This window comes from Cryptomeria japonica, chromosome 7, assembly GCF_030272615.1.
Source record: "Cryptomeria japonica chromosome 7, Sugi_1.0, whole genome shotgun sequence".
Classification (NCBI taxonomy): Eukaryota; Viridiplantae; Streptophyta; class Pinopsida; order Cupressales; family Cupressaceae; genus Cryptomeria; species Cryptomeria japonica.
Window position 1 is genome coordinate 197,046,878 of NC_081411.1, and position 68,571 is coordinate 197,115,448.

The 68,571-nt window shown below is 35.1% G+C and overlaps 2 protein-coding genes across 6 annotated transcripts; one reads left to right on the forward strand and one right to left on the reverse strand.

Moving 5' to 3' along the window:
* Positions 1–50,614: 50,614 nt before the first annotated feature.
* On the reverse strand, positions 50,615–59,787 carry LOC131048304 (universal stress protein A-like protein). 5 transcript variants are annotated; one of them, XM_059209168.1, is made up of 4 exons: positions 59,592–59,785; positions 59,162–59,282; positions 58,183–58,300; positions 50,615–50,965 (listed from the first exon to the last, which is right to left on the reverse strand). In XM_059209168.1, exons 1-4 carry the CDS (start codon positions 59,700–59,702, stop codon positions 50,941–50,943), a joined length of 375 nt encoding a protein of 124 aa, XP_059065151.1. In that variant the 5' UTR covers positions 59,703–59,785; the 3' UTR covers positions 50,615–50,940. The 5 variants fall into 5 exon arrangements, with proteins under 5 accessions (XP_059065151.1, XP_059065148.1, XP_059065149.1 ...); XM_059209166.1 differs by lacking the exon at positions 50,615–50,965 and adding an exon at positions 57,737–58,028 and having other exon boundaries at positions 58,183–58,291; positions 59,592–59,786; XM_059209167.1 differs by lacking the exon at positions 50,615–50,965 and adding an exon at positions 57,737–58,013 and having other exon boundaries at positions 59,592–59,786.
* LOC131048154 (uncharacterized) lies at positions 55,590–57,704 on the forward strand. Its single transcript, XM_059209163.1, has 3 exons — positions 55,590–56,518; positions 56,595–56,750; positions 56,818–57,704. Exons 1-3 carry the CDS (start codon positions 56,503–56,505, stop codon positions 57,273–57,275), a joined length of 630 nt encoding a protein of 209 aa, XP_059065146.1. The 5' UTR covers positions 55,590–56,502; the 3' UTR covers positions 57,276–57,704.
* Positions 59,788–68,571: the final 8,784 nt, after the last annotated feature.

Here is a 68,571-nt window from a genome sequence, read left to right on the forward strand (position 1 = left end):
AATGAAAATCTTTAATGAATACACAAAACTATATACATATGCAGGCGCACCATGGTTGAGATGGTCCAACTCCCTAGTCTCACTCTACGACTAAGCTCATGCCATATCTAAATCAAATACAAGGATCAAACATTGGGTTTAGACAAGGGATCCTACGATATACATTTGCAATCCCCCTCAATTCATTCAAATTTTGTGCAATCAAATTCTGAATTGAGGGGGGGGTTTGGCAAAGGAGGGTTTGGTTGTTGCAGTTGTGGTTCATCAATGTTTTCATTGTTATCCCCCATTTTTAACCTAATTGAATGTAAACAATTGAATTTAGTTAACAAATTTTAAAAAAATTGTATTTGATTTAAAAAAACCTAGTTTTCATGAAAAAGCCATATTTTCAGTGAAAAATCAAATAAATATTAACAAAAAATACAAAAAATGAATGAAAATGATTGAAAACAATAAAATTCTTACCTTTCAATCTATTTTTTAGCAATTTTTGGCCAAAACACTAGATATTGGGTACAATCAGATATCAGATTTTTATAAAATCGCGCAGCCCGTGAGTTAAAAATGACTCATGGGTTGTCACAGTCGAAATATATTTGTCTCACAAAATTGGATATCCAATAAAATTGGATATCCAATAAAATTGGATATCCAATTTTTATACTTAAATTATTTTAAAATAATATTATATTATATAATATAATAATATATTATATAATACATATTGTATTATATTATAAAATATAATTATATATTATATAATATAATAATATATTATATAATATGTATTATAAAATATATTATTATATTATTATATAATATATTTATATTACATAATTATATAATTATATAATATATATTATATAATATATTATTATATTATATAATTATATAATATATTATTATATAATATAATAATATATTATATATTATATAATATGTAATATATAATATTACATTATATATTTTTTAATTTAAAATTACAAATAAAAATTGGATATCCGATTTGCCTAGGTAATTTCTATACCAAGGTGTACTGACACCTAGGCCAAGAAAAAAGTCAACACGGATTTTCGCATTTTTAGGCGAGTGGAGAAGGCTATTTTTTTCACATCGTCACTTTTTGGCCCCCCATGATTTTGCACTAACCCTACTGTATAAGTATTCTACTACTAACATGAGAAGAGGTAATGCAAATTTAAAACATGCTTTACCATTAACCCATAATTGGATTGTAGAATCTTGAGCCTTACATTGTATGACACATTTATCTAATATGATTGAGTCTCTTTTTGGTAGAAATAATTCTCAAATTATAATAGGTAAATCTTTATAGATTTCAAGTGTGAGGCCATAGTTGGTATATATGCCTAATGGTTACATTGAAAATTTGTACATTTTCCCAAAGCTTTTTTGTAAATATTCTAGATCTATTTATTAGTACTTGTCATTAGACAATACTTTTGCATTAACTGAAACTAGTTATTAATAAAAAATTTAAGAACCAATTACAAATGAGCATATTTTCTTGCTTAAGTTTGTAGTGGATGAAGATTGGGAATTAGGGTTTCACCAAGTAAATCCACTAAATAACCAAATTAACATAATTACATTGAAAGAGGTTCAAACCCAATCGATCTAGGCTCAGTCCCAAGGGAAAAGTTTAATATTTTGATTGGATTCAACTGGTTGGTATTGATTATCCTCTTTCTTAGTTGAATGTGAAATGTAGTTGTCAAATTAGGGCAAAATCATTAATAATTGAAGTAAATTGTCACAAACAGATTGTTATAGATATCCCACAAAGCTACAAAATGAGATATGGGAAAAAAAAAATCTTGATTAGAACATGTTCCCAGAAGTTCAGCTTGATTTTTCAGGACAAGGTAGTATAGATCCACCCCAGTCCTTTGAATTTTCCATCATCAAACGATAAACTTGTTTGTCACTATTGACACAACTAGATTTCCTAAGTACAACTCTTGCTCCTATTTCTTGCACATAGAAAGAGAGGGAAAGATGTTGAAGATAAGGGTTTGCCTCGAGTCAAATCCTAGTTTTGGAATTAAGCATGAAATTGAATTAATAAATATAATGAAAGGGTGTAATAAAATTCTTTCTTTTTGAAGGAAAAATTGAAATGCTTGAAACAATAATGTATACCTTGATGAATTTTTGTTTGACCTTCAGACAAAGGCATTAGGGTTTCATGTAGAATGTCTTCATAAAATATTGATCGTGGATTGCATCTTCAACACTTGAACTTGACTTCACAACTAGTCCAATGCTTTATGGATGACTGATTGCTTTCTCTAGAATGTAATTTAGATCTTTAATTAATTTAGCTTATTGATTAGTTTTCAAATGAGAGGTAGACTTTATTTTATAATTGACTATCTAAAAAAAAAATTGAATTTTAGAAACTGGTTGGTCCATGGGATCAAATTTCCTGCTCAAATGAAATGATTATTGTGAGTCCCCAATTTAGGCCTTGATTAGGAGGACCAAGGTGCATTATGCCTTGGTATTGATTTAGGACTAAGGCATGGGCTACCCTGGTCCTGAAAATTAGGAATCTAGGATGGGGGGGAATGGGCAAGTGGTCAAAATGTGAGTTTAGAATGTGGTGTGAGAAGAATCAATGCTGCAATTAGGCATTAGAAGTCAAGATGCCAAAGTGAGGCCTAGGTGAGGACACAATTACAAGAATGTACAATTTATGATGCTACACTTAGCCCCCACTTTAGTGGGAGTATGAGCTTAAGCATACTATGGTAAAGTACAAAGTTGTGTTGAAAAATTTCATCAAGATATCAATGAGACAAGACGCACTAAACCCCTAGGGAATTGAGGATATTACTACTCTAATATTGAGATAAAAGGGAAAACATAAGGAGAAGAGATAGAACATGATTCTACTAGCCTAGTAAGATTCACTTACTATGAGATGAAAAAAAATACCGAATTACAAAGCAAAAAGATTAGTTTGCAAAGTAAATTGAGTATTAAAAACATGTCATGGTGTGTACATAAAGTGTAATATTGAGTAGAGTGTATTCCCTCACATTAAAGTTATTGCATATATCTTATTAGGAGTATTTAATTTAAGGTAAGATGTATCAAAAAGACAAGCACACTACCACAATGAGATGCCCCTAAGAAAGGATAAATCAAAGGATAATGGTCACAAAACATATAAAGAAAAGAAAATAAGGGATCCATTAATTTAGGATTAGTATTCTCTTATGATAAATAATGTATATCAAGAATATTTGTATTGAATGTACCTCATCCCCCAAAGGTAGTGGAACTACAAACACAATGGAACAAGAGAACAAGTGTCCTTTTGAGTCAACATAGAAGAGACCAAAAAGAGATCTCAATGCTTTGCATCATCCCCAAGTAGAAAACACAAGCACAACTGATAGAATAATTGAGATACAAATAGAATAACATCACAATGGAATCAATTTCTTTATTACCTTTCACCAACGGAGTAACAAGGTTTATCCAAAAAGAACCCAACATAACACAAAAACATATCAAGCAACACATCATTGGGTAAGCACATCACAAACAAGAAAACACACAAAAGAGAATCTATGACACAAATGAAGTTAGTCAAGAAAATCATTTACCTCCCAATATTGCTAAAAGTCATTTAGGGGTGGTAGAAAAGATGCAAGAGGAGCCACTTTGAGCATGATAGATGGATCTATTACAAGTTCCAAACAAGGAGCATGCTCGAACAATGAGTCACTTTGTTTGTCACTAGAAGCTAAGGTTAATGCTTTTGGAAAATGTGAAGAAAAATCACGGTTACCATCAATAAGCTCATACAAATCATTAGAATCAATATTGTTCGCATGAACAAACTCATCATCCATGTCATCATCTAAATTGATAAAAATAGGATCTATAATATGAAAAGAACCTGAACCATCATTTTTCTTAAGCATTTTTAATCTTGGTTATTTGAGTTGAACTTTCTCCCTAAGGTTAGGAAAATGATAGAAAAATGGGATCAATTCAACATTTGTTGACTTTGAGGAGGAAATGGTTTGGGAAGAAATCTCAAGAGTCTTGGTACAAAATTTTTATTGACGTTCTCTCACATGACAATTCCTTTTAGTTTCAGTCGAGGGTTGTGAAGGTTGAGGATCAATGGACATCTAGGCTTCTTTTCTACCCTTAAAGGAGGAATGAGAGAAACCCCACTAGATTGAGACATAAAAGATTCCAAGTGATTTAATATGTAAGATGTAGAAGGTAAGACTAAGGCATATATTGGAGGAAAAGAAGGAGTAGGAAGAATGCCAGGTCCATTATGAGGAGGAATATCCATAGGTATAAGATTTGTAGGTGTATGCGGGAAAAGCGAGTAAATGAAACTTAAAATGAAAAAAGTGAAGCTCAAAGAGGCTTTCTCACACACCCATAGGACTTCTTGGTGAAATTTATGGAGTCATGAAGGATGACTCAACTTCCCAAGGTTGGTTTCATGGTTCTCTATCTCACAAGGTCCCTCAAACCAATACCTTTGCTCTCAGATCACTAAGCAGAGTGGTTTAGGAATGACAAATGCAAGAATGAGGGATGATTTTAATTGATTTTAACATAAGAATGCATCCTAGTTATGCATGATGTTAAATATAATATGAATTAAACTAGCATGGAATATGATGATAAGATAAAAGTATTAGTAAAATCTATCCTAACACGACATACTAATCTAACATAAATTTTCTATGATAATGGAAATGCTTCTTAAAATGCTTATTAAGATGATTCCTATTCAAAGAGAGGTTAAATACTAGATTAAAATGACTATAGATTAGATGCATGAAACTTGGATCCTTAAAATGGAGGAAGGAGAGCTCTATTTATAGCAAAAATAGGGCAATGGATGGCCAGGATTGAAAGATTTAATCAAGGGTCAAGATTGAAAGTTGTCAATCCATGTTTTCAATTTTCACCAATGAAATGGTAACAATTGTCAACAAGAGGTTGGTTGAGAGGAGAGGTAGGAAGCATTAAATTCTTGAGAAAACCTCATGGTTACCCTAGGAGGTAAGGGTTAAGTTTAGGTTAAGGTTATCCATTGGATAAAGCTTTTACCCAAGGGGTAAACTCTTGTGCAAAGGTTAAAGGGATAACCATGGTCAAAGCAATAAATGCTTGGTGAGACCTTTGGGTTAGATGGAGGTTAAGTTAGGCAAAAAGTCTCTAACCATGCCACTAAGGGTTAGTTAACCATTAATGGTTTGAAGACTTTGGGGACAAATTTGTAAGAGTCCTTCCAAATTTGGGGGCATTCAACAAGTTATCTTGTTGAATGGATAAAGGCTTTAATGCATTTGGAAGACTTTACTCCAAATTTGAGAAGTGACCTCTTCAAATTTAGGGAAAAGGGATAATGGATGGGTTTGGGCTAATTTAATTAGGATTAGATGGATCTAGAAGAATTTAGGAAGGGGGTTAGGATGCAAGTGGGAGATGTAGGAAAATGCAAGTGGGTGAGGAAAATAGAATTTAATTAAAATAAAATTAATTTATTTCAATTGTGGTTGCAATTTGGGAATTTAAATAAATTAGATTTATTCAATTTGGGGTGAACTATTTAATTAAATGTAAATTTAATTAAAAGTAGAGAGAAAGGGATTTAATTAAAATGATTTATTCAATCAAATAATGCAAAAGGTTTTTAGTGGATTTAACTAAATAAATTGAATAATTTACTTAATTAAATAGAGGAATGTGGGTGATTTAATTAAATAGAAGAATGAACATAAAATGTTCATTTGGGAATATGGTCATTTTTATAGGTTTACATTTTGCCCCTCTTTGAAGTGATGTGTGTGCACATGTTGATTCAAAGAAAATGATGTGTCGTCCTAATTTATTTATGATCAATTTTTATGTCGTTTTGAGGTTTTTATGTCATGCCCTAGATTTGGTAATTGATGCCCTAGTTTTGATAAAATGATGTTGATAATGCCCCATCGGGAGATGAATCAAAGATTTTGAAAATTTGATTTGATTTGGATAATAGCATTTTAAATTTTGGTCTATGTTGAATGCGTTAATTTGATTTATCTCTCGATAATGATGTTGGATAGGTTTGCATGAAACACCACAAGTGATTTTTGTGTTCTTTTATGTAACCCTAATTTTGATTTGCCCTATAAAAGGGGAAAAGTGATTCTTTTTGTCTCATTCGTGTTTGTTGACTTGGGAGATAGTGACATTTAGAGAGAAGTCAACATGCAAATTCCATATTCTTCTCATCGATTTGAGTGCGTTAGGAGGTATCGGAGGCCTGCCGCATATGGACCACCGATAAGTCAACCTTTTTGACCCCTGTTTGATTTTTGATTTTGTCATTTTTGGTCATTTTTTGAATTGTTCATGCAAATTTTTACGTTTTAGCACGTCAGGTCAAAAGGGTAGTGCATACAAAAAATTTCGTTGCGCATAAGGTTTATCGAATAAGGTAGCGTCCAAAATTTTTTAGGTTAGCACATCATTAGGTTAGGGTAGTGCATAGAATTAGGTTAGCACACCGGTGGCACAGGGTAGCGCCTAGGGTAAAATGGGTAGCGCCTAGAAAATGCTCAGTGCATAGGGCTTCTAGGGGGTTGCATGGGTAGGTCTAGATAGCGCGTAGGTGTGACCTAGCGCATAGGTTTAGGAGTGTAGTGCCTAGATAGGATAGAATAGCGCATAGGGTTTTTGTAGTGCATAGGGTAGTTTAGAGGATGCATGCAAAGAAAAGCATAGCGCGTAGGGTTTGGCTAGCGCATAGGGTGAATTGGATAGTGTGTGGAGAAAACATGTTAGCGCATGACAAGCAGTTTAGCACATAGAGAAGATGGTTTAGCGCATAGGAAAAAGATTTGGTAAAGTTGGATTTTGGAATGAAGAAAATGAGTAGGTTGATGCCAGTTCTGCTAGGATAAGTGTGATTTTGCCAGTCTTTGTGTCCGCTATCATTGTTTTTATAGTTTGTCCAATATGAGTTTTGAGATAACTTGATTTGATTTGCAATGTTTCAAGTTGATTTAGATTGGATTTGATTTTGATATGATGTGGAACTTGATTTAAATTTGTTCAAAGTTTTCAAGTTTTGGATATGAATGTGTTGGATATGAATTGTGGAGCTTGAGTTGTGTTACAAGCTACATTGAGTGTGGAACTTGAGTTGTGTTACAAGTTGATATGGGACTTGAGTTGTTTTACAAGTTGATATATTTGTGGAAATTGAGTTGTATTACAAGTTGATATGATTTGAAACTTGAGTTGTATTACAAGTTGATATGATTTGATGGATTGATATCCATGTATTGATGAGGGAACTAATATTGGACTTGCATTGTTTTTGATGAGAGCATCTTGGAGTAGTACAGTCACATGAGTGATTTCTGAGACCATGGTCCTTGATACGATTGACATAGGAAGACAGAGACATTATTGATAGATGTGGTCTGACCTCTCTGTTAGATATGCCTCGATTTATCATAAACCAAGGTTTATTGATGGCATTGGCAAAGAGGTGGCATAGCGATACAAACACCTTTCATTTGTCTACAGGGGAGATGACAATGACCCCGGAGGATTGCTATCAAATTCTACAGATTCTCGTAGTAGGTGCCTTGTTACCCTATGAGCAGACAGAGAAGGGTGGGACTGAGGCTCTTCGCTGGATCTTTCAGGATGACACTATTTGTGGCTACGAGATCCCCTAGCAAGATTTTTTGGATTTGGATTACGCACCTCTACCATTAGTTCTAGTAGGTTTTATAGGTGGATTCTTATGTCCCAACCTGAGGTCAAAGGGACTGTCAGTGGGATGGGGATTGGTATTGGAGGACATGGTGATGCAAGGTCATCGGTTTGCATGGGGGTCAGCGATGCTGGCTCATTTATATAGGAATTTGCATGAGGTAGTGTACTTGGGATACATCAATTTATTAGTTGGAGTGACACTGCTGCAAGTATGGGCATGGGAGCATATCCCCGTGGCTAGGCCACTGGTAGATAGAGACAGGCCTATTGGAGGTGCATATGCATATGGATATAGAGGGATAGTTGTCCAACGTAAGCTGGGTTAACTAGAGCATTGGAGGAGAGTGTTGGATGATATTGATATGGTTGTCTGGTGACCATATACAGGTTGTGAGGTATGGGCTGAGGATGGGATGGAGATGCCTCACATTTTTAGTTCTAGGTATCTGATAGGGCAGACGCCCTTTGTGATAGAGAGGTTTTTGCATGGCCGGGTGCTGCGGAAATATGGTCGACAATAGGGGATACCACAGGGAGCATGCTTTTATGCTTGACGGAGACAGGACATCCCAGATTGGAGGCCTATGATTGACAGCATGGTGGTGGTGGAGGAGTTCTTTCACTTAGCTCGGGCAGATTTGGGATTATACCCCTGAGATCATGGATGTAGGGATGACTTACGAGTTTGTAGTACTCTTCATAGCACGTGTAGTGGCTTGGATATCTGATCTGGCTAAGATGATTCAAGCTTTTGATGATGATAAGGAGATAGATGAGGGAGGTGGTGATCGAGGAGGAGGGGATGGTGGAGATGGTGGAGGAGGTGGCCGAGGTCGATGGGGAGTTAGAGGGAGATTGGAGTTGGGGAGGAGAGGAGATAGGGGTGGAGATAGGGGGATATAGGGAGAGAGATTTGTGTGGCGGGTGGCAGTGGATAGAGGGAGAGGAGGGTTGGTGATTAGAGCTAGAGGGGAGGAGTAGGTTGGGGAGGTGATAGCGGCTATGGGAGGGTATGAGGATGTGTGACAAATGGCCTAGAGGAGGAGGTCAGATGTGTTACCACCACCAACACCGAGGATAGGTATGGGGATAGGGGGTACCCCTTCATAGGTACCCTTGCAAATGCAGATTCCTACACATGTGGAGGATGCACAGATTAGATCACTGCAGTTGTCAATGCAACATTTGCAGGCATAGATGCTGGTGCATCAACGTCAAATTACACAGCTGACCACAGAGCGGGATATTGCATTGGAGCAGTTGGGTCAAGCTGAGGCTCGAGTAGAGGTGTTGGAAAGAGCGGCTACAGGTGTCCTGATGAGAGACACCTTGAGAGAGTTGGCCTTGAGGGCCAAGGAGGCAGAGTATTACAGGAAACATTACGAGGATGTGGTGCCCAGGGAGCACTGAGTGCAGAGTTTTAATCAGTTGAGATCTAGTCGATCCTGAGAGATGGGATCAGGGATGGAGAGCAGAGGCATGATAGGGCCACATAGACAGGATCCACCTAGAGATCCAGGTGCTGGGACATCTACAGTGAGACCATCACCTTCAAGAGATAGTCATACCTGAGAGACGTTGTCTCCATTGTATTTTGATCATTGTATTGTACTTGGCACATACATGACATTCTTTTGTATATTGATCATTTTGTCAAGATATATATATATATATATATATATATATATATATATATATATATATATATATATATATATATATGACACCATTTTCTTTGATCTTCATGTGATGTGTTATGGATGATGCGTTCTATATGCTTTTGTTTATTCTAGGATGATGCAATGCTTAGATAGATGTATGTGATGTGATAGTTGATGCATATGATGTGATAATGCATGATGTTGTGAGATGTATCTTGAAAATGAGATGTATGATATGATATGCTGTGAGATGTATCTTGAAAATGAGATGAATGATATGATATGCTATGAGATGCATCTTGAAAATGAGATGGATGATATGATATGCAGTGAGATGTATCTTGAAAATGAGATGGATGATAATTGTAAAATGATATGCAACTAATTGTTTTTGAGCATCCTTATTCTGCATTTGTCATCCCAGTATAGCCACATGTTGTTTTCTTTCTATATATGTATCATCATTGAGCATTGATTTATTTGGGATATGTTGAAAATTTGTACAAGCATAATGGTATAATTGAACCATAATGACTTGAGAAAAATTTACATGATTTTTGATTTTGCAAGATAGAACAAGCGTCAAGGTATAATTGAACTAGGACGACCTGAGTGCGTATTGCATATAAATAGACAAGTTTAAACCATTTGTATGCGTAAAGTGGATTCATGTCTTCAGTGATATACTCTGAATCATGTCTCGAGACAAGTATTTACACAGTATAGATGATCACCTCACAGGCAGAGAACTAAGAAAATATTGGAGTCCCCTGATGTTCTCTAGTTTTGAAGCATGGTGGAGAAAATTCAGAGTATCCAATAATTCTAAATGTTCAAATGCAAAATAGTCAAAACTTTATGCAAGATGCAAAATTTGATACTTCAAAAAATCATCCATCAACTCTTGTGAATTTGTTGAGCGATCAATGTTTTTGCTTTGCGATTGTGTGAGCTTTGGTTGCTAGATATGATGTTCTCAGTTTTGCTTCTAGTTTTGATAGCTTGAACATGCTATAAGTTTTAATGAATATTGCCCCTAGCTAAGTGTACCTCTTGATGTGGATATGTACAGTGATCACCAAGCCATGGTGAGATGTGGTGAAGGAATATGCAGATAAACCAGGATAGTGACTATGCTAAGTATGTCCTGAGTGGATTTTGCGATAAAATGTCGAGCGATGGTTGATAATGCTTTATTGTGGATATAATGATATGGTATAGATAGAGGAGTTGTCCTCTCACAATAGTGCCTATTGCCAGGTTTTCACCAGTTGCTTTTATTGTACCCTTTTTATTTGCTTTTTCATGATTTTTTGTTTGTTTTTGATTTTTTGACTTTTTCGTGCATTAGACTCCTCAAGTGTAGTATTTCTTCAGATGGATGTTGTTAGTTGGTTCATCGAGCACATTTCCTTTTGAATTTGTTAGCTGATAAGTGCCTAATCCATAGGCTGATATGATGGCATAGGGACCTAACCAGTTAGGTTCAAATTTCCCTTTCTTTTCCCGATCTTGCTGATTTTTAGGATTTTCCTTGAGTACTAGGTCACCAATTTTGAAAATTTGAGGAATGACCTTGTGGTTGTAGCTTCTGCACATGCATTGTTGATATGCTTTGAGATGAGTGTAGGCATAGTAGTGTCTTTCATCTAGCAGTTCAAGTTCTTGCAATTAGTTAACTCGATACTCTTCATATAGAATTAAGCCTTTTAGAGAGACTCTAGGAGATGAAATTTCTACCACCAGGGGTAGAATAGCTTCCGATCCATATACCAAGGAATATGGTGTAGCTCCTGTAGGTGTGCGGATACTAGTTCTGTATGCCCAAAGTGCTGGATTGAGTTGTACATGCCAATCTTTTCCTGCATCATTCACTGTTTTCTTTAGGATTTTCAATATTGTCTTGTTGGATGCTTCTGCTTGACCATTCCCCTGTGGGTAGTAAGGTGTAGAGAAACAATGTTGGATTTTGAATTTTTCACATAGTTCTTGTACATCTTGGTTCTTGAAAGGTCATCCATTATCTATGATGATGGAACTCAGAATACTATATCTGCAGATTAGATAATTAAGGATAAAAGAGGCAATTTGTTTCCCAGTCACGGTGGTCATGGGAACTGCTTCAATCCATTTGGTAAAGTATTCTGTTGCCGTTATAATGAACTTGTGTCCATTTGAAGAGGAAGGGTGAATTTTTCCAACCAAGTTTAGTCCCCACTGACAAAAGGGCTAGGATGTCATGAATGGTTGCAGTTCCTATGCTGGTGCATGTATCAGGTTGCCATGGATCTGACATTTATGGCACTTCTTTGCAAAGTGATAAGAGTCTTTTTCCATTATCGGCCAATAATATCCCATTCTTAGGAGCTTTTTAGGAAGAGTAGTACCACTTGAATGTGTGCCATAGATACCTTTGTGAAGCTCGTGTAAAGCAGAGTTAGATTCATTAAGATCAGGGCAATGAAGAAGAGTACCATTTAGACCTTGACGATACAAAGTATTAGCAGTAAGGGTATAATGGGTAGTTTGTCAGATAAAGTTACGTTTTTGGTTTCGGGATAGGTCAATGGGTGGGATGTTGTTCTTAGGATAGTTGTATATCAGTCCATATAGTGGAGAATCTGAACTAAACAAGGGATAGATAAAATGGGATTCAGAGTGGTCATAGGATGGGGAGAATAGTTGCTCTATCAAAAACTCGTGATGACTCTATTGCTCTGGAATTTATAGTAATGAAGTGATAGTAGCCATTATGTCAGCTTCTTTGTTGTTCAACCTTGGTATTTGCTCAAAGGTGATGTGTACAAAATATTGCTTGAAGTCATCCACCATTCGCTTGTAGGGTAGTAGCTTGTCGTCCTTTGTCTGATAATCATTGTTGATTTGATTGACGACTAGTTGTGAGTCACCGTAGACCTTTAACTCTGTGATTCTCCATTCTATGACCATTTTGATGCCTATAACCAATGCCTCATATTCAGCCACATTATTTGTGAATGGAAACATAAGCCTATATGATCTTGGTATAGTGTGTCCTTTAGGGCTGGTGAACAGAATGCCAGCACTCGAGCCATGTTGTGTGTAGGACCCATCAAAGTACAAGGTCCATTGTTTGGTAGAAATAGCTAGTACGCCCCTGTCAAGAAATTCGATCTCCATAGTTTGTTTTCCAAGTAGTGGTGCTTCAGCTAGTTGATCTACAATTGCTTGTTCTTTGATAGCTTTTCATTCTGTGTATTGGATATCAAATTCACTAAGAATCATGACCCATTTAGCCAATCGGCCTGTAAGAGTGACTTTGCTGAGTAGGTATTTGAGAGGATCAATTTTTGCAACCAGCTTAATTGTGTGTGCTAGCATATAATGTCAGAACTTTTGAGAAGCAAATACTACTACTAGACAAGCCTTCTCAATGAATGAATAGTTTAATTCATATCCATTCAATGTCCTGCTGATGTAGTATATAGCTCGTTCCTTGCCTTGGTAATCTTCTTGTGCTAACAACGCCCCCAGTGATATATCTATTGCTGAAATGTATAGAATGAGTGGCTTTCCTGCTACTAGTGGGTTCATCAGGTATTGCTTGATTTGATAGAATGATTCTGTACATTTGGTTTCCCATTTGAATGGTACATTCTTGTGTAGAAGATGATTGAATGGTAGACTTTTATCTGCTAGTTGGGCGATGAATCACCTGATTGATTGGAGTCGTCCTTGTAGAGATCTGAGCTGACTGATATTCTTTGGTGGTGGCATCTCCATAATGGCTTGTACCTTTGTTGGATCCACTTCAATACCCTTAGCTGAAACTATATAGCCTAGTAACTTGCCTGATGTAACCCCGAAGACACACTTCTTAGGGTTGAGCTTGACTTGGAATTTCTCCAATTGATCAAAAACATTTTCTAAGATGCTTAGGTGTTCTACTCTAGTGAAGGATTTAGCTAGTAAATCATCCACATAGTCTTCCATGAAGGTGTGCATCATGTCATGAAAGATTGTCGTCATTGCTCGTTGATAAGTTGCGTTTGCATTCTTCTAGCTAAAGGGCACAACATTCCAATGATACGTTACCCAAGGATAGGTAAATGTTGTTCTATCTTGATCTTCTAAGGCTATCTTGATTTGATTATAGCCTAAAAAACCATCCATTAGGGATAGCATTGCATGTCCTGTTGTGAGGTCTACAATTATGTCGATACTAGGCAAAGGAAAGTCATCCTTTGGACATACTTTATTGACATCTCTAAAATCAGTGCATATTATGATACTACCATCTGGTTTTGATACTAGCATGATGTTGGAAATCCATTTAGCATAGTCGATAGGTCGATTGAATCCGAAATCTAGTAGTTTCTTTAGTTCAGCTTTGACCATGAGTGCCACATGTGGATTCATCTTTCACAGTTTTTTCTTAACTGGCTTAGCTCCTTGAGTAATGGATAAATGATGCATGATCAATTATGGATCAATCCCAGGAATATCGACATATGGCCAAGCAAAGTTGATTTGCTTTTCTTTAAAAAATTGTGTAAGTTCTGATCTTTCTTCCTCTGTTAGAGATTCTGCCAGATGTATGTTTTTGGTTGCTTCTGTAGTACCAATGTTGATAGATTGAGTGGGCTCAATCAATATGGGTGATCACTCATGGTAATGCTTTGGAAGAGTGTCAAGTCTCCCATATTTAGGTGCTTGAAAAAGGTTTTCACCCTCAGATGCGTCCTTTATTTTTACTTTTTTTTGATCCATTGCTGCCATTGACTGGTTTTCAGCAATAGATCCTTTATTTGGTTCATTTTTGCGACTGAGAGACTTTGCACTCCCTGGATTGTAGACGTCATTACTTTGTTCACTAGTAGAGTTTGTTTCCGGGTTAATGGTACATAAGTAATAGATAATGGATTCATCATTTGAGAAAATTGGTATATCATGTATTTCAGGTTCGTCCTAGTCTATGAGGTCAGGAAAGACGAGTGGCAAGGAGTCGTTAGGTGGATCAAGTTCAGCTTTTGTAAGTGTCAGGATGGAGGTTTCATTGTGATTGGCCTGGGTGGTAAAGAGTTCAAGGAATTCATCGAGATCTTCGATGGTATGATTTTCCTTATAGACTTGTTCATAATGACACTGCTCATTTTCCTTGGCATCATAGATATTTTGTGGACCAAATTCAAGTGGTCTATATTCTGTGCCACATGCCTTTTGAGAAATGGGTGTATGACTGTTATTTTTAGCAACATCTTCAGTAATATTAGAACAGCTACCCCATTCATATTCATTGGAATTAGTCTCAGAGGTATCATCCCAGATTCTATCAATGCTGTGAACTAGTATGTTATATGGTGAGAATAGGTCTTTGATGATTGATACAAGTTTGATAGTTTTCTCTGATTCTGTGTCAGATCCTACTTCTACCTTTTGTATTTGTTCATATACTATCTCTCCTTGGGGAGGAATGATGTTATCACGAGGTGATTCTATTTTGTGGGATTTTGGTTCCTGAATATGATCTACCTTTGCACAAGGCGCTGCTTTCTTTGGAATAATGAGTTTCTCTTGATGGTTCTTTTGTTCTTGATATTCATGTTCATTACGTATGTTTTCTGCTGACTCAAATAGTGTCTCCTGCTAGGAGTCTTCCTTGTACTTCATCTTTGTTTTCCATTGAAGTTTTTGATATTTGTGTGGTACCTTCTTCGATAGTAGAGTGAGTTCAAAACCCAATCCCCTTTTGTCTTTACTGAATTATGAAGGAGGATCCAATGGTTCTGTGATGCCTTCCTGATGCTTACCAATAAGTCCTTTGCCATCATATCCCATTTGCTGCATGATTAAGTAACCTTTCCCATAAAAATGTGTTGGTATAGCTACTTCCACAGTAGCTGCTCTATCTTCTTCTTCATCCTTGTATAACTAGCTAAGGATGTCCTTTTCCTCTAATTCATGTGCTAGAGTGCTAAGTTGGATGAATGTACCATCAAACTTGGTGATGGGGTGAGTGGCTTGATGTGTTGATGTTGTCGGTAATCCATGGGATCTATGTGATGTTGGTAAGTTGGAAAAACACATGGGTTCCAAAGAGTATTCCCCTATGCCTTTCTCTTTAATTGTTAGTTTTTGCTTGAAATCTCTAGACTTTTCTTGTTGAAGATTTGGTGTTAAGGAATTTGGCTTTTCTCTATTATGTGGAACTAGGCTATATTGGGCTGGTGCCATTGCATTACAATGTTGAAATGGATTATGATCAATTGATATAGAAACCTCCTAGCCATTGTAGGGAAATTTGACACATTGGTGATATGTGGAAGGTACTGCTTGCATTTCATGCATCCAGGGTCAACCTAATAAGATATTGTATGTGAGGTCTATGTTTAAGACCTGGCACATAGTATCCTTTTGTATCGGTCCTACCTGAATAGGCAACATCATGGTTCCTTTAGATGATCTCTCTTCATCATCATATGCCTTTATGGTGATCTTCTTGCATGGATCAATAGACTATTCAAAAAAGCATAATGCACAAATAAGTTTTAAGGTACAAATATTAAGTTGAGCTCCTCCATCTATTAATACTCATTTTACTCAATGTTTATAGACTATGAATTCAATATGGAGAGGAGTATTATGTGGATGGCTCAATGAGATATTATCATGCTCAAAAAAAGTGAGATTATGAGGCCTTGTCATATGAGCGACCATGGCTTGGAATTTGTCAGCATCCAGATCTTGAGGTACATTTGTTTCTAATAATGCTTGTTCCAATATGTCTTTATGTTTTGGTGAAAGTTTTAGCAACTCAAGAATAGATATTTGAGCAGGAGTTTTGCGCAGTTGGCTAACTAGATCATATTGAACTTTGGGTACGGTGTTTGTTGTTGACATATGTCCCTTCAAGACATATTGTTGAGCTCTGGTTGTTACGTTGACAGATTCATGATCATGCTGATCTCGGATGGTGATGACATTTACTTGATTGTCTATAGCTGATATATGATTGATAGTGTTATTGTAGATGTGATTGATATGAGCCCCACATGTGTCATTTGAGGTTGAAGCTCCATCTTTGTTGTAGTTTGGATGAGGATTCTTAAAAGCTCCATGGTCACCGTTTGTCTTGAGACCATCCACCGTTGAATAACCTCTATCAATCATGTTCTGGACAATGTTTTTCAGTCTCATGCAATCATTTGTTTGATGACCTTTGTTGCGATGAAAATCACAAAAGTGCGAGTCATTCCAAGGTGGTTTGATTTGTGGTTCATAGTTGCTGATTGCTAGTAAAGAGATTATTTTGTTTGCTAGGAGTTCTCTGAATGCTGACTCCAGTGATTGTCCCAATGGTGTGTAGACACGTTTTTGAAAATTGTTGGTGTGACCTCATGAATTGTTATTAGGCCTTTGATTTGTGTGATTGTTTTGGGCATTGTTGGCATTGTTGGTGTTGTGTTGACCTTGATTGGTATTCAATGCGTAAGTGTTAGTGTTTGGGTTAGCACCCTTGGGATTATTTGTAGCTTGAGGATTTCCTGATAATACAAGCATGGGCTGCTTAGATTTTGGATCATGTGATTCATTGCCTGCTTCATTCCCATTGTTTTTGTTTCTGGTCTAGAATCTGGATTTGTCCAAATTGTTGTTGTTTTGATTATTGTAGTTTGATGAACTTGTTCCTTCTTTGAAGAATTTTAGCATTCCTTTCTTGACACATGCTTCTTCTACTTGAATGCCATTTTCAATCAATTTAGCGAAAGATGGTATGCATTGGAGTTTGAGCCTATAACTCATCTCACCATTCAAGTTGTCGATGAAAATTTCCATTTTCTCCTTTTCAGGGATATCTCGGGGATATCTTGAAACCATATGCCACCAACATTGAAGGAATACCATGAATGTTTCATTGTTTTTTTGTTTGGTGTTACAAACATCTAGCATGGCAATAGCATGTTGAATGTTATAGGAATATTGAGTTATGAATTTGTTGACTAGTTCATCAAATGATCGGATAGGAGGTGTGATTTTGGATAACCATTCCATTGTTTGCCCCCCCAAGCTTCTTGGGAATAACCTCATCAAATAAGTGTCATCATGAGAAAATTCAAGACAAATTGTGCAGAATTCTCAAACATGATCACGAGGATCACTTTTCCCATCGCACTTGTCAAATTTGGGAACGTCTGAGTTTGGAGGAAAAGGCACCATGTTCAATCTTCGGTTAAACGGATAAGGACAAATTTCATTTAATGAATACCGTACTGTTGTCCTTTGTTGCATGTCTTGCATTTGCCTTTGTAAAATTTGCATTTGTTGAGTAAGGGCCACCAAAGGTGCATTATTTTTCCAAGGAAAGAATTCTTCCCTTGCATTTGTTCTAGGTTGAAATGGTGTATGGAATGGTATATTTTTCTTAGGGATGCCTTGCTTAGGCAAGTTTCATTCTGGTATATTTTGTTCAGTGTATTTTGTTTAGGATCGTGGGCTTCTTCTTCTCTTTGTCTCTCTTGATATTCATAATGTCGAGAGCCAGTTCTAAAAATGTCTACGTCTAAGTCCTCCAGAAGTTTAACTCCTTTGCTTGTGAGCGTGAGCAAATATTTTTCTTTGTCATTTTCCATGAGTCTTTCCACAAGTTTTTGAAATGAAGCACTTTCTTGACACTCTTGAAGAAGTTCTTCAGAAATTTCAGTGTCCTCTAGATGCAGACCTTCAAAGGGATTAGATAACCTTCGATTCATGCTTGATTCTGGTGGTGCTTCGCTTTGTTTGTTTCATTGAGAGCAAGTAATAGTAGGCATCTAGTAGAACCTTTATGTGATAAAGGGGATAAAATCCTCTTTGATATGTTGCTCAAGGGTTGGTGATTCAAATCGGGGTATGTTATAAGTGATGCACTCGTCGGGAAAGAATGCAGGATTGATCTTTCCCCCATGATTGATTTGTTGATTGAATGCAGATTTTTAGCAAAATGCTCTAGTTTTCAAAGGTTCTTTGTCAAATTCGTTTGATTTGTTTTGAATATATAATCGTACACGACAAAGGAATGTTCGATGAGATTTGAAGAGTTGATGATTGATGTATAAAAAATTATTTCTTTTGGCAAATTTTGAAGAACTTGGTTGTTGTTTCTTCAACTTAGTTCTATGATAAATATTCTTTCTTCTCAGAATATGAGGATTAGTCATGCACAAGCGATCAATGGTTTCCTTTGATTTGTTTTGGATTCAGTTTATCTTGTTTTGGAAACTCAAGTTTTAATTTATCAAAGTGAAGGTTTAGATGCCCCCTCACGAAAAAGCGTGTCAAATGATATGGAATAGAGATTTCCTGATATGGAAACTCGATTTGACAACTTGGAGTTTTAAAACAAGTGTGTTTTTGGGATAGAATCCGCTTGATTGAAAGGACCTATTTGCCACTTGTGATGATGTTTCCTGATTTTGATAGGATAGATATGTTTATCGTGTGACCAGTTTTAGATGTTTGGACAGCTTTTGTTTGATTAGAAACTTGCTTTAGAAATAGATTTGGATACTTTGTTTTTGGTATTCTGATTTGATGAAGTGCAGGCTGATGAAAGGAGGTTTTCGAAAATGTTTTCAAAACTTTCCAATTTGACCTCTATTTTGCCCCTTGTTTTTCTGGTTTTTGACCACGCACTGACATAGAGACGCTATGCGCTACAAAATGTCCTTAACACGCTAGCAAAAATACTCCATGCGCTATGCTGCCCCCTACTACATGCTAACTAGTTTTACTGGTTAAATTTGTTTTCTTTTTTTTCAAAAGATCATGTGCTAATATGAGCCGCTAACGTGCTACTATTTGTATTCTACGCACTAAAGGTTGACTGTCACACGCTAAGCTGATGCTTCCATGCACTAACCTATTTTCAGAAAGCGTTAACTATTTACCGTTGATTCTAAATTTTGGCAAAGCACTACTATTAATACTTTACGCGCTAAGGAAAAGGGTTGATGCGCTAAAGTATGATTGCCACGCGCTAAGATGTTGTTCTTACGTGCTAAATTGCCTTGACTTGGTTGTTTTCTATAATTTTTTCAGAGTTTTGCCTTGAGGTTTTAATGTTCATAGATGATTTTATGAAGTAACCAATGAAAGTACGACATCAAAGAGACAACCATTTTGTCTAATCTAAACAATAAGTTTATATTCTACGAGGATGTGTTCAAATCTCCAATGTTTCAATAGGTTTGGATACAAAGAATGCACTTCAAAAAGACTCTTTATTCAAGGATCATAAGTAATACCATAGCCCACTAATCTTGATACTTCATCAACTGAAACAGCCATGTCACCCTCTAGAGGGTGCCCATTTTTTCTCCTTTTGCCAAAAATTAACCCAAAGTGAATTGCTTCACAATCGAGTAGTTATCTTGGGAGATATATGGTGAGCGATCTTAGGGGCAGATTCTTCCCCACCCTTGCACTATGATTTTACAAATGTTTGGTTACTGACTTAGCTCAAAGTTTGTAATGCTAAGGTTTGTAATCAAGTTTCATGTTCAGTTGTCAGTGATAAACTCCCTCAAGAGGCTTCCCAACCTTTAGAACAAAGGCTTTACGTATCTCAAGGATACTAGGGGAAGGCTAATCACTATGTGCAACCGTTGAAAAGGACTTTCATCACTTTTCACATTTGATTATAGTGGGTTGGAACACTTGGCTTCAAAGTTTTTTCCCACTTAGGTCGTTCCCTTCACATCGGCCAAAAATGGCTTTAAGAGTTTTTCAACCCCTTGGGAAGGAAGGCTTGCTAAAGGATTTAAATGCTGTATGACTGAAAGCATAGTCTGGCTTTTTGATCACCCAGTTAAGGGGAGAGCATATACCTTCTACTTTCGAGACAAGGCAAACAAGGTTCTTTTTACCTTTCAAGTCAATTATTTTCTAAGATCTATATGGAGATGTTGCTCCACGAAAACATGGTGTTTCTTTTATTTCCTTCAAAGCAATGATTTTCTAATCTAGGAAAAGAACTGAGTCAACAAAGAAAACTTCGATGTTTGGTCAACAAAAGAAATCGATCCAAAGGGGAAGACCTTCCCTCTTTGATTGTGAACAAAAATTTAAAGTGTGGTTCTTTTTTTCTTGCAAAAAAAAATTAAAATTGATCCTTTTATGCACCAAAGGATGGTGAGGTTCTTTTTAGTCTTGGCTTGCAAAAATAAAAGATTGTCTGGTTCTTTTTAATAACCCAAAAAGAAAAGTTTTTCTCCTATGAAAGAAAGAAAGATTTTCATTGTGATTCTTTTTAGGTATCCCAAATGAAATGTGAGTTCAGTTTTAAGAAAATTAAAAAAAAAATTTAAATTTTAACTAACTTATCTAAGTTAGTAAAAACTCTAAACTATCTTAATGATCCTAAAAATGGAGCTCCTATCTGCAAGAAAATTGTTAGAAACCTACAAAATATCAAGCAAAAACCACTAGACAACTATGGACTTCAACAAGTCTAATTTTGCACTCGGTTACAATTTTTAGTTTTTGCCTCTATCTGTGAAGTGCTACAGAACAAACTATATGCGCTACATTGTAATCTGGATGTGCTATCTGACAGACTTGATGCGCTAAACTATTTTTCAGATTCACTACTCTATTTTTCTCCCACGTTGATACCTACAGGAAAAGATTAGTGGAAGTTATGCACTAAGGACTTCACGTGCTAGAGTATAGACCCCACGTGCTAAACAGTGTACAAGATGCACTATAATTTTAACCATATGCGCTAAGTGATGTTTCCCATGCACTGATTCTTGTTTCCCGCGTACTTGCAAAAGTGCTTATTTTTGAAAACTGATTTGATTAATGGGGTAGAGCCCCACGATGGGCGCAAGAAATGTATGCGGGAAAAGTGGGTCAATGAAACTTAAAATGTGAAAAGTGAAGCTCAAAGAGGCTTGCTCACACACCCACAAGACTTCTTGGTGCAAGTTATGGAGTCATGAAGGATGAATCAACTTCCCAAGGTTGGTTCCATGGCTCTCTATCTCACAAGGTCCCTCAAACCAATACCCTTGCTCTTAGATCACTGAGCAGAGTGGTTTAGGAATGACAAATGCAAGAATGAGGGATGCTTTTAATTGATTTTAACATGAGAATGCATCCTAGTTATGCATGATGTTAAATATAATATGAATTAAACTAGCATGGAATATGATGATAAGATAAAAGTATTAGTAAAATATATCCTAACATGATATACTAATCTAACATGAATTTTCTATAACAATGGAAGTGCTTCTTAAAATGCTTATTAAGATGATTCCTATTCAAAGAGAGGTTAAATACTAGATTAAAATTATTATAGATTAGATGCATGAAACTTGGATCCTTAAAATGGAGGAAGGAGAGCTCTATTTATAGAAAAAATAGGGTAATGGATGGCCATGATTGAAAGAGTTAATCAAGGGTCAAGATTGAAAGTTGTCAATCCATGTTTTCAATTTTCACCAATGAAATGGTGACAATTTTCAATAAGAGGTTGGTTGAGAGGAGAGGTAGGAAGCATTAAATGCTTGAGAAGACCTCATGGTTACCCTAGGAGGTAAGGGTTAAGGTTAGGTTAAGGTTATCCATTGGATAAAGCTTTTACCCAAGGGGTAAACTCTTGTGCAAAGGTTAAAGGGATAACCATGGTCAAAGCAATAAATGCTTGATGAGACCCTTGGGTTAGATGGAGGTTAAGTTAGGCAAAAAGTCTCTAACCATGCCACTAAGGGTTAGTTAACCATTAATGGTTTGAAGACTTGGGGGACAAATTTGTAAGAGTCCTTCCAAATTTGGGGGCATTGATAAAGGCTGTAATGCATTTGGAAGACTTTACTCCAAATTTGAGAAGTGACCTCCTCAAATTTAGGGAAAAGGGATAATGGATGGGTTTGGGCTAATTTAATTAGGATTAGATGGATCTAGAAGAATTTAGGAAGGGGGTTAGGATGCAAGTGGGAGATGTAGGAAAATGCAAGTGGGTGAGGAAAATAGAATTTAATTAAAATAAAATTAATTTATTTCAATTGTGGTTTCAATTTGGGAATTTAAATAAATTAGATTTATTCAATTTGGGGTGAACTATTTAATTAAATGTAAATTTAATTAAAAGTAGAGAGAAAGTGATTTAATTAAAATGATTTATTCAATCAAATAATGCAAAAGGTTTTTAGTGGATTTAACTAAATAAATTGAATAATTTACTTAATTAAATAGAGGAATGTGGGTGATTTAATTAAATTGGATTTAATTAAATAGAAGAATGAACATAAAATGTTCATTTGGGAATATGGTCATTTTTTATACATCTATAGTACGCTTACTCAAATACATGATCATCTCATTTTTTCACTTTTGATAATATAAGAAAATGATGTCACTTCAAGGTTTAAGGGGTTTAGGTTGTTTAGGCTAAAAGTAATAAAGGGTGCAATTTCAATGCTTTGCTATGGGTTGGTAAAGGCTATGATTAAATATTATGCTAGTGTCATTATGAGGGAATTTCAAATATTTATGGATTGTATAAGGGAAAGATTTCATGGAAGAGATCCAAGGATGTTCCAACTTCACACAAAATTGATCCGGTGTTGGAATAATAGCAACTATCACATCTAAGCACTTAGTACCAACCTGAATAGGGAGAGTAATAAAACCAACAATAGGGCCAGAGAAATGATCATACACCTTGACCATAACATCATATTAATCATATGTTACTTGATGAAATTTTAAAATATAAAGATATTATTTAGTTATCATGTTCACCATACACACTAGATCAATGAGAAATCCTCATGAGATTTTGTCTTTTATCTTTGCAATGATATATAAAGGGCCATCAGGTGCAACAATAGTTTCGCTAGGATCAAAAGTAATACATAAGTCTATTGGAAAATGCACACTCCAATGAGAAATTGTAGGTGATTGAAGATTTTGTCATTGATGGCAACCTTGCAATCATATGATACTGGCAAGACAATATACCGGCACCGGCAACAACAAACTCTACACTGGCACATAGAATACTGACAAAGGAAGGATATCAACACCCTGGTCGACAACAATTTTGTTTATAATGTATTTTGTAATTAATTGTAAAATCATTGTAAGCCAACATGGCGAGTTGTAATATGACTCATATATGTATGAGATCATTGTAGAACATTTTGTAATAATGTGATAGGTGAAATAAGGCAAACCTAATATGCGAATTATAGGTTAAGGGTTTATATATGAAGCAGAGCTAAAACCGATACTAGATCTGGCATAGCAGATGCTAATTTGAAGCAGTACAAGACATTGGATTTGTATAATCCATTTTGTAAGTCAGTGTGACTTCCTATTTTGTAATTGAGTAGTGAGCTCTAGGCACTTGGCCTTCCTACATGTGCAGACCCCTATTGTAAGAGTAATATTCACTTATTGGCCAGTAAGCGAATATTGTGGGTCACAAATCCCACTGAGGTTTTTCCCACACTAGGTTTCCTCATTAAACTATTGTATTATGGTGTGCTTTTCATGTGGTCATTGTTATTCTTGTTTACTGCATTATTTTTGGTTTACCAGTACACAGTATTGATATGCTTTACATGTTTTAAATCAAGTAAATTAGCTAACCAGTTAGATACTGATTCACACCCCCCCCCATCTCAGTATCTTTGGGAATGCTAAAAATTGGTATCAAAACCTGGTCCTCTATTTTTAGAAGCCTAATAGCTTGAGGAAGATCTTGAAACTGGTAGAGATGGATAACTTGAAGAAACAATTGGAAACAACTCTTTTAGACTATGATGCAGAAAAATTGAAAAATATCAAACTTGAAGATGATCTAAAAGCTGCTCAGGATATTATTCAAGCACTTCAAGAAAATCTTACCATTGCAAGAAATAAGAGAAGAGAACTTTGTGAAAAGATGTAGAATGAGAATGATGAAAATGAAACTCTTAGTGATCTGGTAAACAAACTGAGACAAGAAAGCAATACTAAAAAGAATGAAATGCAGGATATGACTATGAGATTTTGCAAAGAAATTGAAGATAGGAAGAAAAATGAAGAAGATCTAACTAGAAGACTAAATGATGCTGCAAATGAAAACACAAGACTTAGTTATGAAAATGATATGTTGAAGACAGATCTGATGCATACACAAAATGACTCAAATGAACTTATGAGACAGAAAGGAATCTTGGAAAGAGAACTGGATACTGCAAATCAACACAAAGAAAAATTCAAGAAAAGCTCAGAAGAACTTGGTGACATGCTGAAGAATAAGAAACCTAATGGTGATAGTAATGGCCTTGGCTTTGAAGTTGGTGAAAGCTCCGGTACTGCAAACACACATGATCATAGCAAATTGGTAAGGCAACCAAATTCTTATAAATTTAATGGCGAATGCTTTAACTGTAACAAGTATGGTCATAGAGAAAATCAATGTAGATCTAGAAATTATCAAAACACCAATACACCCACTGGTCAATGTTCTAAATGCAGCAAAGTTGGTCATAATTTAGAGAATTGTAGAATGAATGTAAGATGTTATGTTTGTGGGAGATTTGGACACTTATCTAATCAATGCAGAACACAAACTGGCATAGGATATGGGAAAGCTAATCAGAAAAATAATGTGACTTGTTATGCTTGTAACAAGGTTGGACATATTGGAAAATTCTATAGAAGTAAGGCACCATAGAAAAATAATAATGGTGCTAGTTTGAAAGGTAAAGAAAAGGTTGAAGAGGTAAAACAAGAATTCTCAAAACAATGGATCAGAAAGTCAGAATAGAATATTGATGGGAATACTCCTCCATTGACAGAATAGTGTAACACTCCACTGGCTGGAGACTCTTCATCTAACTGAAGAAAATTCCTTTGGGGGTTTAGCACTAAATGAAAACCATGCTATTATTCTCTCTGTTGATGGTGAGAAGTTGAGATTACTTCTTTACTGGTAGATAAATTAAGTTGTGACTTAACTGAAAAGCATTAAATGTGGTGGGTGAAGAAAATAACATTATAAAAGAAGTGTTTTGGCTCCATTTTCATTTCATCGAGCATTCAAACCTTCAAGAGCACAAAAATCTTGAGAAAAGGAATTCCAAGCAAAGAAGCCAAGCAATCTATCAAATATTTCATCCCTAAGGTAGATTAAGGTATTTATAGCTATGGCATCTTCATCTACTCCTGAATTTATTGCAAACCCTACTTTTGTTGAAGTTATTAAATGCCCTAGACCCGTATTCCAGCTAGTTCCTAAATTTGCAAAAAAAGATGATAGCTTAGGTGCATTTTCTCAAATACCTAAAGGGGTAGTATATGTTGAAGACCCTAGAATGTATATACACTGTCATATTGATAAACTAGGTGATGAGGAAATTAAGAATATGTATGAATCTATGATTTGTGATGAATCAGGAAATGTCAAACCTGAACATAAGATGATAGAAACCCTAGGTTTCACTAAAATTCTCGGTATCCCATATTTCCCCAAGGATATCATAAGGATAGTATTAAGTAGAGTACATGGTGAATTTTTCTGGTTGGACTTAGTTCATAAAATCACAAAAGAAGCAGTAAAGGTTGTGACAAGGTTACCCTCCACCAACAATAGACCTGACAAAACTAAGAAGGTCTCAAATGATCTAGTGACAAACCTAACCGATGCAACATTTGATAAGAGATCACTAAGGGTAAATGATGTAAAGGATACAAATATCAGATTTATCAATATGATCTTAGGTTACAAGGATACACATGCAAATAGGTTAAACTCAGTTTCTAGCCTATGTATTAAGAGTGCCTATGATATGGTAAATGATAATGCAAGGATAGACATATGTGAATGGCTTAAAGATGAACTAATAGACGATCTAGCAAAGATCAAAAGGGAAAAGAAAGGAACATTCAGATTTGGAAACCTACTTGTTTTTCTGATGCTACATATAACCAAACAAGTACCCGGTATTGGCACCAAAGATTTTGGATTTGATATACCGGTAGGAAAACAACTATTGAAATTGCTAAACAATATGGGAGAGAACAGGGAGAAAACCATAAATGAGCACTTTCAAGCACTAAAAGCTCAAATGAAAACAAGAGTAAGGTTATCACAAGCTATTGTGGATAAGTACCAAAAGGAAATCTATTTTGTAATAAAGAAAGATGAAATTTGGATGGAGGCAGTTGTTCCTAGAACCATCTAGGTTACTGAAATGGGGTATGAGACTAATGACAACATAATAGAAACCTATGCAAAAGCCCTCCTAGAAGCTCCTAAGGAACCTGAAGAAGAAGTATTTGGTAATGCTGAAACTATAGAAAGTCAAATTCAATCAAGGAAAAGAGTTAAAAGGGTTGAGGCAACTGTTAGAAAAGGAACCCGACAGACAAAATCTATTAAAGAAGATGTGCTAAAGAAAACTGGTATAATTGAAAGTGAATTGGAAGCAATCCAACCGGAAACACACCTTTCACCGATTGGAACCTCTTCAGAAAGTGACATACCTATAGTATTCAAGAGAGTTGAGAGGAAAAGAAAACCTTCACTGGCACTTTCTCCTACACCAAAAAGACAGAAGCAATAGGCAGTAAGACCCCTAGCAAAGAAATTAACTCCAAAGAAAAAGAAGTTGACTCCTAAGAAGAATTCAAAACAAACTATAGCTCCTATTGATAAATTACTAAATGAAATTACCAAGGATGGCAAGTTGAAGAATATCAGCAAACTGTATAACACACTATCTCCTGATGACAAAGAAAGAGTAGAGAACAGTGTAATATTAAACTTAGATATTTTCAAGAAATTTTTGATGCAAGTCATTGATGAAATACTGACATATCTATATAACAGACTAGAAGCTAGAAGAGTAGCTATTATTGAGCTAGATAAGAAAATAAAGATTGAAAAACTACTTGCAGTGCACCCTGTTAGCTCACTTGATGAAATAGATCAATTAATCTCTGAAGCTAACCGGTCAGTATTCTCAACTGCTCATTGGCATGTAGCACTGATGGAAGGAAGAGTGAATCAGGTAATAGAGGAAACAACAGATGCATGGGATATATTCCTAGTAGAAAAGGAGAAACAGGAAGAGTATCAAAAACCTAAAACCTTCAAGGTATATCAAAAGGATAGGGACAACAAAAAAGGCAAGGTTGGTGAACCTCCCAGTATAAAGGTAACAGACAACTTACCCCCACCACCTTTAGACACTCCACTGGTAGACACTACTAAAAATCAACTAGCAATAGAGAGTATGAAGACAACACATGAGGACACAAATCCTGATTCTGAGGTGTTGTACACAATGAATATCGATACTCAAGAAGTCAACATTGTGGTTGATAAGGAAACAAGTGAGAAAATAGATGTGGCAATTGAGCCACCGGTAGAAGACACAACACTTGAGACAAATGTTGAAGATACAGTTGGAGACATTGAAATTGGGAGTGAGCAACAAACTGAATAGACAATAGATACAGGAAAAGTTGATAGCACTAGTGTACATAATATATCTATTGAGCAATCGACAACAAATAACAATGAAAAATCTATTGAGATACTGACTGTAGACATTTCAGGAGCAAGCATAGAGAAACCAGTAGAAAACACAGAGTCACAAATAGAAAAACCGGCAATGGATACCACTGAAAAATCATTAGAGGCACCATCAGAGAAACCATCAGTAGAGAGTAGAAAGAAACAGGTAGAACATTAGGTTCATTCACAAGTACATTCAGAGACAGTGCAACCGGCTACAACTGAAAGACCTAAACCTTTGGTAGTTGAAATGCAGACACAAACTGATCCTCTAGTGAAAGAGGAAAGCAATGCTATTATCACCACCGACGGATTATAAATTGTGAAGACAGTTGGACAAACATTCGGAACCTCCATGTTTGAATTCAGACCAACAAATGTGACAGAGGTATTGCTAGATTCAATTAAGAAAATAATAGATTGTAATGCACTAGCATATAAGGCTATTGATGACACTATACCAATTTTGAAGTTGATTGCACCCAAGTGTAAAATAGTGAATAAAGATTCTTTAGAACAATTAGACACATTGTCTAAATTCATCACTGGTAACCTTATCACTATTGATCAAATAAATGAGGATACTTTTAAGGAAAGGATGATAAAAGAAAAAGAGAAATTCTTTATGGAAATTGTGAATAAGAACAAAGAGGAGATGGATACTCTTTTACCGGAGCTCAATGAAATCATTTTTGACTTCAAGAAATTGTACAGGGATACATGCAAAATGGATGTATTAACAGAAGATCTTGACAATGAAATCAGAAAGACACATGATAAGATTAACAATATTGCTGACAATCTAATTGGAACATCAATTTCATTTTTGGAATTAGAGAAGAAAATTGCAGAGTAGGAAGAGAAAATCAGAAAACTGGAAAATGAAAAACAAAGAATAAAGGACAAAGCAAAGGACTTAAAATGCAGACTTGGTCCAAGACTAGAGTATCTTATTTCTTTGAGAAAAGAAATATCTAAGGCTCTAGTTCCTGGACTGAAGACACCAAAAGAGAAAATGCACATACTCACCGGTACAACACAGAGAACCCATGAGGCTATAAAAGACAATAAAACATTTAGCAACGACATAAATTTAATTTTGACAAATATTTTTTAGAGTGTAACCCACCAGTTACAAGAAACCAGGTAGGACTCCACTGATAGTGAATGACAACCTTTGTCATTAATGTCAAAGGGGGAGTATAGGCTATGAGAAAAATGATCAGCAAATGGCTCATCAACTCAGGGGGAGCTCATGTTTTGTTGGTAAGACGATTCTGGCAGACTCATTTTTGGATGACACTTTTTGGATTTTTCTCATGAGTGTTGCCATCAATGCCAAAGGGGGAGATTGTTGGTAAATGCACACTCCAATGAGAAATTGTCGGTGATTGAAGGTTTTGTCATTGATGGCAACCTTGCAATCATACGATACCATCAAGACAATATAGCAGCACAGGAAACGACAAACACTACACTGGTACACAAAACACCAGCAAAGGAAGGATACCGACTGATAGTTCTGATACTTAATATAAGTATAGATCCAATAGCCAACAAGATGAGAGGGGGGGGTGAATCATACAAACTTAATCATCCATAAAAACATCAGATTCAACCTCGGTAACATATATCGGTCATATAATAAAAAACTGTCAAACATGCAAACTCAAAAGCATATGAACAATATAAACCTCATAACACCAGATTTAACGTGGAAACCCAAATAGGGAAAAACCACTGTGGGATTTTGGACCCACTAAGAAATATACTCTTCTAGAGTATGCTAGGTTAAAAGTAAATCCTGTTAAAGATTACAAACACATTGCTAGATGTGACCCAGTTAAGGGATTTCCCTCAGATCTGTTAGGATCTTCACTTTATTAGAAGTGACCTTGTCAAAGGATTTCAAACACTCAATCAGAATGTCACCTTGTTAGAGGATTTACATATAAGACTGTTAAGTCCACTCAGTTAAGAGATTTCCTGTCACTTTCACAAAATAACAGTAATACAATCTATCTGCAACTTCACATCTGAAATGCTAAAGCAGATTCCTATTTGTTCAATACAATCTAGACATAGAACTAATCTTGTCTATCTGCTGGGCATCAATACTTTGTTATTCTAACAGGTCTTCAAGCTTCTGTGCTCAGTAATCACTATGTAGCATCCCTATGCATACACTTGCCCACATACATTGTTTATCAACAGTTCCTTATTTATAAACAATCTTCTAACCGCTTAATCTCCTTGATCACATTTCCCATGATCAATCATAGCCATCAGATCTTCAATCTTCTCCAGGTTCATTGTATCTTTCGATCTAAAAATGTTTTACCTCACCTTGGAACTTGCACAATCACCTTGGAACTTGTGTTAGGGTAATGCGGTCCAATCTGAACTGTAGATCTTCTTGTCAACTTTCCATTGCCTTAGATTCATTTAGCAAACTTCTTTTACGGCTTGCCAATCATTGATCCGCTCTAACTCATCAGCATCTTTCATTAAATATCACATGTAAACATTTAATGCATTATGTTATAGCTCGGTTACAACTCGGTGAATACTAAACTTCACTTGGTAGACATTATGTCTTCATTAACTGACTGCGATAACCTTAGGGTTTACCAACTAGGTTCCTTAGGGTTTACCAACTAGGTTCTTTGCTTGATAACATAGTATAGTATTAACCTTTACATTTTACAACATATGTATGATGTTAAAACAATCTAAAACATCAAGATCTCATCATTGTCTGACTGGGTAGAGTTGCCCATTGAATAACTTATCCCCTTATTCATCATATTCTTTCATGTGTCTTTACGGACTTCTTTATAATCTTCATATCATATATCTTAAGATATGGCACCATCATATTGAATTAGAAAATCAATTTCTTGACATCAATGACAAAATAATAATATCAAGATAGTAAAACATCTTTAATCAGTTATGTCCATAATTATTAACAACCTTCTCAATATCCTTGTAATATTACCAACAATCTCCCCCTTTGGCATTGATGGAAAAACCAATTGATCTGACCTTTAAAAAAATTTGGATTGCTGTGATTCTAAAATGCTGAAATGCTCTCCCCCAGACATTAGACTTCTCTTCTGTTTTCAGTCTTTATTTCAATCTATAGTCTTCTCTCAGTCTTCTCAAGTCTTCTCCCCTTTTGGTAGATCTTCTCCTTCTTTGTCTTCTCCCCCTGGGTAGGTCTTCTCCTTCTTGGTCTTCTCCCCCTGGGTAGGTCTTCTCCTTCTTGGTCTTCTCCCCCTTTGACAACAATGCCAAAAAGAATAGAACTAAAACATAATTTCTTTCTGTAAGAAGTTATTTCCTGTTGTTGTGTATCAATTGAGTCTCGATTAGAGCATTTGTTTACAATTCCTGTTCCTTGTATCATTTTCTATATTATCCCATTATTATTTCCAGTGCACTTTCAAAAAAAAAACATTCTAAAGTGTATCACTCCAGCATCAGCTCCCCAAAAGATATTCAATAGAGTCATCGAAGTGATGCTTTCACCGAACTCAGTCAGTGAGTAAAAGATAGGGGTAGGACCCCTAACTTACTTCTGAGATATTCAAAAGTGTCCTTTGGTAGTGGCTTGGTGAAGATATCAGCTATTTTCTCCTTTGTGTTGACATATTCCAACACCACTTTCTTCTCTTGAGCTTCTTCTCTAAGATAATGATATTTGATAGAGATGTGCTTTGTCTTAGAGTGCATAACAGGGTTCTTTGAAATATTAATGGCACTAGTATTGTCACAGAATATAGTTATTGGTTCGGTAACTTTCTCATTTATACCTTCCAACAATTGTTTGATCCATGCAATGTTGGTACAATTCAGTGCTGCTGCAACATATTCAACTTCGGCTGTTGACTGAGAAACACATCCTTGTTTCTTGCTAAGACAACTCACTAGTCTTTCTCCTAAGAAGAAAGCTCCTCCACTTGTGCTTTTTCTATCATCAATGTTGCCTACCCAATCAGCATCAGTATAAACTTTTAGATCAAAATCATTTCCTTTTTGATATACTAAGCCATAATCTTCAGTGCCTTTCAAGTATTTGAAAATTCTTTTGATTGTTGTCATGTGTATTTCCTTAGGATCTGCAGAGAATCTTGCAACAATACCTACTACATGTGCTATATCTGGCTTACTGTAAACAACATATTGTAGTTTTCCAATCATGGATCGGTAGAGTGTCTCATCAACAGATGCAGATTCATCATTCTTTGATAGTTTACAGTTGGTAGTCATGGGAGTACTTACTGGCTTTGAATCCTCCATTCCAAATTTCTTCAAGATTTCCTTTATGTATTTGGATTGAGTAATGAAAATCTCATTTTTCATTTGCAGTATCTGTAAGCCTATAAAATACTTTATCTCACCGATTAATGACATCTCAAATTCTTTGCTCATTTCATTTCCAAAGTTCTTGCATAAAGAGTCATTTCCACAAAATATAATATCATCAACAAATATGGCTGAGATTAGTATTCCATTTTCATCATTCTTCATGTACATGTTGTTGTTCTCACTTGTCCTTATAAAACCAATCTTAATCAAATAAGAGTGCAATCTTTCATACCATGCTCTAGGTGCTTGTTTCAGACCATATAAAGCTTTGTTCAATTTACATACCTGATCTTTATTATTGTCATCAACAAATCCTTCAGGTTGTTCAATGAAAACTTCTTCTTCTAATATTCTATTCAGAAATGCAGATTTGACATCCATTTGATATACCTTGAAGTTCTTGAAAGTAGCATATGCCAACAATGTTCTAACTCCTTCAAGTCAAGCAACAGGTGCAAAAGTCTCACCATAATCAATTCCTTCTTCTTGGGCATAACCTTTGCAAACCAATCTTGCTTTGTTCCGAATGACCTCACCTTTCTCATTTAGCTTGTTTCTGAAGATCCACTTTGTACCGATTACATTTTTGTCCTTCGATCTTGGGACCAGTGTCCATGTGTCATTCTTCTTGATTTGATCAATCTCTTCAGTCATAGCATTTATCCAATCTTCACTGTTAAATGCCTCTTTCACTATTCTTGGTTCAAATTCAAATATCAAACATGTGTTCTGTCTTAGTTTGCTCCTTGTCATCACTGGATCATCCTTATCTTCTATAATCTGACTTGGTGCATGGTGTCTTCTGACATACTTGGCTAATACAGGCTCGGTAGGCTCTATATGATCTTCTTCATCACTCGATAACTGGATATTTTCTTCATTTTCTTCAACAGTTATCTCAGTAGGACTTCTCGGTTGCACATAGACAAATTCATCATAGTCTTTTGGTTCTTTGGAATTCCTTTCATCAGTTCTTTCTGCAAATTCATCAATTTTCACATTTGCACTTTCTACTATTTTGTTAGATGATTTGATCAGACATTTAAATGCTTTGCTTCTAGAAGAATATCCTAGAAATGTTCCTTCTTCAATTTTCTGATCAAACTTGCCATTTCTATCATCTTTATGAACATAGCATTTACTTCCAAAGATCTTAAAATAACTTACATTAGGTTTCTTTCCATACCAGATTTCATAAGGTGTCTTCAAAGTACCTTTCTTCAATTGAACTCGGTTCAAGGTGTAAACAACTGTGCTTATTTCTTCTCTCCAAAATGTTTGTGGAACCTTCTTCTCAATCATCAATGTTCTAGCACAATCCACAATACATCTATTTCTTCTTTTAGCTATTCCATTCTGCTGTAGAGTTCTCGGTGTAGAGACTTGTCTTTTAATACCATGATCATTGCAAAATAAGTTGAACTCATTAGATGTGAACTCTCCTCCTCTATCTGATCTAAGATATTTTAGTTGTCTTCCCATTTCATTTTCAATTTTAGCCTTGTACCACTTAAACATTTGAAAAGCTTCTAATTTTTCTTTTAAAAACATTACTGACATCATCCTTGAATAGTCATCCACAAATAATATGAAATACTTATCACCATAATAACTTTGAACTTTCATAGGATCACAAAGATCAGTGTGCACAAGATCTAAAATTCCCTTAGAAGTGTAGGACTTACTTGTAAAGCTGGATCTTGTCATCTTACCCATCTGGCATCCTCGGCACATAGCATTCTCAGGTTTTTCAAGACTCGATAGACCTCTTACTCTGTGCTTCTTTCTTATCTTGATCAGATTATCAAAATTAACATGACAAAACCTTTTATGCCATAACCAGGTATTATCAAGCTTTGCATGCAAACACTTATTGTGAGTTGAGTCAAGGTGAAATGTATTACCTTTTGTTTGTGTCCCGGTAGCAGCTAACTTTCCATTCTTGTCATGAACTTTGACAACATCTTTCTGAAATTCTATTCAGTAACCTGTGTTGTTTAGTTGTGCTACACTCAACAAATTATATTTCAAACCTTCAACCTAATAAACATCATTACATCTTGCTTTATCAAGAAGTGTTATGGATCCTTCACCTCTTACTGGACATGGTGCATCATTACCAAATCTAACATAGCCTCCATCATAATCTTCTAACATAACAAATTTGTGTTTATCTCCTGTCATATGATGTGAACATCCACTATCTATAATCCAAGAATCATTAGTGTTTATGTGAGATATTAGGGCTTTTTCTTCATACCTTTCTTCATCTGATCCATCCTTGATAGCCACATAAACAACTTCCTCTGTATCAGTCTCATCTGATTTATCATCTTCAGATTCCTCATCAGCAATTAAGCATGTCTTTCATCTTCTGAAGTCTCGGTGTCCACTGTAATGATTATCTTTCTGTCTATCATCTCGGTAACCTCTCTTTTTAGTGAAATCTTTGTTAGGACAGTTAGAAGCCATATGTCCAATCTTATCTTAATTGAAACATTTCAAAGGTAGTTTTCCTTTAGACTTACCTTTGCCTCTCGGTAACCTTTTGGCCAATAGTGCTTCAAACTCTTCTTGCTTTCTGATTTCTTCATACAGTTTTTGTACCTCCTCCATGTTCTTCCGAAATATTTCACTTGCTCCACTGTGATCTCCTTCAGAGTACTTATAATTTCTTTCATTGTAATCATTAGATTCATTCAAATGAAAAGAACTAAATGCAGATTCAACTTTATTTACTGATGACCCACTATTATCAAAATTACTTAACTCAAATGCATGTAGCTTACCAATAGTAGCATCCAATGAAACTGGCATATTAGGTACAGACCTCAATTCATTGATTGTAGAGACTCGGATTGCATAGGCAGGTAAAAGGGTTCTTAACAACTTACTTGTCACATCCTTTTCTTCAATAGTTCATCCTACTCCTTTGATTTGATTTACAATCTCCTTTAGTCTTGTACTATACTGGGTTATGTTCTCACCTTCATTCATCCTCATAGATTCAATTTGTCCTCTTAGACTATCAACTTTTTCTCTTTGAACATGTTCATCTCCTCCATATACAGATACGAGCTTAGTCCACATTGCCTTTGCATCATTGCAACCTTCTAGATCATTAAACTCAGAATCGGTCAATGCAGATGTTATTTCAATCATTGCTTGAATATGTTCTTTCTTTTCCTTTGTCTCTTCCATAGTCAATGGATAGGTGCTCGGTGCAACAAAATCATTCTCCAGATAGTATATAGCATATTCTCCAACTTCTGATAGATGTAGCTTCATCCTTTTCTGCCATGTAGAGAAACTTGACTTATTCAGCTCTGATACCAATTGATAGTTCTGATACTTAATATAAGTACAGATCCAATAGCCAACAAGATGAGGGGGGGGGGGTGAATCATACAAACTTAATCATCCATTAAAACATCAAATTCAACCTCGATAACATATATCAGTCATATAATAAAAAACTATCAAACATGCAAACTAAAAAGCATATGAACAATATAAACCTCATAACACCAGATTTAACGTCGAAACCCAAATAGGGAAAAACCACTGTGGGATTTCGGACCCACTAAGAAATATACTCTTCTAGAGTATGCTCAATTAAAAGCAAATCTTGTTAAAGATTACAAACACATTGCTAGATGTGACCCGGTTAAGGGATTTCCCTCAGATTTGTTAGGAACTTCACTTTGTTAGAAGTGACCTTGTCAAAGGTTTTCAAACACTCAATCAGAATGTCACCTTGTTAGAGGATTTACATATAAGACTGTTAAGTCCACTCGGTTAAGAGATTTCCTGTCACTTTCACAAAATAACAGTAATACAATCTATCTGCAACTTCACATCTGAAATGCTAAAGCAGATTCCTATTTGTTCAATACAATCTAGACATAGAACTAATCTTGTCTATCTGTTGGGCATCAATACTCTATTATTCTAACAGGTCTTCAAACTTTTGTGCTCGGTAGTCACTATATAGCATCCCTGTGCATACACTTGCCCGCATACATTGTTTATCAATAGTTCCTTATTTATAAACAATCTTCTAATCGCTTAATCTCCTTGATCACATTTCCCATGATCAATCTTAGCCATCAGATCTTCAATCTTGTCTAGGTTCATTGTATCTTTCGATCTGAAAATGTTTTACCCCACCTTGGAACTTGCACAATCACCTTGGAACTTGTGTCAGGGTAATGCGGTTCAATTTGAGCTGTAGATCTTCTTGCCGACTTTCCATTGCCTTAGATTCATTTAACAAACTTCTTTTACAGCTTGCCAATCATTGATCCACTCCAGCTCATTAGCATCTTTCATTAAATATCACATGTAAACATTTAATGCATTATGTTATAGTTCAGTTACAACTCGGTGAATACTAAACTTCACTCGGTAGACATTCTGTCTTCATTAACCGACTGCGATAATCTTAGGGTTTACCGACTAGGTTCTTTGCTTGATAACATAGTATAGTATTAACCTTTACATTTTACAACATATGTATGATGTTAAAACAATCTAAAACATCAAGATCTCATCATTGTTTGACTCGATAGAGTTGCCCATTGAATAACTTATCCCCTTATTCATCATATTCTTTCATGTGTCTTTACCGACTTCTTTATAATCTTCATATCATATTTCTTAAGATATGGCAACATCATACTGAATTAGAAAATCAATTTCTTGACATCAATGACAAAATAATAATATCAAGATAGTAAAACATCTTTAATCAGTTATGTCCATAATCATCAACAACCTTCTCAATATCCTTGTAATATTGCCAACATCGACAACTTGGTCGACAGGAATTTTGTTTATAATGTATTTTGTAATTAATTGTAAAATCATTGTAATTCAACATGGTGAGTTGTAATATGACTCATATATGTATGAGATCATTGTAGAACATTTTGTAATAATGTGATAGGTGAAATAAGGTAGACCTAATATGCGAATTATAGGTTAAGGGTTTATGTATGAAGCAAAGCTAAAACCGCTACTGGATCTAGCATAGCAGATGCTAATTTGCAGCAGTACAAGACATTGGATTTGTATAATCCATTTTGTAAGTCAGTGTGACTTCCTATTTTGTAATTGAGCAATGAGCTCTAGGCACTTGGCCTTCCTACATGTGCAGGCTCCTATTGTAAGAGTAATATTCACTTATTGGCTAATAAGCGAATATTGTGGGTCACAAATCCCACTGAGGTTTTTCCCAGACCGGGTTTCCCCGTTAAACTACTGTGTTATGGTGTGATTTTCATGTGGTTGTTGTTATTCTTGTTTACTGCATTATTTTTGGTTTATTAGTACATAGTATTGATATGCTTTACATGTTTTAAATCAAGTAAATTAGCTAACCGGTTAGATACTAATTCACCCCCCCTCTTAGTATCTTTGGGAATCCTAACAAAGTCTTTAAGAGGTGTAGATTTATCCACAAGATTTACAACATTGTTAGACTCCATACCAAGGTCATCAAGTGTAAAGGAAAGAGACTCAAACTCAACAACATTAGTAGAGTGAGAAGGAAAAGGATTGGTGAAGATTTGAATATTTTGATTAGGATGAATTATGGATTTGTTTCCTTTGTCATTCACACTAGCTATAGATATAGTATTAATATCAATAAAGTCTTGAATCTTATTCCTCAACGTTTAACATTTCTTGGTATCATGATCAGGTTAATGATGATATTGACAAAAGGCTTTGGGATCATGGTAAGGTGGAAATGGTTTAGAAGTGTCAATTGGCTTGAAGGGAGGAAGTTTCAACACATTATAATTTACTAATCTTGACATTATACTATGCAAAGACTCACAGGAGTTAATTCTTTTCTAAAGTATTTGGACAAAGGGGCCAAAACTGATGTCATGGTTGGCACTTGAGTGTTGATATTGTCATTTATCTTGATGTAACCTTTGTTGGGTTTAAACTTAACAAAAAATTATTGAGCACCCTCATTCTTATCAACTGGAGCCATTGAAGAGGATAATTCAAATTGACTCACTTGTAGGTGATAATTATGTTTAAAGCACTGCACACAATTGTGTAAAGGAACTAAACTCAGAAAAAATAAGCTTATCTCTAATGTCTTTTTGTAAATTAGTAATAAAAATTATTTAAAAACCATGATTAGGAACTTGATAAGCAATTTGAGAATGCAAATGTTTATATCTACCAATAAAATCAGTCACTTTTTCTTTAACTCCTTGCTTACAATGAATCATATTAGTAAAATTAATTTTAGGACCAATATTAATTTAAAATTGTTGAATGAAATAACTATCCAATTGTTGAATAGAAGTAATAGAATAAGGAGACAAATAACAATACCATGGAAAATCTTCATCCCTAAAGGTTCTAATAAACAATTTAGCCATAAGTACTTGATCATGAGAAAAATCACTACACAAAGTTTAAAACATCGTGACATGAGTCAAGGGGTCACCTTTTCCACTATACAATTCCAACTGAGGGAATTTCATATATTTAGGGGGAACTGCACAGACAATATCATCAGATAGTGGGCTCACTACATCAAATGTGGGAACATTGAACTTGGATTGGATAATAGAAGCCAATTGATGTTGTATGGATGCAATAGTTTGGGCTAAGTTATTGATGGTTGTTTCAATGGATGGATTGAAATTGGACATGTTGGATTGGTATGGAGGAGTAACATTGTTATATTTAGGTGGAGGTTGAGAATAAGGAGGTTGAACATTGTGGTATGTGGGTATGGGAGATCATTGGGATACAAACAAAAGACTCATAGAAGGAGTTATGCAAAAATATTGATTAATGAGATTGCCCCCATGAATAACATTTGTAGGAATAACATTTCTGACAAGAATAGTCATATGATAGAATATGTAAATGTAGGCACACTAGGCAAGGATGTAGGAATAGGAAAGGAATGATTAACTTTACTAGTGGGTTGAGAATAGGGTAAGTTCACAAATATGGTGATCAGAAAAGTGGACACACCCAAAAAAAAACATGAAAAAAAAAACACGCATGAGGTATTTCAAATTTAAAGAACCCCGTACGCGTTTAGGTTCATTTTTCTGAACCTAACCAAAGCTAAACTGCATATGGGGTTTAAAGTATACTAACTGCATACATGGTTTAAAAACTAAAACCGCATACGCGGTTTAGAAACTAAGAACCCCACATGCAATTTAAAAACTAAAATAGCGTACGTGGTTTAGAAACTAAAAACCCCATACGTGGTTTTAGTTTTTAAACCACGTATGCATTTGTCTATCAATAAAATGCAATTCATTTAGCATTCCATTAGGTTTTTGGGTAGGATATATACACTTTCTTATACTTTAAGCTATATTTTATGTATATATTGTCAAGATGTTTGAGAGTGGTTCTAGATCTCTAAGAGTTATAATGTAGATTCTAGTTTTTTGAGTATTTTATAAATTTCAGACTTAGTCAAATTTCAGTAATTAGCATGCTTATATCAAAATTATCTCTCTCGTCTCTACCCTACATTCACCCTCTCTCTTTCTTAACCCCTACCTTTTTGTCTCTTATACATCTCCCTCTCTACTTTCTTCCCTCTCTCGGGTATCTCTCCCTCTCTTTCTCATCTCCCTCCCCCTCTTTCTCTCTTTCATCTATCCCTCTCTTTCTCTCCCTCTCTCAAATATCTCTATCTCTCACTCTCTTCCCCTCTCTTCAATGTCTCTCTCTCTTATTCTATCACTCTCCCTCCCCTTCCCTTTCTCTTCCTTTGTCAAGTATTTCTTTCCCTCTGACTCTCTTTCTCTATCCTTCTCTCGCTCCATTTCTCTTTCTCTCAAGTCTCTCTCCTTCTCTCTATCAACCTCTCTCTCTCTCTCTCTCACACACACACACACACACACACACACACACACACACACAAGTCTTTCTCCCTCTCTACCTCTATCTCTCTATCTCACTCTCCTCCTTTATCAAGTGTATCTCTTTCCCACTCTCTCCCTACCTTCCCCCCCTCCATTTCTATTTTTCACTTAAGTCTCTATCTCTCCGTCTCTTTCTCTCTAAAGTCTCTCCCTCTCATCCTCTTTCTCTTTATCTCACTCTCTCCTTCTCTTATGTGTATCTCTATCTCATTCTCTCCCTCTCTCCTCCCCCTCCCTCTCTCCCTTTCTCATTACCTCTCTTTCTCACTCTCTCCCTCTCTTTGCACCTCTCTCTCTCTCTAGTCTCTTGTACTCTCCTTCCATCCCTTCCTCCCTCTCACTCAGACTCTCTAACCTGAACTCAGAGGACACCATTTTATGCTTTTTCATGTCATATGGTATTATTAGGGGTTAGATGGTATCCTATGGATCCATGCATGTGTCCTAAGGGGTCATAGGACACCATATGACCAATAACAACATATACGAGGTCATATGGAGTCCTAAGGGGTCATAGGACACCATATGACCCCTTAGCACACCATACAACCCATAATGACATGAAATGGTGTCCTAAGGGGTCATAGAACACTATATGACCTCTTAGGACACTATACAACCCATAACGACACCATATGGAGTCCTAAGGGGTCAAATGGTGTCCTAAGGGGTCGTAGGAGACCATATGACCCCTTAGGACACCATATGACCCCTAACGATACCATATGGTGTCCTAAGGGGTCATAAGGTGTCCTAGGGGTTAGAAGACACCATAAGACACATAACGACACCATATGGTGTCCTAAGGGGTCATAGGACTCCATATGACCCTTAGATCACAATATAACCCCTAACAACATCTAAGGGGTCGTAGGATAGTATATGATCCCTTAGCACACCATAGGACCTATAATGACACCAAATAGTGTCCTAAGGGGTCATAGAACACCATATGACCCTTAAGGACACCATATGGTGTTGTTATGGGTTGTATGGTGTCCAGAGGGGTCATATGGCATCCTATGACCCCTTAGGACACCATATGGTGTCGTTATGGGTCGTATGGTGTCTTAATGGGTCATATCATGTCCTAAGGGGTCATAGGACACCATATGACCTCTTAGGAAATAATATGACCTCTAATGACACCTAAGGGATCATATGGTGTCCTAAGGGATCATAGAGCACCATATGACCCTGTAGGAGACCATACGACCCATAATGACACCATATGGAGTCCTAAGGGGTCATATGGTGTCCTAAGGGATCACAGAAAACCATACGACCCATAGCAACTCCTAAGGGGTGATATGGAGTCCTAAGGGGTCATAAAACACCATATGACCCCTTAGTACACCATACAACCCCTAAAGATTATCCAACCAATACATCCACACGATCCAAACAAACCAATACATCCATCTTCTTCAAATGTTATACTTTATATCCTATCTTCTTTAAAAAACAAAACAAAACCGACCACCTTGTCAATATTATTATCACCTCATCTATATGCAAACAAAAAGAAGATATATTTGAGGGATAGGAAGAGAGAGAGAGAGAGAGACCTTGTACGTGCTTGAGAGGGGGAGAGAGGGAGACAATACACATAAATACACACATGTGTGTATATATATACTTAATATATTCTATATTATTATATACATATATGTAAATATTATATATGATATAATTTTATATTATATATAAATATATATTATATGTATATACACATATTATGTATACAATATCATACTATACAAAATCCAAAAATTTGAACATAAAAAGCGTGTATGCGCTATTTATGGTAAAAATAACGCGTATGCATTTTTTATAGTTAAGATAGAGCGTATGCACTTCTTACACCATAAGTACCCCATACGCGCTTTTTATACCATAGGTACCCCATATGCGTTTTTGACTGTTTAGGCTTGGAAATAGCCCTGGATGACAAAGCTACGGTTTGGAAGTTTGATTTCCCTCCATTTCCCTCCTTTTTGACGTGTTTTATTTTATCAGTATTTCTAAAATTGCCACCATATTTTCACACATCTTCTGAGCTTTCTAACCATATAATTTTTTTTAAATTTGAACAATAATAACATAATATTATTGAATTTCTTTTACTAGTGTCTCCGTAGTTCTCACAGACATACATGCACCATTTTTTTAATAACTTTTGATATACCTATCTAAATTTTAAAAAAATTATATATTATTGTAGTGCACTGGATTCTTTACAATTTTAAAAAAATTGTATTTTTTATTTTTTTAGTGCAACTTATGCTTCGCGCACAAACAAGTACCTAATTTTTCAAGATGTGCTTGATTGGAAAAATCATAAAAACAAAATACTCAACAAAAAATTACAAAAAAATACACATCTTCTAGTACTCACTCTTAACTATCTTTCTGCCAAAGGATTTGTCAAAATACTAAATCTAACTATGAATTTTTGATGTGCACATCAGACACTATGTTATATTTTTTTGAAAAAATGAGGGTTTTCTTTTCGTGCGTGAAGGATTTGACCCCCTAAATCTTATCCAATTTTTAAAAAGTTTAGTAGTTTAGAAACTAGATTCAGAGTACTACAATATTTGTTCTTTCATTATCTTCATATCTTGAGTGGATGACTTTCAAATTTTGCATCCAAGTTCAAGTTCACTTGATTTCAGAAAAAAAAAAGTGTCCACTTATACCCCCTTTTTACCACCATCTTTGTGCACTTACCCAATAACCAAGTACTTTGGAACAAATTTTATTGGCATGATATTAGTGCAAACAAGAGTGCATTTTCTAGATTTAATTGTGTACAAAATTTTTGCATCAACATTTTAGATCACACTCCATGATCCATTGTCAAGATCATTTGACTCTCTTGATCCTGGTGATGGATCTTGAAGTGTGATCCAAAACATTCATGCAAAAATCTTATACATAATTAAATCCAAAAATTGTACTCTTGTTTATATGATGGATTGTGGAAATATCTTAGAACTAAATGATATTAGTGTCAACAATATGAGCGAGGACACACAACAAATCAACACCAATTTTATCACTTTAACCTATTCTTTTTAATCCTTCAAGCAAAGGGATTGCCTCACTTTTTGAGTATTGTTGATATATCCATTGTTGAAGATTTTTAAATTCATTGTACATGTTCTCCAATTGTTTAATAGTAAACCTAGTTATTGATTCATCCAAATCATGGGAATTATGAGGAGAATGAGAATAAATGATGTCAATTGTTGGATTAGAGGAAGCACCAACATTCTTATGGAACAAGTGATCTAATTGAGGCTTCATATCCTTATTTATTGCATGTGAAGCAATGTCCATTAATTTTTTTTCTATTTGACATACTGTTAGATTGAGATCTACACTCATAAGTAGTGTGGCCATACTTATGACGATTATGGTAGTAACCATCAAAGATGGAAATCTTCTTTTGACTAACCGGTTTATTTCTATAGTCATTAGTCTTATGACCCGATTTACCACAATGATTACAAGAGGATTTGGAAAAATTCATACCTTTCACTTCTAAATGGCTCCTTTTATCATCCTTCATCTTTTTGTATTTAGATGATTCTCTAGTTTCCATAGGACCTGAACCGGGGTAACCAAGATCAGTTGTTTCCTTTGTTCTTCTCTGAGCCTTCAATTGTTTATCTACCTTCTAAAAGCTTTCATTGAATTTCCTCAACTTCTAATTTTTCTCATTTTCAGTTTTCAACTCACTCTTGAGTTGTTCAATCTCTTTCATCTTCTTCTCCTTTTCTTCCATGTTTTCATGCAAATGCTTAAGTATATATTCATTCTCTCGAGTGAGAATTCGGATTTCTTCATCTTTCTCAATCATGATTGCATCATTTTCTCTCAGGTCATCTTCATTAAGCCTCTTGGCTCTTTCAGCTTTTAACAGATCTTCTCCTGCCCATCTCTTTATTTCATCAACACTTATGTTGGCTTCCAATATGTCAGTCATTCTCAGGGCTGACCTTCATGTTCTCTTTTGAAATGTGTGACTTCTTCGGTCAGCTTCTTATTCTTTTTCATGAATTTTGAGACTCCTTCTTCAACTTCTTCAGATCCACTCTGTTCAGAGAGCTGATTTATGATGTCTTGACTCTCATTTAGTTGTTGAGGTAATTCCTCTCTTTTTGCAAGAGATTTTCTCAGTCTCTCTTTTAGCTGAGCAATAATTTCATTTGCTTCATCAATCTGCTTCTGATACTGGTATTCTTCCATGATCTTTATCCTCAAGTTGTTAAGCTTCACTTCAAAGGAATATGGCTCTGATACCAATTGTTAGTCCCAATCGGTGTTGAGAGGTGAGGGGTGAATCATCACTTTACCGATTTTGCCCAATTAAAAATTTTAACTTAAGATTTCACTAATTTAACATTCATCAATATAAATAACTATTATAGAAGAATAAGAATGTATGAAAAGATACACAGTGATGCCAAGATTTATATCATGGAAACCCAAATGGGAGAAAACCACGGTGTGAGTAGGAACTCACAAAATTTGTACTCTTTTGGAGTACGCCTGATGAGGAGCCATCCTTGTTAGGAGACTACAAAGACACTGTTAGGTGCCACCCGGTTAAGGGTTTTTGTCTAAGGCCTGTTAGTGCCTTTTACCCTGTTAAAAGTGGCCTTGTCAAAGGTCTTAAGATTATCAATTGAGATGACACCTTGTTAAGGGGTTTTTACAATGGGACCTATTAAAGTCCACCCTATTAAGGGATTTTAGTTGCAATGGTTAGAGAGAAACATAAATATGATATGTTGGAGTGGCTACTGATAGCTTGGTCAGATCACACTGAAAATCATACTATATCTTCATCGGTTGTGTCTGCTCTACACAACACCAATTTTCTGAATATACCTTCGACTTTGCCCTCTCTCGATTTACTGATCCTTGGCTTTGCACTATGTCGGTCCTTTGTCACTCGACTCTACACTCTTTTATGCTCCCCTTGTGTTCACTTTCACATTATCACTATTCGCATGAACAACAACCTTCTCGAGAATGAATTATGTGAATTTATTATCCTATCAATCTATCGCTAACTTTTCCTCCGAAACATCCTATTGAAAATTCTATTACCATGCCTTAAATCACTCTCCTAAAATCACTACAGGAATCTCTATCAAGATAGTCTATCATGTCGATAAGTTAGTTGATTGACTAAAGAAGACTGCCGGTTTAACTGAATGTTAACTGAACATTACGAGTCTACCGATTATAGACTCTAGAGGTGTACTGATCAAAACCTACCTAGTCGATTTCCTCCTATATATCGATATGTTCTCTGCTTAGCCAGTTGACCTCTTGTGTGCCAGTCTACTCACTGCTTGCCAGTTGATCTCCTATGTGCTGGTCTACTCTTGTTTACTTATTGCTTAGTTGACTAGCCTCACTATACCGATTTACTTACTGTCGATAGACTGTGAAGACTTAGGAGATGATGTTGCCAACAATGACACTCATATCATTCACCGGTCATACAAAAATGCACTAGAATGCCAATAAATGTTAACTTCTAACATGATTAGAATAGCTTTGTTAGAAGTCAAAAAGTTACAAAAACACCTTCAAGGAATGACACAGGGTTTGAAACATAGGAATTTTTCTAGCCAAAAAAAATTCATCTATAAATTAGCAATAGTTAAACCTAATTATTTGACTTGGAGACTTAAGGCATGGAAAACAAAATTGTAGGCAACAATGCCTAAACTACGTTTCCAAATCTACCACTATGGTTTTATATTTATATTTAACTTTATATAATGACTTTGAAATCTATTCAAAATAAACTAATTATATTTTTAACTACACAAATTCTAACAATATGTGAGTGATCACATAGAACCACCAACATTCTTCTTATGATTAAAAATATTCAAATATTTAAAGTAATAATTCTATTATGTAGGATTAAAAAAAAAATTATTGCATGAAGTTTAGAATGTTAAAGCCCATTTGATAGGTTAAATAGAATAGCGCATAAGCCATATTTATGGACAGGCATGCCAAATAGCTTCAATTTTCTCATAGCAATTGTGTAACACCTTTCAAGTACTTTTTGAGGGTTAATCAAAGATCAACCTTATGAATTGTGGTTTATAAAATCTTAAGTAATATTTTCATTTCTTTTATTAAAGTATGTGGGAAAGGGACCCAACACGTTACAAATCAGAAACCAAACATCAAAACAAAAAGCATTTGTGTGGTAGAACAAAATGGTTACCCAAAAATTATCCAGAAATACAACACAACAATGCTAAAAAAAAACTAAAATTGTCCACAATGAAGAAACATAAAGCAAGCTATTACAAATTAGAGTTGGTTCCCAACAAAGGGCTCGACAAAACAATTTTGAGTGTTTTGGGTAGAGAATGAATTTCTATTTTTTTGCAGTGATGAACAGTCCAAGAATAAACATTTATTTCAAGAGAATCTAAAAAAACAATGATAGAGGAACCATCAAAGGTACTTCGACATGATGGTTAGGTGGGCCACCAAATTTTGAGGGGGATCCTAATATTCTAGGGATTTCAAGTTGGGATACCATGGAGAAAATGAGGCCAGAACTTGAGGGACCACCAGAAAGGGTCGTAGGAGGGTTTGCAGGAGTAGGAACTTTAGAAACCACTGAAATAGGGGCCACAGGGATAGGAATAGAATGAGCCAAATATGAGATAGGTACAATAGTTGGAGAAGGAGATGTAGAGTTTGTGGGAGACTCTGACTCGAAATTTGAGTCAGCAAGACAAATGGTGAGATAGAATCATTCGACTTCGTTTCTCCAAGTAGATAAGGAATGTAGACAAGAACCTCGGGGGAACGAATGAGCTAAATTCCTTGTAGAAAAACTTCCAGGTTATGTAATCATGTGTGTCATGTATTTTTTGCTAAATTTTAATTTTTTTATTGGATTTTTACTTAAAAATAAAAAAGAAGTTATTAGCATTTGAGTAAAAACATATTGAAATGTCAAAATTAAAATCATATATATATAGCAAGATTAAATGATTATGTGTGAGAAAATATATCAAATGGAATTGATTGTACTGGATCCTTTAGAGCATGACACACTTCTGCAAAATCCGGGTATTAGTTTGTCAATTACATAAATGATGTGAATCTATGACATTAGTGTCCATATTTCTATTCAAATTTAACTTATTAGTTAAAGTAATTAGAAAAGGTTTAGTATATTTGATAGTGCTCTATTATTTATCATTTATTTATTCATAAATATCTCTTATACAAGGCTATCTAAGGAATGCCAAAAATTCAAATAGTGTAAGATGTAGATTCATTTCATAGAGCTTCGAATGTATGTATAATATCATGTAAAATATTTACAATCCATATATATACATTTTCATACTTGATATTTATATAATATTTTTATTAGAATCAAGTCAAAAACATAAAAAATAACTCATGAAAAATTGTTGGTAGTGCTAGACTATATGTTATGAAGAAATTTATAAAGTGATTACATTCTTCTATTCATAACTTCATTTTCAACCAAGTTAGAGTGTGGTTAAAAAGAAACTTTATCTCAAATTTTTATGATAAAAATTAAGGTAATTAACATGTTTTTGACCTAGACATAATTCAATATTTAGTTTCTCAATTTGCATGTACATGTCGATTTCCTTAGTTCAGGTGCATCTAGACTTCTTTTAAAAAACATTTTATAAATATTTATTACAAATTCAAATTATTGACAAGTTTCTAGATTTCTCGCTAGCAATATTTATGTCAATGATATCAATTTAACCTTTAATTTATTATCAATACTAATGTAGAATGTAAAAAGAAATGTCTAAGAAGTGATTCATGTAAATACTTCTTTGGTTTCTAACATGTATGATTTTAAAGGCATATTATTGCTACATTGACTATTTATTTGGTCAAATTAATTTAATATTTTCTAAAATATTTATCCACATCTATATATTTAAAAAATGATTTTATAGTTATTCCATGTCATTAATACACTATAAATAACCTTTTATTTCCAAAGTAGATTTACAATGATAGTATAAGATGAATCTAAATATATTAACTTGAAAATATTTATGAAAGCTTCAAATTGTATGAAAACATTTATACAATTATTTAGTTGTATAAAATTACAAAATTAAATTTCTACTTTGTTGAAATTATTATATTGTAGTAATTTATTACAACTACTTCTATTTTCTATAGAAGAAAAATATATTCTAATTTTTGCTATATTTTTTAGTGGTCTTAACATAAACTTGCCTTTCCAAAACGATATACCTAAACTTGCATATCCAAATCTATACCACCATAACAAAATTGAATTAGTAGAATGCATTCCATGTACCAAGCTAGTTATATTAAATTGCTACAAAGTAAATTTACTCTTATATAACCCTACTACAAATCTTAATGACTTTACAGTTCCTTAAAGGATTCATGGTATAATTATTAGGTGAGGGCATTGCTTGTGGGAATTCAGTATTCTCAAGCTTGAAAAAGAACTCCTTGAAAAAAAATAATTTTTTTTTTTAAATCGTATTTAATGCAAAAATCTTGTTGGAGAACTTCGAATTCAGATTGTATTGTATTTTAGATTATATAGCCTAAGTTGACCTAGTGAATGAAGAACTTATACTCTTGAAACAACTACTGCAAAGAGATTGGTTTTGGTTCTTCTGATTTGTACAAAATCTTGAAGTAATTCACTTACCATGGTTAGAATAAGCTTTATTTTATTATAACATGTACATCGCTAGATCATGTAGCCCTAAAATCTCATTTTGGTTCTGGTTCATCTCATTTATTTATTTTATTTTATTTCCACGTAATTTTTCATTGCACTTTCGTGTGCACAGTCTCGAGGTAAGTCACTGGCCATAGTTTCAGTGAGTTTTATTTTTTTACAATCTGTATGCGGCTGGATGAGAAGATATGGTTAAAGAAAACATCGTTAAAGGCTTGAAATCGAAGAAACACTCCAAATTGTTATGGCGGTAAATTAGCGTCCCCAGCTTAGAGTTGAGTTAATATGTTTCCTTCGGAATTCACATTCCCTGAAACTTCGTGAGCAAAACTTTTGTCAAAGGAAGTTTGTAATTCAAAAGCTCAATGTCATCTGTTGCTCATTTCAATCACATTCTTAGAACACTATGGAACCGGTCGGTTAAAAGAAGCTCTGCATATTCTTCTAAATACACAAAACGCAAGTGTAGGCTCTTCTACATATCTGCTTCTCTTGCAGGCTTGCATTTCCGAGAAAGTAAAAGCACTTTCAAAGGATAAGCAAATCCACACCCACATCAATGAAAGAGGATTTACATTTACTGCAAGCATACTTCTACAAAATACCACTATCAATATGTACGATAAGTGTGGAAGTTTGTTTGATGCTCGCAAAGTGTTTGACGAAATACCTCAACCAGATGTTTTTTCATGGAACGTGATAATTGCAGCTTACAGAAGACATGGGCTTCCTCAAGAGGCATTGACATCGTTTCACCAAATGTAATTGCTTATTGGTTATTTCCGTATTATTCAATCTTCTCCAAACCCTTGGCCTGTTAGCCGAACAGGTGTACAGCCTGATCAGTACACTTGCTCCATTGTTTTACCCATTGCGCCAAAATGGCATCTCTAGAACACGGTTTTCAGATCCATGGAAGAATTATTAGATGGGTTTCAATCTGATATTATTGTGATTAATAGTGTAATAGAAATGTATGTAAAATGTGGAAGCATTCACAAGGCATGCAAATTGTTTGACAAAATGGAATTTAGTATCCCCTGGGTTTTAAATTTTTATGTCATGAGCAAGCTCAGGATTGAAGTGGAATCCGCCAGTCCACCTACACCTGGAGTAATAAATATAAACGAAAACTTCTTACAATAAATATGGCTCATTGGATATGTGACTCTTTTGTGGAAACAAGGGAGTTTCATACTTTACCTTATCATATCATAGGAAGTTTTTAACTTTATGCTTTATGCTGTTTCGTGTGCGCTGATTTTTTTGTTGACATGAGATCTGCGGAACTCTTAATGATGCTTGTAGACATATCATACCAATGTTTAACTTTTACGTCTAATTTAGCTCTACTTTACCTTAACACTAGTTTAGTGTCTTTTCAATTATATTTGTTTATAGCATTTGTTGATTAAGAGCAAGGTGGTCAACCATGCACACCTGCTGATCAATTGTAGGTATAATGCAGTAATAGTTACTCATGTAGTTGATGTACAGTCTCATCCATTAAACCTTCATGGCTGCATACACATAAAACATGTTCCAGGGTGCTTCATAGTGAGAGCATCCTCAAAATATCCATTTTGAGCATATCCTGCAATCATTGCATTCCATGAGATGGCATCTCTTTGAGGCATTTTGTCAGACAATTTACATACCTTTTCTATGCTTCCACATTTTGCATACATCTACGAGAGCATTTCCAACCATAAAATCTGAATAAACCCCCAAACCATTATGCTTTGATGGATATTCATACCCTGTTCCAAAGCTCCCATTTTGGCACAAGCCGTGAGGATGCTGGCAAAGGTTGTGGAATTTGGCTTTACACCTACCAATTGCATTCGCTTGAAAGTTTCTAAAGCCTTTTCAACAAATCCATTCTGTACAAATCCTGCAATCATTGCGGTCCATGAAACCATCTGGAGGATTTTCAACATTTTCGACAAGATTACGCATGTGTAGAAGTGGAAACTGATTAAGTCAAGCAACATGTACATTTATCTTATATGCTTCAAGTACAAAAAAAAGTTTCCCTCAAAGCAGCAACTTCACAACTCTTGATAATATTACTAATACTGACGACAATATTACATTTTACAATAGTGAAAACATTATTAAAAAAAATCAGGTTGAAAATAGACCAGAATTGCATGAAATAGAAACTCCTCTTTAAATCAAATAACTGCTCTCTTATATGCTTCAAGTACAAATAAAAGTTTCCCTCAAAGAAGTTACTTCACAACTCTTCACAATATTACTAATACTGTCGACAATATTACATTTTACAATAGTGAAAACATTATTAAAAAAATTCAGGTTGAAAATAGGCCAGAATTGCATGAAACAGAAACTCTTCTCTTTAAATCAAATAAGTGCTCTTTTCTCCTTGCTCCAAATCTGCTTTAATTTCTAGATTTTTGAAGACTCTATATCAATACTAAGTGTAGAGACCATTGATTTTGCTATTAATGCGGTAGAGTTTTGTTGTCCACATGTTCACAAAGTTCCAAATTTCGTTGATACTTTTCGTTCAAACCAATTAAATTTTGCAAACATGCCTAAAATCCAAACACATCAATTTATTTCAATTTTTTTGTTTTTTTGAAATGCTGTAGAGCAGTGTTGTGCTCTTGGTTGGAAGAAGATTATGTATGAGTCTGATTTTTAGATGGTGGTGACTTTGTTAACTTGGTAACAACTTGAGGGGGTTAGTTGGCACTTAGCTTTAGTTATTAAACAGATTCTCCATGTTTGTAGCTCCCTAGAATCTGTTATTTTTACTCACATTCCTAAGGAGTGGAATAGTGTTGCTGATTGTCTGGCCAAATGGGCTTCAGATCATATGCAGGATTGGAATATTGTGGATATGGGGCAATTACTTCCTGATATGCTCCATATGTTGGATCAACTAGTGGCTAGGGCCAAGCTTCTATAGTGCTCTCTTTGCTGGGCACTCTGTTCTTTTGTATCCTTTTTTTATGTTTGAATAAATATTTACCCTTCTTTTAATAAAAAAAAAAATTAAACATTTTTCCAAGTTCACAAGTTCAAATCTCATAGGGGTTAAGATATGTACGTCTTATTTGTAGCACAGTTAGGTGTCTCCCACAAAGAATACGAGGTAGTCCCATATTACTCTAACCAATCTATAGATACATATATAGATTGTTTGTATCGTGGACTATAAAAAATCCTTTCCTTTCCCAAACAAAACCTGTTTGATTTCAATATTTAATATCTTTCCTTACAATAACACCTATAGAATTGTAAGAATCAAATGTCTGATTATCAGTGAACACCAACACCACTATACACAACAACCATTACGTGGATTAAAAAAAAGGTTCTTTTCCCTCTGAGCACTGTAACTAACAGCTCTGGTTATAAAATTGAAGCAATTTGAAATCCCCTCAGAAATGTCTGATTATCAGTGAACACCAGAACCACTATACACAACAGCCATTGCCTGGATTGAAAAAAAGTATTTTGTCCCTCTGAGCACTGTAAGTGACAGCTGCTGATTATAAAATTGAAGCAATTGGAAATCTCCTCACTAAAGGGCGGGCGTGAAGCTGAGATAATGCTCAAGGTTTATTTATCTATACCCACACTCAGTTATTTGAAATTTGGGGACTTAAGACAAAGTATAAAATTTCAGGCTATTATTTTTCTTTAGAAAGCATTGCATCCTCTGCCCATTGCTCAGTTTTGTTTCCCTCCTCATTTTTTGTACTTCTTAGACACAATGGGTGTTGTTTCATTTAACAATTAACATCTTACTTCAAATATCAACCGCCTATATTTCCGAACCAAAAATATCGAGGTCAAATGCTACCCTTAAGTGTGAGGTTACATATGGGATTCAAAGAAGCACTTTTTTCTGACGTTAAAAGCTACATCAATTTAAGTTTCTAAATGCAATTGATATCTGGCCAATTGCATATGTAAGCATTTATTTTATTGAAAAGTAGTTGTATCTATAAATTTTCTATAATTCTGTTTTGTCCAACAGACAGTCGCTTACAGACACAGAAAGTCTTGCAATTATAGATTGTGCCCATCTGCCCAACTAATGACTTAAAGTAATAGTATTAATCATAGTTTAACTATCGCAAAAAACAAAAACTCGTCAAGGTTTGAAAGAAAAACTCGGTGAAAATTTGGTCAAAAATTTGGCAACTTAAAAAATTGTTTAAATTTAATTAGAAATGCATGTTTTTTTTTGCAAAATTCAATGATGGGGTGCATCTAGTGAGTCAATAAATGAGTACACAAAAGAAACAAGCTGAGTCTAGAGTGGTCTAAATATTTTTGATTGATTTAAATGCAAATTGTGCACAAAATGGCATCCTTTTGTGGAATGTTGATGGTTGACAAATTGAAACAAAATGAAACAGTAAATTGTTTTTGTAAAACTAAAGGCAAATATTACATCAAATCATTTTACGTCTTCCTCTTCCCATCTTAGTGAAAACCAGGGGAGAGATAGAAGTAGAGGGCCTAGCTCTAGGAGTTCGATGTGGCTCCTCCACCTCATCAAAATGAGGGTGAGGTTGATGGTAGCACCCCCTGCGGGGGTTTGAGGGTGAGAGGGTGAGGGGTGGAGAGATAAGTCTAGATCTTGAGGGAGAGAGTGAGATAGAGAGTGTTAGAGAGAGAATGTTAGAGAGAGAGTGTTAGAGAGAGAGCAGATAGAAGAAGAGTGATAGAGAGATATAGGTCTAAAATTTGAGGCAGATAAACTAAGTGAGATAGAGAGAGCAGGAGAATGCTGATAGGAGCCTATTGATTACTAAAATTTGACTAAGTCTGAAAATTTAAGTGATCTTCTAAAACCTATAATTTGCATTATAACTCCTAGAATCTGAAACCACTCAAACATCTTGCTAATATATACATGAAATATAACTTAAAGTATAAGAAAGGGAAAAGACATTGAAATATGACTTATACTCAAAAAAATAAATTTGCAATGGCATTATTAATTCTCTAAACCAAAAACTCGCGATCTTTTGAAAACTTGGTGAGTAGTGCATCTATGATATTAACAATAACTGGAAGAAAATATGTGTATCTGGTGAAGATGAATTGAAAAGGCTCGTAACTAGTTACGAGTTTTCCAAACGTATGCCTCTCATCATATAGTTTGTATCATTTATTTAATAAAATATTTATATATTTAATTATAAACATTATTATAAATTGACCAGCTTTATTCACTTTTCTAATAATAAATGTAACAACAACATTTTCATCCCAAATAATTCATCTATATCTTACTATTGACGTAACCATTACACCTCCCTCCTTTTGATGCAAGTAGTAGTTATAATGGTGTTTTCCTAATATTTTTTCATGTTACATTAGATGATTGTAATATGGATATGTTGTTCTCATTTCTTTTTGCAACAATGCAACTTGGTTGATGTGGAGAATTAGATAGTGAATGCCATACGTACATCTGGACAACTTGAAATTAGAAAGATTGAAAAGTTTGAAGTTCAAGTAGATTCTACTTCAACACTATTACATTTTTCTATATTAATGCTCTTCTTGGTTATTGATAATAGGTTTTAGTTTTCTTAAATTAATGAAAGCATTATTAGTTTACATCCATTCTTGGAAGAAGTTTAATTTTAGAGAAAAGTAAGGTTCATGGCATCATTGATTATGATATATATACGAACTCTTGAATTTTTTTGGTCCATGGGTGACAAGGGGATTTTATTATTATTATATATAATAGATTCATCAAATCATCTATATGATTTGTTTAATGAACCAAATATATTTTGGTCATATCAATGTTTTAAGGTTTAAATTGTTATGGTTTATTAAATTGGTGAAATTTTGATAAATATTTCTTAGTGCATCAATAATTTGATATTCCAGCTGTGTGATTGTTATGAATTCAACATTGTGGTAATATTAGCTTCCACTACCTCATTTGAATAATCTAATTATTTTCAAATAAATATCTATCATCTCAAACACCATTATTCAAAATCTAATTTTTGTACTTGAATTGCCTGATAGAATAAGAAAACAAATTTTCATTTTAAACTCTAGGATTTATAACATCATGAATTTTTACCATTGTCTTATTTGTCACAACTCTTTATACTACCTTCTTGCTTTAATTCTTAATTTTTTTAAAAAACAATTTTATATATCCACTTTAAGGCAATATTATTCACTTTCCTACTAAATTGAATAGAAGATAATCAAATCATTTTTCCAACTAAACTACTTAAAAAGCACGATATTGGAGTTATACATGTACCCTTGAACTTCAACATGTTAAAAATGAATTCTTTATTTATCAATGTGAACAAATTTCAAAATTTCTTTTTGATAAAAATAATTCTTTTATCAACATATCCATTGCGCACTCTTAAAGTTCAAATGATAGTATTATTATTTATAATAATATGTAACAATTTTTTGTATTTAAGTGTGGCTTTTTATTTGTTAGTTTGACTATACCTCAACCTTCTATACATTTAATTGTGTGTTTATTGAGGGATCCATCATGAGAAGAAGTGCCAAATTGGCAGGCGTTAACCATTTCTTGTTTCTCTCTCCCAACAAAATTCTCCTTGCATGAACTACTTTGCAATGTATCATTTGTTTAGAATTTAAATTGGACAGATTATTTTTAAATTCCAGTTTGATCGTTTCAGGCATATATAATAAGCGTTCTCTTCGATTTGGACATATAGAGATGATCGCAGCCCTCTTTATGATGCAACTCCAGGAAAGTTCGATGGCACAGAGAAAATAAATAGAATTATATTGAAGATGGAAAGGAAAGACATCTCCCATGATGATTTGACAGATTGCATTGGATTAACCCCATTACACATGGCTGCTTCGCAGGGGAAGGTATTCCCTTATTGAGCGATCAAAACATATAAAACGGCACATCTTGTATTGGGGAGTGCAGCCACTTCTTGAATGTGAATGGGACTGTAAAACGGCTTGATTGTATTTTCCCTAAAATATTCTGAAATTTGCTCTCTTTATCTGCATCTGACATGTCTGGCAATCTGCAATGGACGGAGATCTAGTGAAACGTGGTTCACTTGTCTGAGAAACTGCAATCCATGGCTGTCACTTTACAGAGCCAATAATAGTCTGCCAAATTTTCGTCCATGTTATCTTCCGGACTGGTTTTGATCTTCAATCCTCAAAAGGCAATTAATAGAAGCAAAAGGAGCCCCTGATTGATTTTGGAAAAAAAATGTTTTGATCACTGATTAACGTCAGGCCCTTCGCAGGGATCTAAATTAATAAGATTATATGTATGATCCAATCCAAAACAAGAGAACGCCTATTGTAGAGGATTGAAAGGATCAGTGGCTCCTGTATCCTTTTAGAGTCAAACCAATACGCCTCGTCTGTGCTCTCGTTTAAGCTTTTAAGGAGATGGAGAAAATTAATGGTAGGATGGAATTCTACCTTATTTTATGCATTTGGTTTTTACCTTACTTGAATTATTTGACTGACAAAATGTACAGGGGAGAAACTGAATCTGAAGGTGATAGGGACAGGCCTTCCTCGAACAGGGACAACCTCCTTGAAAGAGGCACTCAACATGTTAGGCTATCGGTGCTACCATTATACTGAAATGTTAAACAACAATCATACAGATCTATGGATCGACATTTTGTCTGGTAAGTTACAGTCAATCTTCATTAGTATATCATAACATAGATTGTAAGACTTAGACAATTTTTGCAGGCAAGTCAGAAGATTGGAAAAGCATATTCAGTGGATACACAGCAACAGTGGACATGCCATCTGTAGCAGCGTATCAGAAATTGATGCACGCATGTCCTGACGCAAAGATAATCCTTACAGTGCGTGACAGGCAAGAATGGTATCAGATTGTAAAGAATACTATTTATCCTCTATACATTAATGCATCTGCATCAGAAGTAGCCCTCGGTAGGTTGTGTCTGTGGGAAGGTGGTCTATTGGAGAGGTTCGAAGACAGAGAATATGTCATGAGTGTGTATGAGGTTCGTGTAGGAGCTGTGAAAAGTTATGTGCCTGCTAATAAATTGCTTGTATTCAATGTAAAAGAGGGATGGTCTCCTCTCTGTGATTTCTTGGGTGTTCCAACACCTCCTACAGATACACCGTTTCCTCACAGGAGTAGTATAGCAGAATTCTTTCAAGGTGTTATTAAGAACTAGTAAAAATGTGTTAAATTTCCAAATTTAAACAAATATGTGAGGGAGTTTTAAGCACATTTTAGGAGGGCGTATACGTAGCGTATATTTGGGTAGGTCATTGTTAGTCCCTGCCGAAGGGAGGTGATTCTGCTTTCTGTCCGCAGGCAAGGGAAATAACGTACTTGTCTGGGATTTATTAGTTTTGATTTATTAAGTATGAAACAAGAGCTGCGATGCATCTGGTGTTCCTACCTTTTGCCAAAAATAGCAGTTTTGTTCTATGTTTAAACATGCCAGATATTTGGCATATGTGCCTGCCAAGTACAATAAAAATGCCAAGCAGTAACAGGAGTTGAAGATTGATTCAAGACTGCATGCTGTATAAGGTTTATTTTTCACTTCTTCTCTCATTTATTAGTGTACATGAAATATATATTGCATTTCCGTACTGTAAAACAAAATATCAGAAGCTCTCTACTAAGTAAAGGATGATTCACAAAACAGAGATGAACATTGTAAACTGAAAAATTGAGCTCCCCTGTCATGATGAACCTAAGTCATGTAGCTTAGGCAGCATAGTGTACAAATGCAGAAGCTGAAGAAAATGAAACATGTGTGGAGTTTCCAAAGAACATAAAGCCCCAATCATGACTTACTACAAGTCAAATTCAAATATATTATTATCACTGAGTTTTGCTTTTCTGGTTCTTGATAACAATAACAGGGCAATGTACATGCCGAACACAATGTTCATTCACACTGCGAAAAAATAAACTACAAATTATAAGATTCAAATCATTAAGCAAATTTACAGAACTCATGGATTTTCAGTTTACTAGAAACCGAATATACAAATGACATAGCAAATGACAATATAACTGCTATGCAGAGTGAACTGAGAATCCAGAAAACTATCTAACAATAATACCTCTTAATACGTCTTTTTCCATGACTTCCCAACACTAGAACGTCAGCATTGTGGTCCTTCATGGCATTGCAGAGGATATCTTTGGAATCTCTATTCATTGCCTTTGTCTCTGGAACCACTTGCAATAGAAGCAGAAAGGATTCTAATAAGAAAGAGAGTGCAATTTGTGGGTTGATGCAAGTCAGCATTCAGGCCTTGTTCATTTGTGCTTTAAAAAGTACAAGAAAGAAAAAAAAAGGCTTGAAGACTCCAAATTGATATATTATTGCAGGACTTTACTTTAATCTTTGTTAGTACACTTTTTAAAGTGAGAAAGGGAGAGAAAAATCCTAAGATTACACTTCATGAATTAGTACAATATACCAATTCATGAAGTATTAGTGAGACGTTGGATGTAGTTCAGTATACCATGGAAGAAAGATGAAAGGTAGGGAAGGTTCAAGGAAGGCAGAGGATGAGGCACAAAATTACAGTTCATGGATTTGGGCGAGACTGCTAATTCTTGGAATAAGTCAAAAAAGCAGAAAAGGGAATCAGACTACAATTTATGAAATAGAGCAAGATTTTTTTATGACCTTGAAATTGGTACTTGGGAATTGGCATCACGATCGTGGGGAAATTTATGCTTGCACCAAGATCCTACTAACGTCTCACCAAAAAATACTATTGATGAGCCTGACAAATGTGCTTTGGCTTTCACAGGAAGTTGAGAGACTTAGGGAGATGATAGACGAGGGTAGGTACCCTGATGGATCTGAATGGAATCCATTCTAAAGAGATCCTTGCTGTCTGTTTAATAGAGAAGTCGCATTGAAGGGTAGAGTCAGTTGAAATTACTACCGACTGTAATCTTCTCTTTGATAAAATTACGGGATAAAAATAAAGAATGGAACTCTTACGTACACTCATTGCATTTTGAAGAAGAGATTTCTTGATTTCACTAAAACTCGTGCGCTTAATTGTAAGAGAAAACATTTACCATAGCATTTGAAAAGCCAGATTTCGTCCAATTCACTACTACTCGTGCATCTGGTGAGGTAGATTTGGATTTGAATTCTGTAACCTGTTCTTCTGTTCTCAAGAGTCGTCAAAGTAGAACACTGCAAAGAAGAATGTATGAACAAAATCACCAATGGGAACACTGCAATGGCACATTCCTTCATATGATGCACCTCACAAGGAGACTTATTTGTTTTTCAAATTGAGCTATTCGTATTTTTTTTCCCACTCATTGCAATTTAGTCTTAAGACTCCAAAAGATAATCTTTGAATACATGACGATACGTGACAACAGTTAAGCAAGTCCAACAAATCTGGGAGTAAGCGAACAGCAAGACTTGTACATGCAAATCCCCAAATGAAGAGGCAAAAAATCATTCTACACTTAGGAAATGTGGCAACTGGCATACCTGCACCCTAATTTTCTGCCATCTGATCTTGTGCGAGTGATTCACTTTCTTCTCTTGATGATTTATTTTGGTAGGAAGAAGGATCGAAGTTTGTAACTTCCTCCCTCCCATTACAGTTGATTGCAGCCCTGAAAAACCCTCACTTCAGTTACTTTTACCACCATTTCCTTAACCAATTCCTTAAATGCAGTACTTAAAGTCAAATTACATAACCAGAAAATTCAAGTTTGTTTCACCTTGCGAAGCCAGAAAATTCAAGTTTGTTTCACCTTGCAGCGTCGACTTCGCTATCAAATAAGCCCAAGTAGATATACCTACAACATACGGAATATTAAGCCATTCGTTTTAATCAAATGACCATAAACACCAACATAAAATGTAAGTAAAAGACCCATTTCTATTAAAGATTTGATACTCTCATCTATAGAACAATGTTTGAAAATAATCGCATAAAACAGCTTGCATACAGATCGTAAAGATTCCTTACTTTTTACCCATGAATCGTCCCATCCACACGGTAACACCCCCGAACTTATAAATTCCTCATCATTCGCCACGTCTAGACAAGTATGAGAAATATGGCAGCATAGTCAAGGCACGTGGACTGGTGAATGAATGCCACCTTGTGAAAATTTTGGAGATGGCTCAATCAAAATATTAGGTTAAATTAAATTTGAAAATTTTGAGTCCAGGGGAAGAGTATCATAGTTGAGCATGTACCAATTGTTGTAAGGGTTGTTGATACCTTTTGTTCCAAAAATTGAACAAATAAAATTTATTGTTTGAACCATAAAATATCAATTTTTGTAAGGAAAAGTACCAATCGTCGTTAGGAAATGTACCAATAGTTGTTAGGAAATGTACTAATATTGTAAAAAGTAACCAATCAAGTGATGCCATATCAACTGCACAACTATTGGGGCCTCTTTTGCAAGCCTATTGGTCTCACTTTTTTTTTGGATTGTTTTGGACACCTTGGCAAAAAGCATGTTGATGTGGCACCATACTTGATGATGCGGTGCTGAAAGCTTAGTTATAAGCAAAGGACTTGCCAAATAAGCCACTGTAAAAAAATGGGAGTGATTTGAAATTTCCACGTAGGATTTTGAGAAGTGCGAAGTTAGGGTGCTCAACTACTGGTGCTCTTCCCCTATATATTATCTTCTACACCAATTCCAAGACAAAAAGTATTTGGAAAAAACTATTGTGAAAATATAAGCAAAACATTAGTCTTCTTCTACATAAACAAGGGCTAATAATAAATAGATCACTTTCATTCAATTCTATATTGTTAATGTTTGTTATTTGTTAAATTAAATAATATACTAAGATATGTAAGATGCACATTCATTTATTAGATTAAATTTAATATATTAAAATATATAATCTAAATTTTTTTCTATTGGTTAGACTTAAATTGGCATTATGTGAATATTTATACATTTGAAGTTCAAATTATTTAAACCACAATATATTTAAAAGAATACATAAAGAAGGAAAGTTGCAATTGATTACCTTATCTTGAATTGGTGCACCCTCATTGAAGGAGGCTCTTAGCATGTTAGGTTTCCCTATTACCATACTTCCGTGTTGGCTCTATATTACATGTTGGTAGGAAAGTCGAATGATTGGAAAATTTTATTGAGTGGACACATAACGATAGTTGCAATGCCATCTAAAGTAGTGTATCAAAAATTGATGGAAGCCACCTAAAATATTACATGTCCACCAATTGTTACATAATTTATAGTTAAATTGTACATAACATCATGCTTCTGTCTTTATCATTTTTGATTAAGGAAAATTAGGTTTTAAGGGACTCGAAACCCAATTACATAACGAGGAGATAAGCAAAAGAGAAACTAGACAGAATAGAACAAAGATAGAAAGGCTGCAAAAGAACAGCAGAAAAAATAGGAGCCAAGGAGAAGAACAGCAAAAGGCCAGCAAGAAACTGGCAACCTAAAACCAGATTAAATATCAAATGAAAATCTTTATAGACTCTTCTGCATCCTTAACCAACATCATCATCGCATTAGTTGCCTCTTTCAGATCTTTGTTTTCCTGCATCTGATGGGTTTTCCTGCCTCTTTTGCATTAGCTGTCTTTTGTCTTTTATCGTTACTAGGGGATGGTTTACCTTGCAAAAAAGAACAAAAAATAATGTTAAACAAATGAAAATAAATTGTGTTTAATAAGAGATAATTTATTTTTTGAGTATTTGAGATAATTTATTGATGGATGACTGATGTTAATTGATTCACATATGTGGAATCCAATTTTAGAGATTATGAATATAAATTATTTTGTTGTTTTAGGATATTATAGTTTTGAGCAATAATTTTAGATAGTTATTTGAGTCACTTAATGTTTTCTTAAATCTTGATCTACATCTACTTGTACATTTAATGGAGTTTTCTACACTATTTTTACTTCATTAAGAAAATTATAATGAATGATTGGAGCACCTACATTTCTATGTTATTCTTAATTCGATCATTATTAGTGCACCTAGATATCCGTTGATTAGATTATTATGTTAACTTTCTAGGGTTTTATATTTTTTATAGATAAAAGTAAAAATAACTTAAATTTAATTTATTTATTAGGTGTGTATTTCATTAAATCAAATAAAAGACATGTTAGAAGGGAATGTTGAGTCTAAATCTGTAGGACACTAAATAACCTAGGATAGAAAATAACATAATCCTCACCATTAGGATTATTTCCGTTGATGTCAGCCATTTACCTTTCCATGCTTTCATCCTACCCTTGCAACTATTTATCAAATTTTCCCAATATCTCTTCTTGTTGATTTTTAAAAAACAATGACATTCCTAAATACCTTCTATGGAAATAAGCCACTCTTAGTTCTAGTATACTTGGAATATTAGTTTGCAGACTCGATTGAGTGTTTATAAAGAAAACTTGTGATTTTTTTCCCATGAATTGATTGGCCAGATGCTTTGCAATATTTATCAAGTAAGGAATAGATGACTCTTGCTTCTATCTTACAAGTGGAAATGAGTAGCATAGTGTCATCAACAAACTATTGATGTGTAAGGGTCAGTGCAAGAAGATGAGTCCACTTTTTGGCCAAAAAGTGGAAGTGTTTTCCTTGGTTTTCAGGTTTTTTCTCATTTGAGCTTAAATTTTGAAACACTTGGCTATTGAATCTTGGAAAAAGTCAGTAATATAAAAGATATCCCTATGAGTCTACTTTCCAAATATGTGATTTATTTTAATACCCACTATTGGTAAACAGATTTGTCTTTCCTTATTTGTTTAATCTTCAAGCACTGCGGGTCATAGAAAGGCAGACAAACATTCTACCAAACCATTGGAAAATCATTATATTAATTAACCTCTGAATTAAGGTACAACTCTCTCCAGTAAATATTTGTTCGGCTCCAAGTTACATAAAATCAATAGAATGCTTTTCACTAGAAAGCACTTAAAGGCAATTGCATACACCAATCAATACAAAATGAATGCAAGCACTGATCCATATATAACTTTTTATATAAAGCCGACAGACTTCATACGAACACTAAAACAAAATGAAAAAGATTATAAAGATGAAATTAGCCAATAGTTTTCTGCACACATAGAAAGTATAACAGCCCCTTCTTCGAAATAGATTTACACAGAAATCAAATTTCAAATATCAAACACACAGATTTGAAACCGAAAATAGCTATTAACAAGATTTTGCATTAATCGATGGTCATCCACTTTCTACATACACAAAACATTTTTAGCTAATCTTAAAGATAGTCTTTTCAAAAACTTAGTGAACTTGCTCAAAGTCATTACAAAACATATTTATAGGTTACCAGACCCAATAGTTCCTTTTAACCAAAGTAAAATTAACTCATAAGAGTTAATAGAAAGCGACCCTAACTGTATAATTGAAAATAAGGAAAATAACTAGACTTGCTGGCAAACAACTACCAGCAGTGCTAGTCATGTCATCTTCTTAGTGCCGGTGTGATCGCTCGGGTTGGTGTCTTGAATAGACACCATCACCGCCTTCACTGCACTCCACTCTTGATGCACTTTTGAAAACTCCTGGATTACAGTAACGCATGGCAAACTGATATGAATTACCCTCCGCTTCCAGAGCTCCTTCTTTCTCTTCACCATCTGCACTTTATCTCTGTGGGAATCCAGGTGATTGAGACAAATAGTGAGCATCGATTCCACTTTAGAGATCCTCATAAAGTCTTCCACGGACAAGGATTTCTCCATCTTGATTTGTCTGATGTGGCTGCTAAACTGGTTAATCATCTCTGTAGTGTCTTCCAGGTTTTCGCTATCTTCTTTAAGTAATTGGACATCCACATAGTGTAAGTCCTTCTACATGGTCTCCCTTAAGGCCATTAATTCGCCTCGCAGACTAGCTGACTCACTATAACCCTGTTCAATAATTTGGTTGCGCCACTCAATACTCTCCTTACAAATAAACATTACATCTTCATTTAATCTTGACACTTGATTCTCAGCAAGAAATTTCATTAGACCATAACATTGAATATCACGCATCTATTTTGAAATCATAGCCCACTTAGATTTCTCCTTCTGCCACAAGACCAAGTCGGAGTCCAATTCTTTGGTGACCTCATTGGCATATTTGAAAATCTGGACCAAATCTGTTATATAATTAGTTTCTTGATGCATGAGCGAGGTGAGCCATTCTAAGAAAACCTCAGCAATCATCCTATTTCGTTGAACTTCATCCAATAATTTTTGATTGCTAGGTGATTTGGGACTAAATGGTCCTAAATGTTGGGACAATGGTAATGGGTTGTTCTGCAAAGCATGAATATATTGGGGCATTTGTGTTAAACTTTGTTTCAACTCAGCCTTGTGTCTCTCATCCTTCCAAGTACGGGAGATAATTCATTTAGTCAAAGTCTCTAGATGCTTCACATCTATGGCTCTAGTTCCGACCCCCAAATCAATTCGTTCAACAACGTAATCTGCTTCTAAAGCCATAGCAACATCTTTGTTGGACTCGGGTCTAGCAATGTTTGTAGTCCAATGCTTCGTGCTCTAGTCAAAATCAATCATAGCCTCTGTTTTTAACTTTTTGGGCTTTGTAGACCTTCCCAAACATTTACTCACAACGTCCTACATTGATATTGAAATTGGAACCACATTCCTTTTCTTGGTGATTGAATCACTTAACCATTTTGGTGCTAGAATCATTTCTTTTGAAGGCATGGGTGGAAATCCTGCTGAGGATGGTGGTGTGGCATGGTCTATATGAGACTGGATTTACAGTGTCCCTGAGTCCTAGAAAATAGTATCTATGTCAATTGAAACCTTGTTTGCTTCAGAAATAGGGGATGTCATCTTGCACAGTGTTTCCTCTGCATCCAAATCCAGAATAAGATGAGAAGTCGATGGCTAGAAACTCTTCTTAGACCTTGACTTGGTCACTCGACCAGCAATAGAAAGCTCAACCTCGATGTCAAGTTTCTCTTCTTTGATCCTTGCCTGTCCTTTTCCTACATCAGAAATGAGAATGTTAGTCAAAATAGAAGTTTTACTTGCGGTACTCCTCTTTCCATTTTTGCTTCTTGAACTGGTTGCTCGTGTCGGATGAAATTAGCAAGTCCTAAGCCAATTTTCCATCCCGTGAATTACACTAAAGGTGCATGTCTGAATACTATCCCCCATCTTCTTGCTCCAATCCACTTTTGGAAGAGGTTCATCATGGACCCGCTTCATAAACTCTGAATCAAGTATGTCTTCATCATCGGTGGTGACACCCGAGGTATCCATTGAAAATTTCATGTCATGAATTTGTTTCAAAGTTAATCTGGACCAACTCCTTCTCTATACCTCAAATTCATCCTGGCAACCCTCCCAATAATCCTCCAACTGAGGAACATGCTGATCAGGTACCATCTTCTTCACATACTGAGCAATGCAAAACCCTTACTATCAAAGTTATCCCTTTTCACAAAAGTCTTCAAATGAAACCTTTTAAATTCTAGTTCAAGATTCAGTGCATCAGAGACTAACCTACAACTATAATGGCCTAAATCAATGGGAAAAATCCCACTTGTGTCGGAGTCCTCACCATAATATTTTGCGACATAAGCAAGTTTTCTAGAAACTTTGATCAAAATGTAGGAGTCTGAAACATACCTGCATAGTCTAAAGGGTTCACCTTTAAATCCTCCAATTCTTAGGTAAGTGAAGTGGCTGAATTGTATAAAGAAACTGCCATATATGTTAACAAGCTCAATTACTTCTGTAGACATTCTTCTATGCAAGTTACCCTGTAATTCAAAGGTCAGCCTTCCAACGAAAACATCATTCCGACGAAGATAATCATCAACGTGCCCTTTCAAAGTTAGATTAGGATGATACTCATAAATTCTCATGCCTTGAACCCATTTTACATGAGACAACCCAAACCATTCTCTCACATAGGCAAGCATATATAACAAATAGGATGACATATAAAAATTAGGCATTCCCAGATAATTACTCAAACCTTCATGTAACCATTCTACAATGACAATTCCCCATTCGATGAACCGACTTCTATCCAGAGTGACCTAGATGAAGAAATACATCCATTCCTCCAAGTAAAAAGAGTGGGAATTACCCTTTACCCTGCTCAACACTATTACCAAGTCTCAGATTGTAGGAATTAAATGTTCATGGGTTAGAGGTCTTGGCAGCCTCGAGTCCCCTTTTTGGAATCTTAAGAGCCAATTCCCTGCAATAGCAGTTCTATAATACTTCTTTTTCTCAGAGAAAATTCTGTAGGATTTACCAATGGTCCAATCTTCATAAGGTTCTCGGTGTGGAATACCCATGGCTGCCATTACTGTCTATCTGTCAATGGACAACAAGACTTCACCATCATTTTTCCTTATGCATCTATTACCCTTGTCATAATGATTCATACATTCTAAGACTAGCTCAGGGCAAGGAGCAACTATGGGAAAGGTGACTGCTTCTAATAATCCGCTCTGTGCTACATCTTTCATCATGGGTTCTGTGGCTGAATTCCTTACTCTTTCTAGAAAAACATCTAAATCCAGTTGAACTAACGTTGTATCACCTAACTCTGGTAAAGAGCTTACAAGGGGAGACGAGCTCATCAATTTGGGCAAAATAGGCCTCATGTTTAGTTCGTGGTTTTCCCCAATTAATCCCAGACAAAGAAGGAAAGTGGAAATAGAAACAAGCAGCTAACAGAATACCCAGATCTTTAAAACAAACTGCAGTAATTTAGAAAGTTGTTGACCATACCTTCCTCTGTCCTTTGTAAACCTCTATCGCGGCCTATTTCTCCTGCTTCGAAAACTCCTTCTCAAAATCTTCTCAAGAAAATAATAATCCCAACAAGACAACTACTCAATTTTAAAGCCGAGAAAATCTTACCCATCATTACTAAAAGCTACCTTCATTACTCCTCGTTCATTTGACCTTACTTTGAAATGATTGCGTTGAAGCATGCCTTAAGTATTAAGTCACTTCGCTTTTGATAGAGTGGATACTCACACATACCTGTCATAAATAGCAGATTTCAAATCATTGAAGAAAGAATATTCCTCCCCTTGGCGGCCGTTTATCATATTCTAAAAGTCCATGCCATCACCACGTGGCAAGTCACATGTCTTCCAAGAAACCTATACATAAAACTCTGACCCTTGCAGAACCATCGCAACACAATACTAACATGACAAATCTTGAACTTTGAACCTTGAACCAAAAAGATTCAAGTTCAAGGTTTAGAGAATGCAAAATGCTGACAAGGAATAGTAAAACTGAAAATTGCGCGGGAGGAAATACATTCAAAACAACGCTCATTGAACTTTGAACCTTGAACCAAAAAGGTTCAAGTTCAAGGTTCAAGTTCAATGCAGTGAAACTTAACAATGGCCGAATTACATGAGCAAAATTGTAAACAAATTTCTTGACCATGAATTAGATAAGCATTACTTCAAACTTGGACGCATATGGAATGGAAATTTTATATGGGCCCAACACCCACATAATAAAAAACAACTTTTTGAATGAATTTCTAAAAGCTATGTTTTAAAAATGGTTGTTTCAGGACCATACCATGCATGTGTATGACCCATACTTTTTGACACAATTAAAATTATTTTCTCAAACCGTTTTGGAAAATGATTTGTAACACACTGAAGATTGATGAGCATATTTTTTTGTATTTTTTTCTAAATATATTTTTTTAATTAATTTTTTAATAACTGTAATTATCTTTTTAAAAATTTGACGTGTAGGACCAACATAATTTGACATGAACTTAATATTTTATGATTCTTTTTTTAAAATAGAAAAGAATTTTGTGTAGATTGATGACATAATTATTTTTTTTCAAAATTCATTAAAATAAAAAAGTTATTAAATTAAAAAAAATTAGTTAATATTTGAAGTTTATGAACCTGATTTAGTATAAATTAAATGAAAAATAGTTAAAATAATCAATTTTTTTTAACATATTTAGAACCTAATCTCGAGACAAGTGGTGGGTTGTGGAATCAACTTCCACAAAACGGGGTCCCGTTTTGAAAACAGGGGCCCATTCCTAAAATTACCATTATTGTCCAAAACTGACAAAACGCGCCTGAAAAAAAAGGGTAAAATCGAATTTAAAAACGGGGTTCTGCTTTTTAAAAACGGGACCCTGTTTCATTTTCAAGCGGGCCCCCGTTTGAGATTAAAACGAGGGCCCGTTTAGTTTCGCCTTGGCCCCCGTTTCTTTTTGCCTCGAGGGCCCAAAGCCAAAATGGGCCCCCGTTTCTAAGAGCATGTTTTCCAATGCATGGACTTTCGCCAATTTGTGACCCACTACCTTGCACTTACCCGTAATAAGGATTAGTCCTGGGGTGACCTCCATGCCTTTCCATTTTCCAACTTCTCTGAGATGACCAATACTTTTTCCAAGTTTCTTTTTCATTATGATAAAGAGGAAAGGTGATAGGGG

Coding starts and splice junctions, on each gene's coding strand:
- LOC131048154 (XM_059209163.1), top strand. Junction 56,751..56,817: donor ATGGATCGACATTTTGTCTG/GTAAGTTACAGT, acceptor CAATTTTTGCAG/GCAAGTCAGAAGATTGGAAA.
- LOC131048304 (XM_059209164.1), bottom strand. CDS start 59,702: ATGGGAGGGAGGAAGTTACAAACTTCGATCCTTCTTCCTACCAAAATA. Junction 58,301..59,161: donor CTGGCTTTTCAAATGCTATG/GTAAATGTTTTC, acceptor TTCTATTGCAAG/TGGTTCCAGAGACAAAGGCA. Junction 58,029..58,182: donor GGAAAAAGACGTATTAAGAG/GTATTATTGTTA, acceptor TATAATTTGTAG/TTTATTTTTTCGCAGTGTGA.